At 38.9% G+C, this 72,089-nt stretch overlaps 2 protein-coding genes across 5 annotated transcripts in view; both read left to right on the top strand.

The window, feature by feature from the left end:
- The window catches only part of LOC140234138 (uncharacterized), a 156,183-nt gene extending 143,165 nt beyond the window's left edge, over window positions 1-13,018 (top strand). For all 4 annotated transcript variants that reach the window (XM_072314210.1, XM_072314213.1, XM_072314212.1 and 1 more), the window contains 2 exons: window positions 9,741-9,844; window positions 11,211-13,018. In XM_072314210.1, coding sequence (XP_072170311.1) covers window positions 9,741-9,844; window positions 11,211-12,971 — 1,865 coding nt within the window. In that variant the 3' untranslated portion in view covers window positions 12,972-13,018. The remainder of the gene's footprint in view (window positions 1-9,740; window positions 9,845-11,210) is intronic.
- A 24,108-nt stretch (window positions 13,019-37,126) lies between these two features.
- LOC140234047 (RB1-inducible coiled-coil protein 1-like) lies at window positions 37,127-68,426 on the top strand. The gene is made up of 20 exons (XM_072314128.1): window positions 37,127-37,339; window positions 41,658-41,810; window positions 43,977-44,103; window positions 46,111-46,281; window positions 47,950-48,065; window positions 49,796-50,018; window positions 50,689-50,797; window positions 52,213-52,331; window positions 57,107-57,291; window positions 58,227-58,413; window positions 58,834-58,974; window positions 59,705-59,805; window positions 60,915-63,019; window positions 63,618-63,806; window positions 64,483-64,684; window positions 65,657-65,750; window positions 66,119-66,174; window positions 66,868-67,017; window positions 67,586-67,634; window positions 68,093-68,426. The coding sequence occupies exons 2-20, from the start codon at window positions 41,743-41,745 to the stop codon at window positions 68,186-68,188; spliced, it is 4,488 nt and encodes a 1,495-aa protein (XP_072170229.1). The 5' UTR covers window positions 37,127-37,339; window positions 41,658-41,742; the 3' UTR covers window positions 68,189-68,426.
- Window positions 68,427-72,089: the final 3,663 nt, after the last annotated feature.

The raw sequence follows: 72,089 nt of genomic DNA, 5'->3' as shown, positions 1-72,089 counted from the left end.
TGTATTAAATGAAACGACATCTTCTCTTCCCAAACTTCAGGTGGATAAGGAATTGTAAAAATTTTCAGACTTATCAAATGTATTGTACGTGAAGAGAGATCACGAGCAACTAAAGATCAAAGCTCACGTTTTTACAAGATCACATACAGTGTACTTGTTATAAATTGATTTCTTTACAGCAACTGCTAGAGAAAAGTTTGCTTTATGAGATATGTGCAATATACAGATTTACAGTAAAAGCATAGGCACACATGCAAAGACAGATTAATGAAATTTGAATAAATAATTTACTGAATGAATGATAAATAATTAAGTTGAATTGGTAGATTTATGATTAGATAATTACAGGAGAAATATCCAGCTGTGAATTCTCAAAATTCTAAAGGTAGATTAGCCTAGGTTTGTTTTCTTTTATTTTTATAAAATTGTAACTATTGTACACTGTGACTGCTCTTCTCAAACCAAAGTATGTATTGAAAGATATACTTGTAGCGCATTATGATTGATCACAGTGCTGAACATGTAGACTTTCAAACCTCCACTGAAGTGTCTTAAATTTGCAGATTGTTCCCTTTTCCACTGCTGTGGCAAGCAAAGTCTGGGAAATCTGTTAACGAGAGCCGCACTATTTTTGTCGAATTTTCCCCTCACGTATGTATATTCATAGCGTCACCTTTATGATGTGCGGCTTCGGCAGCTTAGCGTGGCTTTCCATGGCGTGAATCACGGCAATTCAATGTCACTTACATTAAGAAGGGATTTAGGCGATTGGATGCTCGCTTATCTACCGTTTGCTTCCTTTGGCGTGAAAATACCCAAATCTTAGTCATTTTTCCAGGGAAGAACGAGCACTCCGCAGAGATGCTGTTATCACAAGCTTGCTCGCACCCCGTACTGGGTGGGTAATTTTAGCCCTGTTTGCAGACGTGAAGAAGGGCGCAGTCGTAGGAATCACTTCTCTCTGTTTCCTTAGGAAAAAGAAAAATAATTATTGCCAAAGTGTGTAAGTTCAGGATAGATGCCAGTGAATGGTACTTCTACGTATCATTCCATACTGTTATGATAGACATATTTTTAATAGTAAAAAGTATTATTAAAATCTTGCAAATTTGCAATTCCATTCAATGTTAAACCTCTTGAGAACATCCCAACCCACTTTCTCATATTTTATGATTGGTCATCACAACTTTACATATAGTTCAATGTTCATCTATACCTATTCTCTCACAGAGAGAGAAAAAAAAAGAGCTTTAATCAAGCGAAGTTCATTGGTATTTGAAATCTGTTAAAACCAACAGCTAGACCAAATTGCACTATCGATAACACCAACAAAAATATGATGCATTCCTAATGTATTTATGGTGAAAACAACCAAACTATATGTTTTCAGATGGCTTTATCAATCCAAGACTTAAAAACAAAAAACAATAATAATTTATTGCTTTTCATGCTCTAAAATTAATCTAATTCGTCTTTCTGTTTTTTTTTTTTTTTTTTTCTGCATCACATTTCGTTACTCGTGTTGGACAAATTTTAGGTGAAAAATGGTCGTAAGTACCATTCTTGTTTGTCCAGAATCGGAACTGATCGTTGAAAGATGATAGACATTTATTACAGTCAACCAGACAAAGCCATGATACGTACAATTCAGTCTGTCTAGAAAACCATTTTGTAAACATAAATGAGCTGTGGCAGTTTGATAGATTCTTTTAAAGTTGATACCCTCACCTGGGAATCTTGTTTGTACACAAGGTCTGTTTTTCTTCCCAGTCTCTGTTTATGCAATTACTTCCTTTTGCATTTCTCTGCGGCTTTGCGCCCAGACCACGTACGGAGCTTAGTCACCTCCCGACTCCCCCGTACTCTGGGACCTGGGTCGCGGGAGTTTAATACTACCAATAAAAAGTGCAAGTACAGGATGCAACTCTGAAATGATTCAAAATTCAGGAATGTGTCATCTTCGTTGTAACTGCTCATCACCTATTGTGTGTACAATGTCTGTGTACTGTGTGTATTTGTGTGTTAGAGGTCAGGATAAAGAGATTTCATATTCAGCTCCATACATGTACGTCTGCCACAGAGTTAGCTCTGTGATTCTTTCATATCAACAGCTTCTATAGCTTTGTTCAAAGTTCCTGTGAGCTTGTGCTTATGCCCATTGGTTATTTGTTGTTCTTTTTTCTTCACAAGTAGTTTAATTATTTTTCAAGTCATTATTGCCCACAGGGTCATCTTCTTGACTTTGTAGATTATCAGATTATAAAATTGACCTAGAGGCAAATATAATTGTAATTCAACAGGAATTTACCTTACATCAGTTTAAGGAAAGAACTTTAGTATATCATGTGTTCCGATTCTTGTGTACACGTGACTAAAAGTGCTTGTTTGAGAGGTTGGTGATGATTCATATTTTTGTGATGTTTTCTTCCGTTTATTCCTGGGAATCCTATCTACTGAATTTTAAGATTGGCAGTTAAACTGTATCTACATTGAAAAGTACAGAGACAGATTTTTGTAGGTTGTGTTCGCGCCTGCTAAATGAAATGGCAGAATGGTGCAATATCTTTGGTTGTTTGGTTGCTGGTTACCTATGGCTTTCCCTAGTGAAAATGTATTTGAAAATCATCAAATGTCAGTAGGTCTTAAAGAGCAATTAAGTCTTTAGTGGCTTCATTATTCTCAGGCTTGAATAAATTTATCCTTTAAATGTAGTATCAATTCACAAATTTAAACCACTGCAACCATTTTTGTTAGTGAGGGGTTAGACTGTAGTCATGGAAAGGAGTACAAGTTGTAGGTATTCTCTGTTATCTATAATCTAATGCATTATGCCCTAACATTGAATTTGGTTGCTGATGGAAGCAAATGCTCTACTCCTGGAGAATTGCACTGTTAAGAAGAAGACAAAGTTTAGTTTTTGTAAATGTATGTGTACATTGATTTCATACTGCATTTGTAGGACACCTACACATTTGTACATGGCTGTGCCATACATACTTCTTTAATACAGTCTGTACATTTTTTTTTAATCCAGTTCAATTCAAATCAATTTTTATTTCCAATATTACAAATTCTTTCGTCAATAACCATTACAACAAATCAATATATTACATGTATATGAAATATACAATTATACAAAATATATGAAATATAATACATTACCTCTTTAACCACACAATTTTCAGCATAATATCAATCTTAGCAGACTTCCTTGTGTTTAAGGTGCTGAAGTGGTGCCTTGCAAGATTATCAGGTGGAACAGATAGAGACGGAATATCAACGCAATATCTTTTCTGTATGGAATGTTCATTTGCATTAGCAACAATGTTGATTTTTTTTTTTTTTTTGGGGGGGGGGGGAATGTATCTTGTTATAATCTGTACAGATACACAGATGGATGGATAGATAGATAGATAGATAGATACAATGGAGATAGATAGATAGGTAGATAGATAGAAAGATAGATGGATAGATACATGTAGATAGATAGATAGATAGATAGATAGATAGATAGATAGATAGATGGATAGATACATGTACTGTAGATAGATAGATAGATAGATAGATAGATAGATAGATAGATAGATAGATAGATAAAAAAGATAGATGATAAGGTAGAGTGGTAGGTAGACATACTATGTACTTTTCTCAGAAAAAAAAAACTAAAAAAGACAGACAGAAACAGAAAGATAAACAGAAAGATAGGTGGTGTAGAAGGTGGAAAATTGGTTCTCATGACTCAGCTTGTGGAACTGGAATTACAATTCATATTCTTTTTCTCTCCATTTCCAGCGGGTACCTTTCAACAATTGTCCCAACGGTCTCCTTATATAACAGGTTCTGAGAATGAGTTGTCACAGTAATGACTGTGTAATCATGTATAAAGTTGTTGTGTGTGTGTGAAAAAGACCTGCAACCCCCCCCCCCCCACCATTACCATATCACAGCATCATTTTTTGACTATGTATGAAACGGAGTTTTAACCCCCCCCCCCCCCCCCCCCCAGCCATCACGGCTATTATGACTCCCCTCATCCCATGATCACAGAGGCAAAATATGAAAATGGAATACGATAAATTAATAAAGAGCTGAGCGACAGCTTGATCGTCAGTAAGTAAACACACATGTGGAATCTAGGAGCCATAATCCGGCATTAGATAACCACGGAAATCAACTGTCCTCATCCAGAGGGCATGCATGTGTGCATCAGATAGAAGGCAGTGCTGATACTTTCCCTGTAGCAAACGTTACTAAAGAGTCTGGCCGCATCAGTTTCAGATGTGCACTAATGTACAAGTAGTCACTTCAGCTTCAGAGTAGAATGCATCATTATCAAAAAAGTAAGCTTTGATGAATGTTTGGCACTTGAGAATTGTGGGCTAACTGATTCTTTGTTTAGTCTACACATGTAGGGAGCCTGGGTTTCTCTTTTGAAGTAATGCAGTATTGACACAAACTTCATTTATCTATGTCAGCAGCCATTCCATGTGTATCTGCTGACCAAAATAGAAAAAAAGAAAAATGAAAGCATGTTCTTACAGATAATCACAAATGTAACGCAACTAATTCAACCTGACAATCGACTATTCTTGAAGTGATCATAACTTTTTTATACTTTAAAGTCTGAATTCTTATAGACATTTTTTCTGTGTTACACTACTATTATTCCAAATGAATAATTGATATCATCTTCTGGATTATATTTTGTTCTTCAAAGTATATTTGTAATTGTGTAGTCACTCTAGGAATCTACTTGTAACTTCTACAGGATGTGGGAGAGTAGTACACTTGTTCCCTTTATTTAAGACCAACTGTCTGTCAAAGAAGTTGGTGTGAAGAGACACATGACATGCCTTGATTCTTCACCGCATCAAGATGTTTAATTCAACAAGTCACACTGGGATAACGTTGCCAGCGCCTCGGCCGCGTCCGCGTAATATCGCACCCGATGATTACTCCACGTGATGGCCTTGTAGTCGCAGATGCTCCCTCTCTTCCAAGTTTAAACCGCAAGTGTCAATACCTCGTATTATCCCATTTCCTCGCGCTAAGTGCTCCCCAATCAGTTTGATTTCCTCGCGGCTCTCGACGAGGCTTTGGAAAACCTCCGCCAGTCCTCGCCGCTGACAAATTTACGCTCTTGTCTGCTGCGCACGTCGCTCCGGCCCGGCGATGTTATCGGGAGCCCAAATTGGCAACGATTGACAGAATCTCTATGGAGAGAGTGCAAAAATGATGGAGAAGTAAGAAAGATTCGAACTCAGTCCCCTGTGAGAGCAGAGTCGTGGAAAATCATCCTATTATTCACAATCTACATCAATCTTTTTGTCTCTTTTTTTTTCCGCATTATGAAATGAGGGAGCGGCAAACTATTGTCTTTCTGCGGTTTCCTCCGATGCCAGCTGGTGTTGGTTGCGCAAAAGCGTGTGGCAGTTGACGCTAATGTCACTCAACATGCCCGATGGTCTCTATGAAAGATCCCATTCACATTCACAGATTAAGCCTTTCTCTGTTGGAGCCTATGCTGTCATGTACAAAGTTTATGGGGGGGGGGGGGGGTTGAGGCTATCGTAGGCAACAGGTTATATACATGAAAGGAATTATGATTCTGCCTTACTGGGCTTTGTATAAATTGCTTTGTGTTTTATATGCACTCTTGATCCTTGCATTCAATGTTGAGGATGTGCATGTTTGTGCTTTCCCATGTTCGCTTTGAGAGATTTGCAGATATTTCCAGACAAAATCACCACAAGATCCAATAGCAAGAACATCAATACACTTGTATTATGCTTCGAGCCACTTGGTTGGTTTAGAGGTGTTACCATGGTAACTGGAAGTGGAACAGTTTCCCACAAGTGTTGCAATAGATGCCTGCCCAAAGATCAGGAGGTCTTAGGTTCGAATCCTGCCCAAGTATGTACAAATTGTAAGCCCGTGATTTCTTTTGTCATGGCTGCTACTAAAATACTGATCAGTTCAGTGCTTATATATATTTCTTCATCTATCTTCTCGTACACATATCTCATCATGAGTAGTGTGCAGCTTTATGCTCCCTGTCACGATGAGAGTTATGTCACAGCCAGTGTCCAGTAATTGTGCCAGGGATCCTCGGGAATGGTACATGCACTGTGACCCATGTATGGGACGTGTCACAGGTGGGAAGATTTAGCTTTGATCACATGACTCTAGTAAACAACAACAAGAAAACAGCAGTCCCACACTCTCACATCTAAATCAAGATCCTAGAAAGGAAGAGTTTTCTTAACAGAGATTTGCAGAGCTACCCTTGATGAAACACAGCAGTGGTGACTGACAGATTTCACTGCCATACTTAATTCATATGGATGCTAATTTGCAGGATCTAGTCCATGCGATGAACGGTTAAATCATTATGAAATACAGATAATTATCAGTATGGGTCTAGGATATATATCACAGGCCTAAAACAATTGTCTAAAGAGGATCTTAGCATTTAATGATCAAAGTTGAAAGAGAAACATGTTTGTTGTGTCAAAAATGGAAAAAAAATAATACCTGTGGATTCCTAAGACACCCCTGTGGAAAGATTCATTGAAAATCTACTCCTTTCAACAAATGATTGAATCTTTTTTTATCGCCAACATGATGATAGACGAGTATGGCAAAAATTTTATTTTGTTTTTTATCATCTGAAAAAAAAAAGAGATATTTGTGAGTGATATCCGGCACAGCAAAGAGTGTTAAATGAATACAGAATACAGGTATCATCGTTCGATAAGAATATCACATTCACGACGTTATCATGCAAAGTGGTAACCATCCTAACCTTTCCGTCTAAGATTAAAAATTGGCAAACGTCATATTTATGATGTGGTCTTATTTGAATAATCTACATGTAAGAGATTTTACGATGTCGGGAGACAAGGCGGCAAGGAGAAGGCGAAGTGGGGCGCAAGACAGTGTCAGCGTTCATCGTGATGGAGCTGCAGAAAAAAAAAAAGGAAGAAGGCCGCATGCGGCATTTTGAGTCCAAATTGAGGGAGATGGATTTCTTGTGAAGTGGACGACGGGGAAGGTTAAGGACGATTTCCGCGGGAATTACCGACTGGAAACATTGCGAGCGCTGTCACTCGAACATCAATTTGCTCCCCTACATACATGTACATGGCTGGTACGTAGAGAAGGGGTTTAATCCACAAAGCTGATCATAGGAATGTAAATCACCACTTAAGGTATTGATTTTCCCTCTCTCTCTGTCTCCCCCCCCCCCCCCCCCCCTTTCAAACTGAGTTCAGGTCTCATCTGAACTCAAGATGGCGCCCTTTGCCTCTCAGGGGGCTCATAACTCTAGACATCATGACATTCAATCCCGTTGGGAGTGGTAATAAATGGCATGACTGTGAGATGGGATACTGTAAAAATAGACCTTTTCGCAGTGTTGAAATTGTCACACATTCCGCGCAACCAGAAACTAGCGCGAAAAAAAAAAAAGCATGTGAATATTTTTGCTTGCCATATGCTCCTGTACTTTATATCCCATTTCCGCGGAATTAAAAACATGCGAAACTCTTCTTACCTGGCCAAGCGCAAAAAATTAGTCACCCAAAAATATCCACTTTTACAGTACTACGTAGTAGATGCCAAGTGACCAAAGATTATCACTGTTAATTGTAGTATGGTTGTTTGTTTGTTTAGTTTTGTTTTTCAGTGCAAGGGGGATCTCGACAAAAAAGTTGTGTGTGATTCTATAACAGTGTGAAAAAAGTACATGAAAAGGGTCTGAACGAAACGGCTTTCAAAAATCAACTTTTGCAATGCGATACAAACACTTATACTTAAATCTTATGTATGGATACCAAAATGTCACTTGTTGTTGTGATCTGCATCACGATGCAAAAGTTGGTTTATCTTAAGTTTTGAGGCCAAGCACAGTGTGTATGAATGGCACATGAAAACAAAATCATTTTTTTTTTTTACCAAATGGTTCAACTTGCCACACTAAGCCCATGGTGAGGGTACTTCAATACATATTAATACATCCACAGTTTATAGATTTAAAATGCTTTACAGGCTGTAAAGTGATTTATCTATTTTCTTTTTTCATTGATGTACAGTATGTGAATAACAACAAATAAAAGTCTATTTTGTATCACAATCCACCAAAAGAATAATTCTTTCGTGTGATGGGCCTTTTCTAGGATATTCCTATTTTCAATCTCGTCTACACCGTGTAGCTACATGTAGGTGAAATTCTGGCTTCCAGTGTGCAGTCAAAACCTTTTATTTCCCCCTCTAAAAGTCAATAATTATCATGAATATTTCTCTGTAATCTACAGTCAGAAAAGCATTCATGCAATGTTAAGGCAACATTTTGGTGTATACATTTATTATACAAAAAGGCCCTTGTCACAGTGTACATGTAGATTGACATTCATAACAAATTTGTATGATATTTATGCGAGAACAAGACTGAACTGTCCCTGACATTTTTCCATACATCGCAGTGAGATTTTTCATTCAAAAAGGACAACTGTCATAGAACTTCTTTTTTTAGTGTGTGTTATCTGTAGAAATAATTCAATTGTGCTGATTCTAGTCACTTTTCCGTACTGTGCACATGTCGTAGTACCTACCACTAGCATCAGACATCTTCCCAGTGTCTATTTATGCATCTCTCGTATATGTATGGAAACATGTTTCAATAGATTCTTCTATCACCAGTGGATAGTCTTGTGCCCCTCCAATTTAATTTGATTGGACCCCTACACAAGTTGTTGTCACCTCGCTCTAATTAGTTAATGACAGCGGGCCTCCACAAAACATTCATGTACTTGCCACTTCCCCTCCCCCCCCCCCTTCCCCCCATTCAGATGTGTCTGTCACATTCTCGTTAATAGGCACCAAACGGTTGTCCCCATTTGCTATATCCCAACCCCAGTATGGGGAAAGGTGTTAAAGGGAGTGCTCACTACACACTGAACACAGCACTCTGGTTACTGGTCAGAAGCTGCCGCACCCCTTATTGTCAGCCCCCCTTTCCCAACTCATGGGGGAGGGGGTGTGGTAGGGGGGATGGGGGGGGGGGTGGAGGCTACCACCTGTTCACACCTGTTCATTCTTGTCCCCTGGGAGATAAGATGAACTTCTTTGTTGCACACTTCCTGTGATTACATAATACTCCGCTGCGATTACTCTCTTCCCGACTCTGGTGCTGGCAATCCTAACGGACCGCTAAAGCAGGGTGTATGCACTGCGCCTTCATCGTACCCCCAGTAGCCCCGTGCCTACATTTAATCCGTGGACTGCTTTGTAGGGCACATGTGTTCTTGATTAATATTGCTAGCTGGTGTTGATGAAAATATTTTCATAATCGCTTGTGATTTGCGCACATGAATTGTATAAGTACTGAGTAGAGTTTCACCATTTTTTTTTTTTTGGGGGGGGGAGGAGTGTGTGTGAGTCATTGCTTACAGCAACACAAATGCACACACAAAAACATGCTGCAAATGCATATTATTGGAATTATCTTAACTCTACGCCGCAATGATTTCCATTGATCTCGGCTCGTTGCCAAAGTGCCAGCCAATGTCTGCGTCATGAGCGGAGTATGAGACGGTTTTAAGAACCAGATCTTATGAAAGATGGATACTGTGAGCAGTAGGGGACTGGTGGATTCATTACGGAACTCTGTGTGAAAATGGTCATCTTCTCTGTCAACCTGATACTAACGCCACTAAACTCAAACTTCTCTTCCTGCCCAGATGAGCAAATGACCAATCTGTCCATCCCCTCACCACCATTCAAGCATGAGCAAGCAGCCGATTCATTCTTCACGACTTTGAATTCACGCCAAGAGCACGGAGAGGTAAGTGTCTTCTTCTTGTGTTTCCTTCTTGTTACATGTACCTCCGCCAAATATTTGTCGGCGTTGGTTTGTTTGTTTGTCTGTTTGCAAAAAAAGTCAGAAAGTTGGGAATGGATTTAGATGAAAATCTGGTAATGACACAAGGAAGAGATGATTCAATTTTGGTAAAAGAAAATCTGGTAATGACACGAGGAAGAGATGATTCAATTTTGGTAGTGATCAGGGAATTCTTGTGAATTTTTATGAATTTTTGATCTTTTGGCAAATAGGGACAATGAACTTGGGAATTCAAGCTGCGCATATTTGAGGTTTGCATAGTTACGCGCTCTAAAACACATGCTCTGCTTGGGTGAGGCGCCATGCAGCTGGAATCTGATGATGTAAAGAAAAGGCTTCTGTATTGGCAAATTGGACGATTTTCAGCATGCATGTATGGGTGGAAATTACCTGCATTATAGTCTGCACTCTCAGAGTGATTTTCTAGTTGTGACTATTATCTTTCTTCATTCTGATACTTACCCCCACAGCCTTGCAATTCATGATTGCCATTGACATCATACACAGTGAAGTTGTCAGTGGTAATGACATTGGTATATTGTTATTGTTGTTGTCTTGGGCCTTTAGCTTTAAGTATTCATAGTTGAGTCAGTCTTCAGGACATACTGCACAAATGTATTATGTTCATCAAATTTGCATTAATTCTGAAGGGAATGATATAAAAAGAATTCAATTAATCTAGATTTCATGTATTGGGTGTGTGGTGATTTTCCTTCCGAGTAAATAGATTTTCGGGCATGGGTGATGTTTGCTTCTAGAAACAGGATTTCTCTCTCTCTCTCTCTCTCTCTCTCTCTCTCTTTGTGTGATTGATACATTCCATTGTTAGAAGTCTTTAAGCTACATATGTGTAACTGTGGTGTCAATGTCTCATTAATGTCAGTAGAATAGGAAATTTGATAAAGAGTTTAGTGTATGTCAAAAAAAGACAACTTTTGAGGCCATTATATCACAACCTCATTCCCACTTTTCCAATTTTTTATTTTGGGGTTTGCTACTACAGCTGTAGCATCACAGTTTTGGGAAAGCATATTCATTTTTATTAAAATAGCATATCAGTCTCTTATTTTGGGTCCAATTTTTATGAAATCTTCATTATTCTACAAATTCAATTTTTTAGATGTTTGTATTTAAATAGCATGTATTATTACAGTAACCAATATGCATATTCACAAATATTTCTGTGATGACTTTTGTTAAATTGAAAATTGTATTTGAGAGAAACAAAAAACAAAACAAAAAAAACAAATGTAACCATGAGGATGGTCTAATAAATATGTATTTTACTCCACATTGTATCACTATCCAGGCCAGCACAAGTTACCAGTGTAGTGACAACAACAACAACAGTAGTCCCTCCGCAGAACCCTGGAAATGCTCCAACTGCAGTGAGGTTTTCAGCACATTCGCACAACTCGAGTCGCACCCCTGCGAGAACAAGCGGGCCAAGCGCGGCCGCAAGCCCAAGCTGAAATTGGGCGACAACCACAACTCATTCGCCGCCACCGCCGCCCCCACCGCCGAAGGTCTGATCGTTGCCAGCAACCACGGCGGAAAGGAGGAGGACACCCCAGCCATAAAATTGGAGAAGGAGAGCAAAACGGGTAAACCGAGAAGGGGTCGGGCAAAGAAGGAGCCCAAGACGTACAGCTGTGCCGAGTGCCCCAAGGTGTTCGTGAATGCCGAGAAGCTAAAGACGCACACGTATATGCACACGGGGGAACGCCCCTTTGTCTGCTCACACACCGGCTGCGTCAAGGCGTTCATTTCCAAGTACAAGCTTTTGAGACACATGGCAACGCACTCGCCCAACAAGATGCACAGCTGCACGTATTGCAACAAGAAATTCCACCGCAAGGATCATCTGAAGAACCACCTTCAGACCCACGACCCCAACAAGGAGGCCTTCCGGTGCGGGGAGTGTGGCAAGGTCTACAGCACCAAGCCGGGCTACAAGAAGCATCTCGCGCTGCACGCGGCGGCGTCTGGTGAACTGGTCTGCAAGCTGTGCGAAAAGGACTTTGAGAGCACGGAAACACTGCTGCAGCACTTGAAACTTCATTCAGGGAAATCGACGGGTGTGAAGGAGAAGAAGCATCAGTGTGAACATTGTGACAGGAGGTTTTACACGCGCAAGGATGTGCGTCGACACATGGTAGTGCATACGGGTAGAAAAGACTTCTTGTGTCAAACGTGTGGACAGAGGTTTGGCCGCAAGGACCACTTGGTGCGGCACACACGCAAGAGCCATAAGGAGGACGATATGGAATTACGGGTACGATTAGGGGAACAGTTACAGGCGGTAGGGGTCACCACGGTGCAGCACATGCTGGGGATGCAGCACCTTCAGGAGCAGCAACACCACCAGCTGCAACATCCTCACCACCTGCAGCAACATGCACACCACCAGCAACAGCAGCTTTCCCACCACCATCATCACCAGCAGATGTCACCGATGGCGCCACAGCACCAGCAGCAGTTCATGCACCCCATGCAGCAGGCGGTGCCCCAGCTGCAATCTGCAGCGACACTCCCACCACCGCCGTGCACCATGTCGCAACCACAGCAGTTCACCGAGCTGCTGAAGATACCGCCGGTGCCACGGTTCAAGTCCCAGATACCGCCCAAAGTTACAATCAAGAACGAAGTGCATAAGATGAATGACCCCATGGACATTGGTGGACTGGACACCTGCAGTGTCGGGCGGGGTCAAATGATGCAGGATACACTGGGACCAGGTGGGGTGGACCTGGGCCAGCTCTTGGGGTTCCTCCCACTCAACAACATGCAGCAACAACCACTGGCACCGGCTGCCCCACCCACACCAACCTCCCCACCAATGTCGCTCCCTCCTAACACGCCCCCAGCAACCCTTCCCCAGTCACCCCTCAACATCCCCCAAACTCAACTACCTCAACCAGGGATGCACACTCCAGACCAGACAGGAGTGCTCAATCCTGCCCCCATGGACAACCATATGAACCATTTACAAATGCAGCACATGGGCCCGACCCAGGTGCCCTTCTCTGGGATGCACTCCTTACCAAGATTTCACCAGGCCTTCCAGTGAAGACTCCTGTACCTAAATACAAAAGTGTCCAATTACAGACCCACTCATCCCACCACTCACTGGCAAGCTGTAAAGAATTGAAGCTTTGGTCTTTGAAGTAGGCAATGCGTCCATATGTGGAGGGGATAGTAAAATGTATCAATTTAGACAATATCATTCCTGGTCATATGTTAAAGCTGCGTTGCAATCAGGCTTACAGGTCTAGTTGTGCTCAGATCACTTTAATGGGTATCATTAACTACATGAAGTATTTATAAAAACTCTTATCCTAATGTCAGTTATCGTCAGATTAAAGTAACAGACCTTGAAAGTTCTTTTGTCGAGAGTGAACGTTAAATCCCCTCCTCGTGAACGTTAAAACCATCTCAAATAATCTCTGAGGCTGTCGTCCCTCCCATCAATTGCATTGTATCCATGGTTACAAGGCGTCCCGGAACGAGGAGTCCAGAGAAATCATAGGAGAGCATTAAAGGCACAGGTGCACCTCCATGCTCCAGTTCAATGGAGCGTGATTAAAGAGCGTGTACGTGCAAAAGGTTAAATTGTGATCCGTGAAATGACTGTAGTCGAGAGCACACGTGTGCCCAGCCATCCTAATGTACACCGCATATCTTGTATTCCTAAGATTATCTGCCAGGAGTGTGTATATATTTGGTGTTGATATTTAAGACTTGAAGGCAACGTGCCGGCGACTACACGACGAAAGACGGAACAGGACGGTCCTCTCCACCGCAGCGGGACGCATTGTCGAAAAGGTCTCTCTCGAGTATCTGGTGTACTTTGTCAGTTTCAGATAATCTATGTATAAAATGAGATCAATTTTCCCCCCGACTTACATGAAAGATACAGTAACTAAGTGTCTAAGTGACAGTATATCCTAGCTGATGTTGCACGTGTGGGAAGCGTTGCATTTGTGCTACCCTATGATTGATGATTATTAAACCATGACTGCCCCAAAGAAGTTTCTCTCACCAGAATAGAGATCAAACCTACCCTCAGTTGGCCTCACTTGAATAGTGCAATCAAGTTAACTCAGTCTCCACTACCTTGATGTGGCCGTGAGTGGGCAAGGAAGGTGTGCATTTGACCATATTGGGGACCCTTTCATTAATGCCGTTGCCAGTGCATAGCACCCTCTTGTGGTAATTTCCTTCTTGATGGACAGATTATTGAAAACGTATTACATGGCTAGTTATGTAAGATCATCTAAATCTTTCACAGTAAATGCTTGACATATACTTTGGTTGCCGACAGGCCCTTACCTTTATTTTGCCATTGTTTGTATGAAATTCATGAAGGGGATACTTGGTTTCTCAATAGAATTTGTGATATTTAATGCAGTTGTCACCCCACATTATTCTGACCAATGTTTCCATCATTTACATGCACAAATTGTACCCGGGTGCAGTGAGTAAGCCCCAGTAATGAAGGATCTCCACACAAACAGTGGTAGAGAACTCCATTTCTTGGACAAATGCACAGCTTTTACACCCTTTCTACCTTGTCGTGGGATCGAAACAGCTAAGTTCAGAAACCTACAGCGGAATCCATGTGTTACTTGGGTGATATGAGATATGGAATAACAAGCTGGTTTGTATTACAATTTTGGCACATGTTTTTTACCTCTACTAAAACAGTCTTTCTCTTGATTTGATTTTTTACTTTCATCGATCTTTGGTTGGTTGTGTTTTTGTTCTGTTTTTTAATCACAGATGTGTATTTTTTATGTTTATACGTTCAGAGCAGTAGATGGCATTTGTAACAATGATGAAATGTATTGTCCTGTCATCATCTTTGTTTCACAATATGCAAAACGAAATGTTGAAGTATGTTTTTATGAAATTTTCATCAGTTATTTTTTTTTTGTACTTATGCAAATGTGTTAGACAAAATTATGCACATGTTCGAACTCAGTATTTTTTTTTTCCTTTGCAATAAACCATGGCATTGAGATATTATATTTGTATCTCACCACAACTTGGTGACATATCTCAAAATCAGGTGATTATTTTTTTAACACAGTACTCTTCACATCTGAATTGTTGTTTAATGTCGGCATTTCTGTTTCACATTCGTGGAGAAATGTTGGTACCGTATGTCTAACGACATTGGTTAAAACACAACGTATGTTAGGTTTGCCTTTTATTTGTGTTTTTTGTTCTTTTTTTTTTCTCCTTTGTGAAATTTTACAAGTGTCTTGATTGAGACTACACTAATTTGTGCCAGTGTATTCTTTTGCTAACCAGTGATCACCCTAGCATCTCACCGGCTTGTCGTACGAGTTCTGCGAGCCTGACTATGAATTCCAAAGTATGACGATCTGTCTCTGATCTATGATGTAACAATTAGCTTTGTTGGTCGTTTAATAGTGTACATATAGTCACATACATATGGTATGATACATATACATATATATATATATAGCTATCGTCGAGTGGTCACGTTTTGCGATAACCATGGAAAAAACCCATGCTCGTGTGTATATGTCACGAGATTGAGTGTTCCCTAACAGTGTATATTAAGACTGGCATGTTAACCGAGTGCTAGAGTGTTTAACGTTTTCCGTGTCTAGTCAGTAGCGTATTATGGCAATGCAAATAGAATATGACTATACTGTAAACTCCCGTACAGCAGGCTTGCAGACACTGACCAGTTTTGTTTCAACCAAGTTAGAGGAACAAATGACAAGAAAGCAGATTCATGTCACATTTGATGCATTTTGCACCACTAGAGGTTTTTTATTCTATAAATCAGATGTATATCACAATAATGAGGGAGCTTCAGGTAGAGGAGTACCATTATCTTCTACTCAATCCAGCCCAGAGAGAGAAAACATGGGTGTATCGAGATAGAATAAAGGTGCGCTAAGGGAGAATGAAGGTATCACACAGCAGACTAAAGGTGTACCGAGGTTGACTGAAGGTGCACCAAGCTAGAACCCTGGTGTTCTGATATAGAATAAAGGTCTACCGAGGTTGACTAAAGGTGCACCAAGCTAGAACCCTGGTGTACTGATATAGAATAAAGGTCTACCGAAGTTGACTAAAGGTGCACCAAGCTAGAACCCTGGTGTCCTGATATAGAATAAAGGTCTACCGAGGTTGACTAAAGGTGCACCAAGCTAGAACCCTGGTGTATTGAGATAGAATAAAGGTGTACTGAAGTAAGGTAGACATGTGCCAGTTAAAGATAGACCTGTACCAAGGTCAAGGTGAATGCAAGGCAAGCTAGGGATAAAGGTAACCAAGAATAAATGAAGGATTACCCGCTACTTACGCTAAGTAAAGGGACATTTGTAGATCAAAATGTTATGGTTTCTGCTATTACCAACTCAGTGCCAAGTTGCTGCAAAAAGCAACAGTTCTTTTGATTTTTAGACAAAAAAATCAGCCTGTTACCTCAATTAGCAAATGGATATTTGCAATAACTCTGCGATAAGTCTACTTTAGGCAAAGTATGTTGTAAATATCATTTAATTGCTCTGTGTTTTTTTAAAGCATTCACTTCTAAGTTTGTTACGTTATCACCGACACTTTCTTTTGTTAATGTTTCATAGAGCAGCTTATTAAGTCTTGCAGCTTATGAATTAGATGTTTTAAAGTCTATAGATGAGGTCATAATTTATTTACATAACACCAAGCAACTGATAAACTCTCTGTAACTCTCTTAAACAATGTCACATTATACTGTAATGGATTGTTTTCGATTTTGGTTTTTGGTTTTGTAGCCAGGAGCTGCTGAGCATGCCCATCCCAAATGGCAAGAGGAGTCGGAAATTTTTGCAGCTAATTCGTGACTATTGTCACCATAAGACTGGCTGTAGTAGTTCATGTGTCGAGGCAATCAGAATCAGTGCGATCACTTCAGGCTTCTAAGATTATCAATCGCCATGCAAGTGTTGCCCCTCACAGCCCACGGCGTAATCCAAGGGCGAAATTTTAGACAATTCAATTCTACTTTGATATCGCAAAACCCCGCCGAGCGAGAGCGTTTTGATTATTATATGGAAGAACTGGCTTCACACGAAGTCACATGGCTGTGTACGTGGACACTGTCAAAAGGGTTTTCGTTTTCGAGGCATTTAATGAAGGCATGTCACAGATCACAGGGTTTATAGAGAAAATTCAGGAGGTAATCACTTCACAGTAACTCGTTGGGAGAATTCCACCTGTGAGGCAGCTCTTCACCTCTTCACTTGTTTAGTAGGAGGTTTATGGTGATTAAAGTTTTGTAAAGTTCTAGAGTTGGCATTTTAAATCACTGCTTAAATGGCACCTGCTGTGAATTTTCTTTTTGCGCTTCTTTGTTTTGATTTGTTTTATTTTCGTCCAGTGTGTGTCGACTTGACTGAGATGGTCAAGGTTTTGTTTGTATTGGGGGAATACACGTGACCAGATTTCACTGATGACCTCAGATTATGGGCAGGGAGCTAAATTATGTGGTAACATTTTAGGTACCCAAAGTGTGGGAAATTTTATAGAACAAAAAATAGTCTGTACGTTTGCTGGTCTGTTAGCATGGACAAAATATTCAACTCTGAGCCAGCTGTGTGCCTCACTCTTAAGTAACTTTTTTATGATTCTTGCTAAAAAAAAAAAAAAAAAATCAAGAATCTGTAATAGTTAACACCTCTACTGCAGAGTTGTGAAAGTACAATATTTTCGTTACAGCATAAAGAGTTCAGATGGCTTCAACAAAATTATGTGACAGATGAGTCTAACACTGCAATTTGTATTCATTTGGTCTCTGGGAAAACCTTTAGCCCTTTTTGAACTGTAAGATATTGATGAAGTTGAGCTGGGCATCTTGGAAACGGCAAACTTGTCGCCGTTGTTTGGTTTGTCTCTGTGAGACAGTCAATGGACGTGAAGATTTGCGTGATTTCATCTGTTTCAGTGTGGAGTGCTCTCCCTCCACAGAATGGTCAGATTGGAAAGGTGAAATTCCACCCCATCCAGTTCATGCTATCATGTTTTCACTCCGAGAACAAGAAAAAAAAGGGCATCGTGAGGTGCCGGGATGAGAGTTTGGGTCGTATTTCTGCCGAGAGTGAAAGCGATGGCATTGAGGATTGGGGTTAAAGGAAGGATAGAGGAAGTGAAATGAAGGAATATTTTGTAGGAAAGTGTGCCGTAGTCTCACTGTAGACCGTGCACACATTTTCTTCTACAGGTTCTTGAACGAAGGCTAATGTCATACGTTTGTTTGATACAGTGAAGGCATTTATTTCAAGAGGCTTTGAAATGCAAACCATATGCGCACAGCTTTTATATTTGCATTAGTTTCAGTTTGCTTGTGTGTGTTTTAGTTTTACAGTATATACCAGTGATGCTAAATCTATTGGACAACCATTTTATTCAGGCATACCAGAAGAATCCTCAGTTGCGTTTATTTGTGTTTTCGGGTAAATATCTCTTCCAGCGGGTTTTAAAAGTATACCTCAGTCATAGCGTCGCTCTTTTGTATCATTTTTTTTTTTCACTTTTATGTTAAATAGGACAAGCGATCAAGAGCCGTATGCTCTGTCAAGTTTTCTGACTTGTAGATGTAATAATTCAGGGGTTGTTTTTGACCAGATTATTCACCTACATCATGCATTCTCAAATCATTGCGCTCCTTCTCTATGTAATTGAGGACATTTCTTTCTTGCTACATAGATTTAAAACTTTGCCATTTTGAGGAGAACGTCCAACACGGAAATCATGTTGATAAAGCTTCAGTCAAGATGCTAAGATCTTTTTATTTTTTCATTATTTTGATGTAGATTTCAAAAATGTGGACAAAATGCAGGAATTAGTGAATGCACTGAAATTTCACGAATGACTCAAAACATTCGGCTCACACAACCCCATCTTGGTGCTTTAATTTTCAGCAAATGTGTCATAAATAAGAATTGCCAGATGCATCATGTACGCCAGACAACATCTCATCCTTTTAGGGGCATTAACTTCATCAGATGTCACAAGACAACAGGAGAAAAAGAAAAAAAGAATGCTGCAGTTGCAATACATAGTTTAGGTTAGTAATATGGGGATTAACCCTTTTGAGTACCAATATAATGATACTCGAAATGCGTGTATAACAGTATTAGTTTTGTGTTATGAATTCATGCTGCACAATAATTTTAGTTTGCAGTTTTTATACCTCGCTGATATTATTTCATTCTTGGTCATTTTATTCCAATTGGTCATTTTACTCCAATTGGTCATTTCGTACTCCAATTCCTTTTTTCTCTCTCAGCCCTGGCCGTGTTGTAGGTTATTGTGTTAGTCACTTTGCTCACAAGTCAGGAAAAATGATAGTGAATTTTAAAATTCCGGCTCTTCTCTCATTGCATGAAACATTTGACCGCTGAATTTGCCACGTCCACTTTAATGTGAAGCCGCTGCAGTAGGTCATTCAAATCTCAGCTCAAATCAAATTTGTGTCCCACCACACTAATCCTAAGGGAGGTATCATGTATCTAGTGTATTGCCTGGGCAGGGATCGTCTTGAAAGATTCATGGAAGAGTGCAATATGATCTGAGAAGGGATGTTATTTTTTTGTGTTCCCCCGAAAGTGAAACTCACCCGGCTTGCTGACTGGTACATGCTGTGTCTCATGCAAGACGTGTAAGAAAGGAATTGATAGGCATTGGGTTACTTTTGTGCATATTCATACAATCCAGACACAGTGATCCCATTTCTTGACTGGTTATTGAAACTTTGTGAGGTAGACTTTATCGACAACAAGCGTTTGAAAGCAGTTGTTTTGAGCAGCAGTTAGAAATCATCAGTTCCTATAAACTCCTCGCTAGGTGCTATCTAATTTGAAAAATGGAGTGACCTATTACAATGCTAATAGTTGGACCCTGAAGTCTATTATTATTGTATCGAAACTCCTGGGTCTGTTACGCACTGTATGTTCAAGGATGTGTCGTTTCTTGTTTGTAGAATCACCCGAGATACACGTTTTGAATGTACTCAGCATACAAGGGTTAAAATACACACATTCCATGTGGGAGAGTTGTGCCTATTGTTTTTGTTTTGTTCGTGTTTAAATGTGTGTGTCCATTTGTCCTTTCATGTTCCTCAATCTCAGTGTTTGTGGAAAAAAAAAAAATCTGTTCTTTCTTTTTTGTTGTTTTTCTTTCTTTCATGGCCCAGCTCATTAATGCCTTACCTCTCAGATTTGGTAATTGATTATGTATTTGATGCACAAAACACCTGAATCCTGCATTGAATTGGTTAATATGTACATTTGTATTTCCTTTCACTCTTTGCCCAATATTCATTTTATGCTTGAGGTCACCATGATCATTGTTTTTAATAGGAAACAGATTTTTAACAGAGCAGGGGGAGGGGGAATATGTATCATAACCTGCAAATTACTTATTCTGACGTTTAATATTTGCTCTTTACTCTGCCTGATTTTTAAGCCTGTACCTGTCAGATAGTCTTGGATCAAGGAGGTACACTCTCTTGACGTGCATTAACAAACTGGTGTTGAAGAATCTCTGTCCGTGGATAGAAATGAAGATACATGAGAGGAAAGAGCCAATTTTGAGACCTTTATTGAGTGCAGATTTTAAGAAAGCAAGGCCCTTGAAATGAGGATAACATTTGTTTCAACCTTCCATAGCTTTGGTCAGAGCAGAAAGGAGAAGCACCCATAATGTATTTGATAGTTGTTACATATTATAAAGAAGATATATGCGGAAAGCAAAATGAATGGACTGATACGTGATGAATTATTTAACCTTTGATAATGTAATGAGAATCTAATGATGGTAATGAGTAATTCACATCATAATCACGGCCATAGGAGGCGCCAGTAAATGTGACTTTGTTGGTGGTACATGTATTTAGATATGTGTGTACAGAAGTGACAGACTGTCATAATCAATAGTGTGTTGGTCTGTGAACTGTGATGTTTAATGTTGTCGCACTGGTTGGTAACCATGAATATGAAACACTGACTTGACATTGATTATGCACAGAAAATGAATATTCATGACCAGTACCAACTCGCGTGTGGTAGGGCTAAGGTGTTGTGTCGTTGTGTTTGTTTGTATAATTACCTCATGTAATCGGATATGACTTTATGTATTTGAAACAAGCAAAATGTGTGTTTGCAGCTTGTCTATGTACCTCAGAAGTAAATTGTTTGTAATATGTAAATATCCTGTTATACGTGACATTCTGTGTTCCAATATTAATGCTTTGTACATGTTTTCAAGCACATTGTGTCAGTATTGATATACAAGATAAGTTATCTGAACTATTTTCTATGTCTTTTATTATGGCAAGAGAACCTGAAAGCTTAGGGATTTTATTATATATCGTAGCATAGTTTTTAACTTGAATCTAATTACTCTATGTACAGTTATTATATATATAATGAATATATTTATTGTTATTTTTGCCATATGCGTAATGACAGTACAGTGTATTCACATTTGGTTTGTTTGCGTGTCCATACTCGTATACTCTTTTTATTATATCAAATATGGTAGAATTGCATGTTAAGTTGTTGCGTTTATTCGGCATTGTTGCATTCAAATAGCATATATGTATATGGAAACTTGTGTGGAGTTCTTAATTTGATATCAGCTGAAATATGTGTATTGTTACTTGTGTCATTAACAATTCTTTAATACTGTTACTTTCTCCTTGCCTCTTCCAAACATTTTGCGATGAAAGAAATGTATCATGCAAACTGTCTTCTGATTTTATTGTTTTGTTTGTATAAATGATTTTTTAGATTTTACTCTTTTTTTTCCAATAGATGAAAAGTCAAAAACAAAAATATTTTACCAGTTTTAAAAGTGTGTGAATGTTAATGCAACAGGAATCAATTTCCAGTTGTTGCTTTTCTTCTCTTTTGGGGGCTTTATTTGTGGAATTTTACGTGATTCAGACGGTATTTTTATACATTTGTGGTTGTTGTTTTTTTATATAGATTGCATTACGTGTGTTCAAGCCAATTGATATGTTTAATGTGCTGTGTTCGGTTTTCAGTTACCAGTCTGATTCATTGTTTTATGCATAACCCTTTTTTTTTTTAGTGATACATTATGCAAAAAAGGTGCAAGATTGTATGTAGTTTCCCACCATCAATTATGCATGCTGCAGTAGAATTTAGCAACGGTAACACCTGTAAAAAAAGGTCTCTCTACAACTCATCGATTACAGCAATTCATTCACCCTTTGACCTTTGTCCTTTCTGAGGCCGAATTTTATGTGTGTCACTGGCAAATGAGTGGCCACTAGACAACAGGCTTTTAAACATGTTTCTCCAAGAGCGAAATGGATGACAATTCAATCTAATCACTCAGATATTTTACAAGTATTTGATATTCAGGCATTTTACAATGTCCCTGGTAGTTGTAATCATAAAGTTTCCACTTTTAATATATTAAAAAAAAATCATTAGTTTGATTATTTACCAATATGAAATAAATAAGCAGTGGGCATAGCATCTTCCTAAGTTCCAACTAAAGATAGAGGATTGGTATTTTGGTGATATTTCTGAATTATTAACAGCAAATAAAGTTGCTTCTATTTGCTTGTTTTAATTTTTCTTTCCTAGTTTTGAAAAAAAAAAACAAGGAAAATGCAAAGATGTTGTATGTCTCTGCTATGTCTAGCATTAATGTATTCAAGACTATGACAGGAATTAACATTCATGTTATTCAAGTATGATGTATTCAAGACACAATGGATGAGAATTTATATATAAAGCATAACACAAAGTACGCAGAGAATGTTTCAGACTCAAGGCCATAAAGCAAGGAGTAATTCATATCTTTTTTGGTATGTTTTCTTTTATCCGCACATAATTTGCTAGTGGAAAGCAAGTGTTGCCCAGTTTCAGTTTGATCCTATCAATACCCCAGTCATCTCACCCTTCCCACAGGACTTTAATTGACACATCAGGACGACCTTGCCTGCACTGAGTATTTTGAATTTTGATTTTCCCCGGCATGACTGGCATCACACGAATTTACCGTATCGCTTACTTTGTCCGCCTATGGAACGACCCGACGAAGCGTGTGGTTTTTCCAGAAAGTGTCGACTCCGTTTCTCACCATTACTTACAAAATAAACCTGTCGAACAAGCATATGCTGCTCTGTACAGTGAAATATCGTTAGGTGTCTACAGAATGTGTGATGTGTGGGTTATGTGTTTTATCATTTTGAGAAAAAAAAAATCAGAAAGGTTAAAGTATGTTTTGTCGCTGCAACAAGTTCTCTTCCGTTTATTCAATAACTTGAAATCCGCCTTTTTTTGATATGTTGTGTGCATATTTGTTATTTGAACTGTGACACGACTGGATAATGCACGAAAAATCCAGATTCACAGGTCTTGTTTCAAAACTGTATAAAGATATTTTATTTCTAGACAAGTTTAGTTTTATTTGTTTGTTTGTTTGTTTGTTTAAGTCAAAGTACAATCGTTGGTCATTGATTTCAAGTCTTCCAATTGATATTTCTTGTCTTCTGATGTATGTTGGCAACGTTTAATGAGTTTATTTTTTTATTTCTTTTGAAACAATGTCGTGTAAGAAATGCAACCAAGCAACTCAAAATATGTAGAAAGACGAGTATGAAATTTTATTTTTGTCTGGAATTTTTGTTTTTCATTTGTTTTTGTTTTTAATATTTTCTGTCAAACACGGTTCCATGTTGAGTAAATGCCTTGTTTTAATGCGTTCAGGTGTGTTCAAACCATTTTCTCTTTACTTTCTTTTTTTATCATGCACACGATGGGTACGGGTACATTTAAAGTAACGAGAAAATAAGTGATTTTTTAAAAAACGTTGAATTTTTGCACACATGCCTTACAATTATTTTGAGCATTATTTGTTCAAAAACTTTACCTTAGACTACTGGATAACAAATGTGAAATGTTGAAACTATGTGAAATTTAAAAAAAAAAAAAATGATTGTATGCATGTTAGATTGATGTAGTTATAATACGATGCTGAATACATTCTGCAAATTGCTTTGCTCTAGCAAGTGTACCAACATGGATTTGGATAGATGGGACTATGCTATGACCCTCGCAAAGCATAGTCACCATGTTTGGGTATAGCTGGTCTCTAGTCTTACTCTCTCTCTCTCTTCACTGCAATGTCAAAGCTATGTGCAGAATATACACTCAGTGTGCAAATGTCATATCTAGATATTCTAGCCAAGTTACCAATCTGTAGTCAGATATTTAACAATCATGAAAAAAAAAGAGAGAGAAAATTGTTTGTGTAAAATAGGTACATCAAATAGACTGTAACTTGTTGAGTAGTGATATGAGAAAAAAAAATTGTCTAGTTATATCCAATATATAGATATTACATGTTAAAGTTGATATTGACTCTTAAAAAAAAAAAACCTTGCTGTATTCTCAATTAATGGACTGTTGTTCTAATTGAAATGAACTGCAAACCCTTTGTGGTGACAGAAGCTATTGCTTGTAGGCTGAGAATTTTTCTTTCTTCTAATTTTTATCAAGATGAACAAGAAAATAAACGAGGTGTGAAGAAAATACGAGTGATGGTTTCACCAGTGACCAGTTTCCTTGGGAAGCTGTCTTGGTGCCACACCAACACGCTGGTGATAGGATTGTGATTGAAATCCTGGAGATTGCTTCGTTTAAGGAGAACTGCCAATTTATCTATTAATATTATTATTATTAATGTTATTATTATTACCGAGTGTGATGAACCATGACCTTCATGCAAGAGATATCGTGGCAAATAAATAACAAAGTATTGTAACCAGAAAACAAACTCGTTTGGCCGTCGGGCTTACAGCCTTGTCTTTCTTTGTTTTTGTTGAGGTCGTGTTTGAGAGAGAGAGAGAGAGAGAGAACACTTGGGCCATAATGTGGAAATAGGATGTACATGGGTAATATATCAGTCTTATAGATTGTTCTGTTGGGAGTGACTTTGAAGGTCAAAATTTCAATTTGCCAACTGTGGTAGAGATTTCCTTTCTGAGATAATACATGCACTGTAGTACAGTGTTGCTATCATGAGTAACTTTCACATTTCAGGGTAAATTCGATACCAGGGATGTATCTCTACTTACACCCTTTTACCACTAGAGAGCTGACGAGAGATGGTATGGTATTTGTGTGGTGTATAATACAGATGCATCGTTTATGCCATAAACAGAGTAATGCGACACTTCTCAGGTTTTGTTGGCAGAAGGGTGTACCTAGTTAAAACCGTCTCCAATTCTGGTAATGAATGGTTTGAAAAATTGAGAAATGTGAAAAGATGATCTTTGAAGTACACATACATTGTAGTATAAAGCACACACTCAGGCAAACTCCATCACCAAGCATTTATTCTTGTGGTTTCTCAAGCAAATACATTTGGCCAAACTTTAAAGCCATTTCTCTCAATTTTATTTCTCCCAGTGCAGTGGAGCTCAGATACACCCTTTTGCCATGATATGGCCGATTGGTCCGCAAAGATGAATGTTATCGTTGTGTGCTCATGTGAGATAAAAATTGTTTTAGAAAGTTTATTTACAGAATGCAATTTGCTAAGTGGCTTCCCTTCTATGGGGGTTTGTTGCACACTGACTCTTGACCCTCACCATACAAAAAAAGGGGGGGGGGAGATTCTGCAACCCCCATAGTTGATTGAACTTTTACACTGCATGGACATTAATTTGTCATGTTTTGTTGCTGACTTTTCTGATGATGATGATGATGATGATGGTTGTATAAGAAGAATAATTTTCTTGAATATTGTGTTCAGATAACTGATTATGATTTACAGTAGGCCTAGATACTGATCAAGTTTATAATTGATTACAACTGATTGTGATTGTGAATAATGAGGTGTGGCATTACAATTGAAATTACGATACTCGTAATCACAGTGATAGACAGTATATAGTTATGATTGTATATTGTGACGATTTTAACTCTATGATTATCATCTGGATGACTGGATAGTGATTATTTTTTTACTATAATTTTATGATTATCTAAAGATTCTAATGATATAAAGATGAGTGTGCCGATGACAAAGATGATAATATCATCTCTCCAAAGAGTTGCGACAATTTCTCTTCAAGATGATGGCGGAGGAAAGAAAGTTGTTCAGTGTTTTGTATGACTATAAAATTAGTTGACAACAATGATGATGATGATGATGATGATGATGATATATGATGGTGATGATGATGATGATGATGATGACGACGATGACGACGATGATGATGGTGGTGGTGATTTAATATGATGATGACCCCAAAGTGGTAGCTGCATTGATGACTGCTTCATCCTTGGAAGAAAGAGAGAGCCTGAAAAATTGGCAATATGTTCTGGCAGCGTTGCCCCAACAAATCACACCGACAAAGCTACTAGATGGTACATGTATTTAGTGGTCTATACTACAGGTCTATATTTAGTTAATATCGTGGTCTCTTGCAACTCAACACGTAGTGCTGCGGTTTTCACGTCTGCAAAACTCTCTTGATTATTAAATGGCGTAGTGCCTAACCGTGGATAGAATGCGTATTGGATGTAGTTGGGATTGGATTAAAGTGAACGTAGAGGGCTCTGGTGATAGTTTATCTTTGGCAACCGTCCTCCAATTTTAATAAACAAGACATTAACTACAATCCAACTTCTCGGAAAAAGAAAGAAAGATGGGGGTGAGGGAGGGGATCTCACTAATCTCAATTCTTGATTTCTAGTTATTTCACTGTATTATGGTAAAAACAAAAGAGAAAATCCCTATTACCTATTGCGAGTCTTCATTATACATTTTTTTTTACTTCATTCACTGTATAAAATAGCCGCCGCAACTTTGTATAATGATACAAGTCAGCCCCAGATTCATTCTTTTCATTTTACCAGCAACAAAAACAATGAAAAAAATATTGTTTCCCGGTCCTTGTCCTTCTATAGACGACCTTCCATCATCATTAGTAAGCAACAAGGGGCGAGCATCTTTGCAATGCTTGTAAATCAAATTACTAGTTCAGTGATCCCATGCCATTACATTCAGCTTTTTTTAAGGTCTTTCTACATCACGGTCATAATAATGGCAGAGTGACACAGACACACAGACTCCTTTCGATGTGAATAATCACTTACATAAGAGTCTTTTCCCCAGTAAAGATAATGGACACATTCATTTTATCTTCACAATCTTAGTGTGATTTTTGTCGTGTTTATGATCAAAATGTGCAGTGAGTTGTAGACCAGTAATGATGAGCCGATGAAAGTGACTGTATTGGCTTTCATCACTCGTCACGCAGCCTATACTTTGACTTGCATGGCTTAGTCCCACCCCAGCACACGTCTGGGCGTGGATAAAGAAGCCCTTGCAAAATCTCGATCATAAAAGTGAAGAAAGCAGTTATTTCTCTGTGTCCCTAATATTCTGTCGAGTGTTTCAGGTTAAGAATTGTAACCCGTGATACAAAATATCAAGCATAAATAGGCATATTAAATAAGGACATACTATTTTGTCGGAAGTCGGACTAATGTCGCAATTCATGCCCCAAGCGCTGACTTCATTTTGCTTTGTTCAAAAGACAACTAATAATTCACAATTACGGCAGCAAAGTCAGATATCTTATTTTTTTCCCCGCAGATATTTTATTCAAACGCTTATTATTACTTTCTCATGACATAACATCATAATGAAATTCGTAAGAAAGGATGAAACTTGCATGGGGTGGCTGTAATAAGATAGACGATATAATAATGAATTCGTGCGTTTTATTTTCACTCTATCTTGTGGGAGATAATAATCATGTCGCAGAAACAAGCGAACGGGAAAAAAACTGATTCATGACGTCATTCGTCGTCTTTCTTTGTCGACTTTTTGCATGATAGAATCACGAAAGTGAAGTCTGGCTTTCATACAATCGAAAGTGTTTCTCTTCAAGAATGAATGAGATTACAAAGCCGATGCGTGAGTACGCGGGTGGAATAAAATTGGGACATTTTTCCCTTCAATAACCCTATTCACTGTCGTGATTACAATAATCTAGCCTAGAATCTGATTTACCGAAAGGATATAAATGTAGGAAATTTTCGATAGGATGTAAAAACTTTTCAATTCAGTTCAATTCAATCCAATTCAATTCAATTCAATTCAATTCAGTTCAATTCAATTTAATCTAATTTGATTTATTTTAATTCAATAATTTGTTATCATGAGCAAGGATATAGTAGACTGATTTACAATTCAATTTGATTCAATTCAATTCAATTCAGTTCAATTCAATTTAATTTGATTTAATTTAATTTGATTCAATAATTTGTTGTCATGAACAAGGATATGAACTGATTTACAGTCTGATTTCCTAGCATAATGAATAAGAGCAATACACATAGTATATATTACAGAAAATAATTACAGAAAACAACGCACATAAAAAAACAACAACAACAACAAAAACTTAACTGGCTTATTGAAATTAAAAAAGGCGTGGCAGTAAGTGCATTCTAGTGTTATTACACAGATAGACTGCATAACAAAATTGGAAAGATATAGGGTAAAAGCAAGCATGAGGTCTACGTCTTGCAGAAAACCAAAACAACGCTGACAAGAAAGAGAAAGTCAGTACAGAAATGGAAGCGGAAAAGAGGGAGAAGAGAGAAACGGAGTGCAGTTCGACCTCTATTATCCGGCCTCCTTTTATCCGGAAATCTCTATTATCCGGACGCGTTCACGCAGTGAAGGACTTTTTTTTCATCCAAAAATTGAGAAAAAACAGTGACTTTCATGGATCTATTTCACTGATTTCATAAGATGTGCATAATAGGTTTCTCAATATCTAATGAGGTAAAACATGTCTGATTTTCACATAAAGATATACTTTATTTTTGTGAAGAAGGGACTACAATTTTGCGCAGGCTAGCATAGATTACACCACCGTTGCGGGGTACGCTACCTACCTAGCTGCCAATACACTGGGACGGCAGCTTGGACGGCAACTGTATACATTAACATTGTGTCTCCCATATCCGGCCAATTCGCTTATCCGGATGAGCGCCGGTCCCGACATGGCCGGATAATCGAGGTCGAACTGTACATGGGGAAAGATGGGGAGATAAAGAGAAACAGAAGGAAGCAGAATAAGGAAAGACAAGGAGAGGCAGAGAGATTGAGAGAAGGAGAAGAAGAAGAAGAGGAAAGAGAAAGAGTACATGCGCATAAACACCAAATGGATATCCCCTTTTTATCTCGAAACAAGATTCTGAAATGTGGCAATGTACCCTCTAATAATAACTGGTATGATTGTATGGCACGTTAACTTGCATCTGGTAGCTATCTATCCATGTAAATATCAAAGGCGAGAATGCGGGATCACCTAATAAACTTTCTATTTACTTATCTAAGTCAAAATGTAATTACATGTACACGCCGTATTATAATTGGCGTTTCTGAGCATCAGAGAAATGTAAAAAAAAAAAAAGAAAAAAAAAGAAGAAGAATTACAGAATGGAAAAAGTTTCATCAATACCGGCACAAAGTGAGAAAGTCATGAATTCTTTAATCCCACATGATTGTTGTAGTTTTTAATGTTGTTGTTCTTGTTTTTGTTTTTGCTTTTGTTGTTCTTGTTGTTGCTTGGCTTGTGTTTGTCTTAACCGAAACAAATAGAAAAGAGACTAATGATGACACTTTATAGTTTGTAGACGAACACATCGAAGAAATCATACTTTGGCGTTTTCGACTTTGACTTATTGAAGCTACAAGAACCCCGATTCCCTAAAAGGCATCGATTTTATTTATTTATTTATTCAGTTTTATTTAAAAAAGAAGGAACAGGGTAGTCACGTTCAGGCCCCAAGGGCCTGCTTTTCAAGTGAGCCCTGTTACAAATAGTACATATTGCGAGTAAAAATCACATAATACAACAGCAACAAAAAAAGAAAGCAAACGAACACATAGAAACAAGCAAGATGTGATATCTATACATAAGTAAAAAAGATACAAAAATTAACAAATTAAAAGTAAAAAACAGCAGGAGATTACCATATGCAAAAACAAAATAAATTATGTTACCAGAATGTACAAAAATAATGGCCAAAAAGTGATATGGCAACGAGTAAAAAGTACACTTTCACACTTTGTTCAGAAAATTGAAATATTGCAGGTAGGTTTACACAGTGTAACGCAAACAAAAAGAAAAGAGAAGACAAAAGTAATCGAAACAAACATATGAAAAGTAAAAGAAAAATGTGAGAAAATAGAGATGCGTTATCATACACAGATATAGATGCAAGGATTAAAAAAAAAAAAAAAAATGTAGCGCATATTAAAATAGTACCAAAGGCAAGATCAGAAATCATATCATAATGTACTAAAAACAATGAGCATTGAGAAACATAATGATACAGAAATAAGTGCATACTAATATGTATAAACTCTTAATTGCTCATCATTTTAACATATCAAAAATCTGAGTTTATATTTGTTGATCGAATTTGTCTTTTAAACCTTTCGAGGCAGTTTGACGATAGAATAAAACTGGGAAGATTGTTGAAAAGAGAGCAAGCGAAGAAGGAAAATGTACGTTTTTTGTATTCTGTTTTAGGCATGGGGATGAACAATGGGCAAGATAAGGCATATCGAGTTTCGTACGTGATTTGACGCCTTGTAGCCATAGGACATAAGTATGATGGGGCTAATCCGTTCAAGACTTTATATACAGCTACGCAGTACTGATACTCAATGCGTTTTTGTACACTTTGCCACCTCAATCTATTCAACAAGTTGTGAACGGGAGAATACTAGTCTGCCTGCATTACGAGTCGGGCAGCTTTGTTTTGGACCCTTTGTAATTTGACCAAGTTAGTCTTGGTGCATGTGCCCCAAACAGTACAACAGTAGTCTATGTTTGGCAATACCAGTGAGAAGTATAGTTGCGCAGCCATTTTCATGGTAATACAAGACCGAATGCGCCGAATACAAGCTAATGTGCAGGCCGTCTTTTTTTATGATACGTTCAATGTGAAGTGACCAATCTAGACTGTCTGTGATAATTACTCCAAGATATTTGATATCATTGACAATATCCAGATACTGACCATCAAATTCTAAACTCATATCTAAACCATTTCTTTTCCTTTTCGAAGCAAATATCATAACTTTTGTTTTTTCACCATTAACCCTCATTCCGTTGTTCTGAAACCAGGAAGAAAGAGTGTTTAAATCTTTTTGCAGCGAGGCCTGAATTGTACGAACATCCTTAGAAGAGTTGAAAATGGCTGTGTCATCGGCATACAGAGAAATTCTCGTCTTATCATGAAATTGCAATCTACATATGTCGTTGATATAAACACAAAAAAGAAGCGGCCCAAGGATAGAGCCTTGAGGTACACCGGATAACATTGGAAGGAGCCCACTCATTACACATCTGAAAGACACACATTGTTGTCTATTTTTTATATATGAGGCAAACCACGTAAGTTCGTTGCCCTGAACACCATAATACGGTAGTTTTTCTAGCAGACCTTCATGCGGTATGATATCGAATGCTTTTTTAAGATCTAGAAATACAGCGCCGGTGATTAACCCTTTGTCTAAACAGTCCAAAATGGAGTCGCAAATTTCTGTCAGACATGTAGTTGTAGAATGTCCTGGACGAAATCCAGATTGTCTCTCAGATAACAGGTGTTGCCTGTGTAAATAATCATATAATTGCTTTTGAACAGCTTTTTCAAGGATTTTTGAAACGATGGGCAGAATTGATATAGGTCTGAAATTCGACATCTCAGTTGAGTTTTTGGACTTTGGAATAGGAATGATTTTCGCACGTTTAAAATCATTGGGTACGTCACCAGTTTGTAATGAACAGTTAAACAAAAGAGCCAAAGGTTTTGCTAGAAAATGAGATCCACATTTGAGAAGTCTTGGGTGAATATCATCAAGTCCTATACTCTTCTTACAATTGATTTTATCCAGCTCTTTCTGTACAAAATTTGTTGTTATCTCATCAAAAGTAAACCTTGAATCTACGGTTGCTAGTGTACACATCTTATTCACATCAATTGGGGGCAAGTTGTTATTCATGCTCCCTATACGACAAAAGAGAGCATTAAAGTCGTTTGCCAGCTTTACACGGTCAGTGACAATTTCTCCATCTACAGTGATGCTATTATCTTGAACCTGTTTTTTGTTAGGTAGAAGGTTGTTTAAAACTTTCCAGGACTTATTGGGGTTATTACAGGTTTCAGACAGTCTGCTTAGCAAGTATCTCTTGCGTAACTTCTTATTGAGGTTGTTAGCCTTGTTGCGAGCCACCCGGTATCGTTCCCAGTAGTAGTTTTCTTTTGTTCGATCAAATTTTTGCTTATTGTAATCACGTTCTCTCGCAAGCTGGAGGTAATCATCATTAATCCAGGGCGCTCCCCTAACCTTTTTCCTGACCGATATAAATGGGGCGTGTTTATCACTTAGTTTTATGAACAATGCATGAAATTTTTGCCACATAGAGTCTACTCCAAGATTTTCTACCAGAACATCTTCCTACTTGATTGCTGGTAAGTCGGACAAAAAGGCATTTTCATCAAAGGATCGAAAGGAACGAAACGTAAATACCTGGGGCTTCGTTTTTTGTGGTAAGGCTTTGTATACCAGAAAGATGAGTGAATGGTCACTCAGACCAAGAGATTGAACTCCAGATGGGAGCGGCCCCATATCTTAAGGTAGGCAAATCAGGTCTATTAAAGTTGAGCTGTGGGGAGATATACGAGTCGGCTTTGTAATTATTTGAAACATGGCCTGTGCATTACACAAATCATTCATTTTACGAGAAAGATGATTAGAAGTCAGCATATTGCAATTAAAGTCACCAATGAGTATTATATCATCAGTAAAGTTGTGGATCTTGTCAATACAATCTTCTAAATATTCAAAAAAAGCGTTATCATTTCCGGGTTTACGATATACCACTCCTATTATAAGTGGCCTTTTACATGTCATACGTATTTCAATCCACAAAATTTCAACGTTATCACATTCTAAATCGCTTCTTCTTAAATGAATAATCTCTTCTCTGATATAACATGCAACACCTCCACCTAATTGGCCCCTATCTTTCCTTTCTATTTTATAACCGTCAATTGATATTATATTGGAGTGGATACCATCATCAAGCCAAGTTTCCGATAACGACATGATGTCGTACGGATTTTGTTGTACGAATTGAAGCAAATCGTATGTCTTATTTCTTAAACTTCTGATATTAAGATGTGCAATTTTCATACCTTTGTATTTTGGGAAATTGGGAGAATGCATGACACAAAAACACACACACACACAAAAATAGAACACGTAAGATGAACGGAAGAAACCCTATATCCTGGGTACTCTTATAAAATACACGTTAGAGTTCAAAAGTTCAAAATGGAATGCTCACTTAACGACTTTGTGGAGATGGCTTTCCCTCGTGATGGTAACTCGTTCGCCGCTCGGTGTTTTGACAAGGATCCTACCATCCTGCGTCCAGAGTTTGTGGGTTCCCTTTTTCAGGCTCCTTTTCAGTTTCCAAAACAGCCGCGATCGCTCTTTCGTGAGGTTTTCGTTGATGTAGATGTTGCTCATTCCTTTCTTTCGCAGATCGAATCTTGAGCTGTAGACCCTCTCTCTCATGCGATAGCTGGTAAATTTCACTATGATGTGCCGATTGCGTTTTGCCCTTTTGTTGTCGTTACTGCCACTTTTCTCGAGGACGGGACCCAGACGATGACTTCTGTCGATGTCGCTGCTCGTGATGTCGATTCCTAGGCCGTCTTTGCATATGTCGAGGATGACGTCGTCGGTGCACTCGTTGCTGCTCTCCTCTATACCGGCGAATATCAAGCAATTTCGCCGCGAGTACTGCTCTGCCTCGTCCATGTCAGCCTGCAGGTCCTGCACTTTTTGTGAAAGCGAGGAAATCTGGGTGTCTCGGCTTTCGATGTCACAGCAGCGATTCCTTTAATTCCTTGCAGAATGTATCGTAGAAGGTGGACATGAGCTGGGTTTCGATGGATTTCACCAGTTACGAGACAAATTTGTCGTCAGCAAGTAGCTTCTCGATAGCATTTTGGATAGCTGTGGAAAGGTTGTCGAGAGCTCCTTCCATTGCTGTGTTGTCCGTTGTGCAAGGCTCATGTAGCGGTTTCTCAGGTGCATGTCTCGGGGATCCGTCGGCCTTGTTGGAAGCATTGCCTCGTCTGGGTCTTTCGGAGTTCGGCATTTTGGGGATTTTGCTCGGATCTATTATAACTTCTATGCTTGGCGGAACACTAGTTCAAGCACGTCCGTCCGTGGTGCATCGATCGCTGCATAAAGGTTATTACAAAACTAAGACATTTGATCCAAAGGATATTTTCTTTTACTTCTTTGAAGAAATGAAGAAAAATTACTAAAAAGTAATCTACAGGTCAGTGGGAATATTGGTCGGCAACATGTCCTCACCTCCTGCAATTTGCATATTGTGTTCGCTACATTATACTGTTTTCTGAAAACGTGTGAGAATATAAAATCATGAACTTTCTTAGTTTAGGTCTGGTTTTGATGGAACCTCTATCAATGCTAAACTGAACGCGGTGTGAAATTATTACAGCTCTTCAGTGGGTTCTATACCAAACGAAAGATCTCGTCTACGCAGTGTCTGACGTGTTGTTGCTTGGCAACGATGGCTGGATTTACCGGGCCACCCGAAAGCTTCTGCATCACATGTGAAACTGCTGTATCGTGAACTGATCGTCTAGAGGGTGACAGCAGGCAGTTCAGGACAGGTAATTATTTCCCCTTTCTACATTTATCGCCTGCAGACTAGGCTGGTCTCAGGTGAGTCGCGAGAGAATCGAATATGTTCATTTTTTTTTCAGACTTTTCGCAGTCTCCATTTGGTCTCGGAGGCGTCTCCGCGATGTCTCGACTTGAAAGTTTCGGCCAAGTCACGGAACGCAACTAATGTCCGCGAAGTCTCCGAGACGTCTAGAGACCCATGACAATCACCAGTTGACAATCTACCGCAACGATATGGAGACGTAAGCACTGTCTGCGGAGACGTCTCCGCGACTAAAAAGGCATCTCGGAGCCGTCGCGACGACTCCCGCACGAATAGCTTAGTTGTCGCCTTGTTTATAATTTACAGAGACGTCTCGAACGTCGCCTTGGAATTTGTTCCCCCCCCCCATTTTCTTGTTGTTGTTGTTTGTTTGTTTGTTTGTGTGTTGTTGTGTTTGGTTGTTGTTGTTGTTGTTGTTGTTTTTTTTTTTTTTTGGGGGGGGGGGGGGAGGGGGTCTTTCAAGTTGCACCAGTCGCGGCGACGTTCCAAGCCAGTGAGATGAGACATTATTAAATGGCCATTTAGGTGTTGCACTATATCTGACACTGAGGCCTTTTTCTATTTATTGCTCATGCGACAATTTTCGCTCGGTGATCGTCATCAGCATCTGTAGTACTGGATAATTATTAGAAAAAAAATGTATTATCGGAAGATATCTTGTCACATCTTCTACAGATATTGGGCGCTGTGGCATAGTGGATAAGACTCCCGACTCCCGATCGGAGGACCCGAGTTCGAATCCCGCCCAGTGCTTACGTCCTTGGACAAGATGATTTAACCCACTGTGTCCCTCTCGACCCAGGTGTATAAATGGGTACCTGGCAACGCTAGGGTAATAATAATAGCAGGGCCCTCTGGTAGAGCAGTGACAACACTGAAGAGGCTACCCTGGGTAAAAACTCTAAGACCTTATTATTATTATTATTATTATTATTATTATTATTATATGGAATTGAGTATGATAGAACACGAATTAAGGAGAACATTACATGAACGCCATGATTATGCTCACAACCATAAGGGCGAACGAATTTCATTCCTATTACACAGGTCCGGAGGTTGACCCTCCCTGAAGGCATTGCGAATGAGGTGCTATTGACAATGTTGATTCTTCGAAGCCTATATTTATTATGAATTCACTTCTTTATTATGAAAGTATCGTTAATTTTCTTTTATCGTAAATTTCAAAGACAGGACAATTATTTAGGTCCCCTCCTGATATCATGTCTTTATAATCCTTCGCGAATTGCTCGCGTTTACACGGACCCCAGGTGTCAGCAACTGAAAACAATACCGATCCTATAATAATATTATGGTAATGATCATTCTGTATGTCAAATAAATTTCCTTCCCATTTCATATCTCTATTTTGAATAATTATGATCATGCATGTTTGGGTATTAAGCATGTGCATTGTTTTCCATTGTTCGCAAATCAAGTGAAACTGGAAAGTTAGCTGACCATGTATACCAGACGTTCATTTGTGCTGTTAGAATTAGTATCGTCACCGATTCATGCAAACAGGCGGGCTTTCAATAACTAACTCTTTTCTTTTAATCACATGGATCCATTGTCCTTATAGATTACACGTTTCTATCTTTATATCACTCTTGCATTATCATTGTAGAGAACCTTTTGTTATTCAATTTTTGATTACTTTAAGACTTAGGTGCAAAATTTCCCAATTCATCATCATGATAATAATTTTATATTTTCTCCTTTTTCTACTAGGCCGACTTATTCTTCGTCATTTCTCTCTCTCTCTCTCTCTCTCTCTCTCTCTCAGTCTTTCCTTTTCTTTTTGCTCAAAATTTCCTTTTCCTTCTTGTTGCTCCCTATTCTTCCTCATCCCTGTAAAAGTAAGTACCAGTAGAAGAAGCTCTAATTACATAAATACGAGTAGAACAACCAGTAGTCGCTTTTTGTCTTTCAGTTTATCAATCTCCTTCAATGTACATAGATGTCATCACAATTTGATTTCACTGTAGCCTAACGATTGGTATTGAAGGAAATAAAAGTAACTTTGAATTGAATCAAATTGAATTGAATTGAATCGAATCGAAGTGGAGTGGTCATTGAACTGAATTGATCTGAATTGAATTGAATTGAATTGAATTGAATTGAATTGAATTGAATGGAATGGAATGGAACTGAAATGAACTGAGTTGAATTGAATTGAATTGAATTGAATAGAATTGAATTGAATTGAATTGAATTGAGTTGAATTGAACTGAATTGAAATAGTTCTTTAACAAGGACACGATTATCTGGATCGCCGACAAAGAGGGAGCCAGCTCATGTACGAACAGAAACACAGAAAAAGGCTGCGCGATCGGAATAATCCAATACGTAGGTCAAAGTATGACTCACTGAAATAAGGGGTGGATGTTTCAACATTTGCTGGTAACTTCCAAAAGATAGTGCATTTCACCTAGTCGTTGGGAATTTTTCTCTCGAGCTCTTCATCCGCTTCACCATAGTCGCTCAAATTGCTCTCAGAGCGGGGAAATTGCTGCATTGTTTACCTCAGATGGCAACAGTGACGTAGCGTATGGATTCAGGTAATCATAGTCCCACGTGTTGATTTCTGTGTTTGATTCACCATCGTACTGTCTCCCGTTGAATGTGAGGGGGTTTCTTTAATTGCCTTCTTTGTAGAATTCATCTTGATCATGTACATAAATAAGTAGATCTACACTGTAAATCATTTCCAGATTATTACGAGTAAGCTGGGAGAAATAAAAATGTGTATTTTCCAGTATTTTCCAATATAATTTTTCTAATTTTGGTATTGATACACAATGCAATGACCAATGTTTTTGTGTGTAGTATGCGCATCGACTGTAGGCTGAGTCTGCTGAGGCTACATGCGGTGAGGCTGAGTGCTGAGCTGGCTGGCTAGCTGAGGACCTGATGTGATATGATTGTGTTGCAGTATCTACTCTATAATTAACATTTAGGCGTTAGTAGATACTAGATGGTGGTTCTAAATGTATGCTGGAAATATTTTGGGTTTGGAGTTTGGAAGAAACGGGTCTAGAAAATATAGAATTTCCATTAACTGTTAATATAATAATAGTGTTATTATCACTCTATCAGATGTGACAGCATGATTGGTAATTCCATCCAAAGACCAAGGCAATACCAGTACACTGTAACTCAATTCATCAGGATCAGTGAAAAGTCATGAAAACTTATTTAGCAGGCTACCCATAATTCAATCAACGCCACCCAAAATTTGACTGCTGACTAGAACATACAATGTACAGTGAAGGTGTACATGTACATCGTAGAAACCTGTTGTACATGTATGCTATTGCGTGCGGTCAAAACTTGGTGCAGATTTTGTTATCTGAGTAATCAATGACAAACCAGATAAGCACTCGGAGGGCGCAGACGTCTGCAAAGCAGCTCATTTCCACCCATACATGCATGCTGAAAATCGCCTAATTTCCCAGTGAGGAAAAAGCCTTTGTTTACCTCATCAGCTTCCTGCTGCACAGCGCCTTGAGCAGAGCACTTGATTTGGTGCGTGTATAATGCAAACCTCATATGCGCGCACTTTGAACTCCCAAGTTCATCGACCCTATTTGCCAACAGATGAAAAATCCTTCAAAAATTCATACAAATTTCCAGATCACTACCAAAATCTAATCATTTGTTTCTTGTGTCATTATCAATTTTACTACAAGTTTCATTCAAATCCATTCATAACTTTTTGAGTTATTTTGCAAACAGACAAATGAACAAACATACAAACCAATACCAACAAAAACAGAACCTCCTGGGCGGAGGTAGACTACTCTTTACTGAAACAATTACATGTACAAGGATGTCCTTGCCGAGACAGACTCATTTCCTAAACACAATCCGGCTGTCGTGTCGGCGGAATTCCCCATCCCAGGATGTTGTCAATGCCACATCAAGCTTCATGCAATTCTAGAGGATAGCCAACTATTGATCCATTTAAAGCTTGACATTCTCTCTGCCAAAACTGCCTGCAAACATCTGCCCTCCACAGATGTCACTGCTGAGATGCATTCAGAAGTCTGTAATTGGGGTGAATGCAGCCCACATTTTCATGATATTTTCAATAGAGAAGAGACACACATTTTCTTCTCCATTCCAAGCATACATTTCCATCACATTTCACCCCAATTTATTGTGGACACTCTGTTGTATTTGCAGTAGTTTAGAAAGTTTGTAGGTAATATTCATTATCCCTTGCATATAAAACATTTAATGTTTGACCTGATAATTCAATGTGCTCTGAAATACTGTGATGTCAACATTCCTTAATTCAACATGTTGGGGGGTACATTTAGTTAACCTTTCCAAAAACCCTCATGCTATTGATACGGGCAGTCAAAAGGTCCAGGGTTAAAGCAGAATGCATCAGCGGGAGTACCTTTTGAGACCTACACGTACAAATGAGATTGTCATGAAAAACTCCTGAATAAATCAGTTTGTCATTTTGACCAATGGACTTGCCAGATTTCCCCATTGGTTGTTAGTGTGTGACTATTATGCAGAGCTTTTTTGAACAGCTCTGCTGATTGGATGTGATTTTCTCCATATGCCAAGTGCTGCTTGGAGTGATATTCAAAGGCATTGTAATTCAGCCCCCCCCCCCCCCCCCAGGAAACTGAGTCACCAAAGGCAAACTTGAATAAAATGTGGCCTGAGACTTTCGTACATGGATACCAGATCGTTCGCCGTGGCCAAAAATATGGCAAAAACAACACCACAGAGAATCTTGAGCCCTAGAGCATCTAGACTTTCATCCGCAAGGGACTCCACGCTTCACCGTCTTAAGCTTTGTGAATCTATGCAAAGTTTGCTTTCCGATAACTTACAGAAGTTTAAGCACGTGGTCACTCTAAGTCTAAAGTAAAAACTATGCATACAAATGTAGTTTCAGTGACAGGAAACTGCATTGTACGTGTACTTTCGGTCTCTTGCAAGAAAAAAAAATGCAAATGTGCAGCAGCATACAAAAAATGCAAAATATGCATAAACAACATGAATGGATCTAACACTGCTCCACAAACTTCTCAAAGTTTCAAATGCGCTGTCAGACTACGCAAAATTATGAGAGTTTCGGGAGAAGTGAGGAACTTCCCAAGAGCATGTAGGAGGTTTTGCAGGAAGTCTCGCTGGTAACTTCTGGAGAAGTTTGCGGTCACACTGCCCAAACTACGATATGCAAAGCAAAATACTGGGTAGTGCAACTACGCATACAAACTTTTCGTGTAGTGTGACTTCGACTTTAATAGTGTGCCCTTTGTGCATGCCCCATTTTCAAACACAGTATGATAATGATGATGATGGTGATGGACAACATTTAGTGCCATTGTATCTGTAGAACATTCAAAGGCACCTGGCTCCCTCAATGCACTTGTACATGTACACTTGTATGTCATACATTTTTCATCAATTTGCTGGAAAGGGAATAGTTCAGAGTTAAGTTACCAAGGTTATTGCAATTTGGAGATGGGATTCAAATTCGTTTTCTTGAATGCAAATTATACTAAAATTTCAAGATGTGAACCATCCTGGGTATTCACATCTTGTTTTATCTTGTTTGATTGTGTGTTTCGACTGAATGAAACCAGCATTCTTTGGCAATTAGTGCTAGAGGCAAGAAATAGGTGTCTGCGGCTATCTAGATCCACTGCAAAACTCTCCTCTCTCTCTCATCAGAGCCAATACAGAGTGTATGACTTTGTAATAGCCTTTTTCAAAGGCTTTTTTGCTGTTATAAGTGAGTGGGCCCTTTGGGATCCTGCAAATCTGATTATTATTCATGAGCTGGCAGAAAACTTTAGAGCAGCATACTGTGCATTCTGAATAATTCAGCACTGCATAATTAATGTGGTCACTTCAACTATTAAAGGGACTGCTTGATTTGCCCGAATAACTCAAAGAATACATTGTATGAAACTGAAATGGTCTTTGCATTGAATTTTGATTACGTTTTGTCTTACAATGTATGTGATCATGTACATCGTACATGTACATCAAGCTGAGGACTGTGTTGCTTTTGTGCGTCAATGCTATTCATGAAATTAACAGAACTTTATGAATTCTTTCAATTATAGAAACTTTCCATAGCTCAGAAAGGGTAAAGAGCACCAGTCAAGCACTTCGGAGGTCTCAGCTTCAAATCCCGATGAAATCCTATTTTCTGCACTCATTTTCATTCACATTATGTATTTCTGGTCTTGGTCCTTGCATGTTTGAATTCATTTCATGTAGTTCACTTTGATAATGCTCAAAGTGCAGGAGATGAGTTGCATAATTCAGACTTCATGTTACAAATAATGACACCACATGGATTGATTTCAGTTTAAAAAAATGTTAAAGGGACTGTACAGTACTGGTTGAGGTGAGGATTCAGGTTTATGATACAAGTAAGATAATGAGAAACCTCTTATGAAATATGAAAGAGCATGTAATTTTAAGAAGGATTCAACGTTTATTTAATGAAAATTGGTTTTCAAATGGCTGAGATATCCAAAAAAGTGATAATAATAAAAGGCGACAGGCCATGCCTTTTCTTAGGATCTCTTTGTTTCACCTTGTTTTTGGAAATCTCAGCCATTTCAAAACCAATTTTCATCAAATAAACTTTTGATACCGGTACCCCTTTACTTAGAATTGCCTGCTTTTTTGACATCTCATAGAGTGGTTTCTGAATATCTCGCAAAACGTTAAAAACTAAATTCTCACCTCAACCAGAACTGTACAGCCCCTTTAACTAGCGTTAATGTTGAAGTTGTTGAGAATCTTGAATTACAATTTTGTATTGCTGTACCAATTTCCTGTATTAAAGTGTCTCTCTTCTTATCTCCCCTTACATTGTATATCCAACATTAGACTTCGATTACAGGCAATTTGTAGCATCGTATCACAAACTCGGAGCCGTGTCCACTCCAACGTCGAGAGCTTAACCGGGCTCACCATGCTGTACGTGTTTTTGGTCAACACCGGCGAAATGCTGACGCTGGACATGGCACTCACCATGGAAAGGTTTGTCACTGTTGCACCATGTATCACGTTTGATTTACCCCCATTATTCTCAGAATTGGTCAAGCCCACTTCAGTACATACTGTTTGGTCCTTTAAGAGTTTAGAATGCTGGATGTGGGCAGAGAGAGAGAAGCATGCTTTCTGATCTCCTCCTTAAGTCTCTTTTGATGATAGATAAGTACATATATAAACAAATCTAGAAAAAAAAATGCAGTGGAGTTTGTCTGTGTTTCAGTTTCAGGTCCTTTATTTTACCAAAGCAGGAAACATTTAGAGGAAGAAAAAAAAAGAAAAAAACAACACATATATATGCACACACATCAACATCACTATACAATTGCAAGTTTGTATATCAGGTAAAAAATAAAACCAATATGATAGAATGACAAATACAGTATGTACAGAGGTGTGTAGGTGTGTTATCAAAGGCAGCAACCAGAGAGGAAATAACCCTTATTTACAACTACCCCATGAGATGTTCATTCACTTACAAATATTTTATGAATATATGCATGCGTAAAAAGTGAGAACAGCAGGACATGACAAAACCAAATCGAAACACACAGTGACAGACAGACAGACAGAATACAGGATGTCTCATAACAAACATCATACAGTGGAGATTGTTAGAATATTAGTATTCCTTGTGCGTCTGCACAATGAACCCTGGTATTCATCATTAATCTTAAACCCATTTCTTGATTCATGTGTATCATGTACAATTGAAGAATAGTGAAAATACACAAACTTTTATTAAGGATACCATGATAGAGAGAAATAAGACAGCATTTCGTGTTGCTTTGTTGGTTTGCAAAATAAGCAGAAATCGACCAAATTTGGTACATTTGATGCCACATCTGTACCTGTTGAATGTGTATTTATCATGAAATGATGTATTTTTAGATTACCTGCAATATCAAATGTGAAAGGAGTGATGTACATGTATGAATATAAAGGAATGGAAGAAACAAAAAAAAAAAAAACAGTTGTAAAAACAGTACAGTTGTGTGTACTACAGTGTTGTTATGGCTCCTATCAAGAATAATTTGTTAATGCAGCACGAACTGTGTTTGATAAATCTATGGAGTGAAAGGTCAAAATAGCTGCAGAGACAATTTGGTGAACCCTACTGAACATCCAGAGCAAACTTTGCTACTAAAATTTTAATTTGAATGGCATAGACTGTTTGTACAATACTGTACATTTTGACAGCCGGTAGTACATATGTACATGTACATGTTGGTGAAAGGACGATCATGGCATTGTTATGGCCGTCACTGGCTGAACTGTTTATAATCCTGTAGTACTTCCTGGGTGTGTAAAGATAATCTACCCCTGGGTGATTAAAACAATGGCAATTCCCACAATGGCCTTGCCATGACCTTTTGGAGGGAAATTCACACCATTCCTCTCCATATCTCTGTCTGTCCATGTCTGTTTGTCAGTGTTTCCATCTAGAAGTGTTTTCATATGCACAGAGAGTGCCTAATTTGAGTCATGGTTCTAGTGATGCATCACTAGAATCATCATTCAAATGACACATTTTTTTTTTGCCATGATACACGCAAACTGGAATCACGGAGGATGATTTGAATTGTAAATCAAATCATAATTCAACTCGGGTGGATCGATAGAATTCCGTAATGGGGAGGCGCCTTTACAAAATTGAAGGGCGCGCCATTTCTTTTTATTTCTTTTGTTTTAGCAAAAAAATATAGAAGGGGCATGCGCCTGGTGTGCCCCCCCCCCCCCCCACACACACACACACAGTAGATCCGCCACTGCAAATGATGGGCCAGGGGCGTTTTCCAGTGACAATTTTCCAGAATTACAAAATGAAACAGTTGAATGTGCATGGATTGACTTCCATTTTTTTTTTTTTGGGGGGGGGGGGGAGGGGGAGGGGGGGTAGTTTTGAGCTTGTGACCTTTTAACCACTTCCGCAGAAGTGCAAAAACCACAAAACCACTCAAGAGTGATTGATGGGAACTCAGAAAGAAGCCGCTCCTCCTCTCCTTACTCTGAAATTTAAAATTGCAGAATACGCCAAGTTTTTCTCGACCATGTGTACGTACGATAATTCTAATTGTAATTCTAATTCAGCATTGCAAAATTTTTATGTTTCTTGACCCATGTGAAGCTTCTTTTTCTGTTCCGTCTCTGCAGTGTCCAGCAGCTCCACGAGGCTCTGGTCCATGATTATGGCATACCCTTGGAGAAGCAGGTCCTGCTGATCAGTGGCGGTCAAAATCTTGACCCTCAGATGAGGGTCTGCAGCTACAGTGCTGGCACGGTAAGACTAACCACACCCTAGTGAGTGGGACCTCTAATGGACAGAATAGATATGTACTACATTTTCAGACCGGGCTATATGCTGAGCCAAGTGATTCCATGGATCAGCTGCATGTGCACCAGACAAAGTCTGTGTCAAATTTAAACAAGACAAAGTCTGTGTCAAATTTAAACAAGACAAATTTGATTAACAATTTTGATGACCTTCCCCTCTTCCTGTTGAGCCTACTTTTGCTGAAACATTGCCACATATGCAAGCAATTGAGGGAAGCAAAGAGCAGGAACAGTTCAGGGTTGACAATATTTTGCCAAATGAATATATTGTTTGCCCATACATAAGAAGTGTTAAAAACTGTGATTTATGCTTTCTTTCCTTTCTGTTTTTTTTTTTTTTTTTTTTTTTTAGGTGTGTGCTTTGATAAAACTTGGAACAAAAGAAATCATATTGTATCCAACTGATTTCCAACAACTCTACGGTAAAACACGATACATGGCAAAATTTTTCGTGAATTGGAGCCAACAGCCTTTTTGGCGGCATGAAATTTTCATGAGTTGCCTCTAACATTCAATGCATATAGTGTAAACAAGAACTTTCAAGTGCATTTAAATTTCATGACTCTTGGCTCTTGCGAAATTTGTGAAATTAAAATGCACGCGAACATTCCTCGTTTTACAGTACGTTGTACCTATGTGAATGAAACCTGCGGAGAAAGTATTCAATACACCTTTGTAATTGGTATACATGTTGTAGGTAAGGCCTGCACAGGAGTGATTATAATGTGTATGGCCCAATGAAAGTATGACTGTCCATCTTCCTTAACCCGTTTGGGACGGACTGATTTTGCTACAACACGCATTTCCCATAGACACCTGCCCGAGTACACTCGGGACTCATCCTCAACGGGTTAAAGTGAACAGGAAGTTTCGCTTTGTGTTATGCCATCACATGATCTACTTCTCATTCCCCACCAATTATAAACAGAGAATTTTTGCATGGAATGTCCTGAATGTATAAGATATAGTCTGTGCTTGGGACCCTGGACATTGTGTCCAATGCTATAGGGTTTTCTCTGCCAACTGTCACTCAAAGCACATAAAGGGTTAAATGCAACAATAAACAAATCACTTTAATGAATGGGACGTTTATAGAATGCACTTCAAAACAAATCGAAACTAGAGAGTGGCATGTAATCTTAATTGAAAGGAGAACAGAGTTTTTTGCTGATTGACCTTAAAAATGATGAAAAAAGAAAGACATCTAGGAATCATATTGATCTACAGGCAAAGCTGTAGTGGTCTAGGGCATTGCTTCTCAACCAGTGGTCTGTGGCCCACCAGTAGGCTGCAAAACTCTCTCAAGTGGGCAGCAATGTTGGCCAGAATGAAATAAGAAAGATTCGCTTTCGATCTGACTAGGCCTCGAAAAATACTGCAGGAGCCAAAATGGGCCTCAGGGTTTAAAAAAAGGTTGAGATGCATGAGTCTAGGGAATACGATTTTCCAAATGATTTGTTTTGAAATGTTGCTCATTGCAGTTTTCATGCGAGAAATGTCAAAGACATGTGATACTATTTATCTTTTGAAATACTGAAAATGTTTTACTCTTTGTGCAACTGTACCTTTTCAGGAAACTGACTGGTCTGTTCTTTTTTTTTTTTTTTAAGAAAATCAAAGTTTAAAATGACCACCTTCTGCAAACAATGGTTGTGTGAAAGTCCTGCAAGTGTTATTGTTCTGCTTTTTTTTTCAGCATTTAGCTCAAATCAGTGTGTGCTTTGGGATAAGTTTTACTTGTTAAAGCTTTAAAGACATGTTAGCCTGTTGAGGACGAGTCCCGAGTGTACTCGGGCAGGGGTCTATGGGAAATGCATGTTGTAGCAAAATCAGCCCGTCCTCAACGGGTTAAACACGCAATTTGTCAAAGAGTGTATGCAGCTCTAGCCATTGATAATGTCATTCAGAGATTGATTGATTGATCAGCTGAGCTATTGATGTGACCTTTCTACAGGACACAAACCCCATCTTCCTGTTCAGCAAGGGAACCATCGAGTCAGCCAACCCACCAGTTGTGACCAGCATGTCCCAGGCTGGGGAGGACAACCTCCGGCTCCAGGTGGAGGGACTGAAGAACCTGCCCCCCAGCTACAGCGCCGTGGTGGCGCGCACGCAACTGGCACTGGTGAGGAGGTTGTCGCTGGTGACAGACAGACTATGTGTTTAGCATATTGGGCTTCTATGTCTGCAGTTTATTTCAACTTGGCCTTGCAATTCTGCCAGATGATGTTCCTTTTTTCTTTAGTCTTCTGAATTAAGAAACAAACAAACACAAAGCTCAATGAACAAAAGACGAGATGCTGTATGTAGTGTAGAAAACAATGAAAATATTACAAATTGATAAAAATGTAATAAGGACCTGTAAATTATTATTTTTTTAATTTATAAACAGTATTACAAAATATAAAGAAATCTAACAGGTTTCTTCAAAAAAGTTGAATTTTGCCAATCCATTGAAGAAAAAAGAATGTTGCACATTGGGAAAAGTGAAACTACTGTAACTTCATAAAATGTATATAAAATAGCAAATACATAATTGCAATTGCAAGAGAATGAATTAGCGGAAATGAGTAAATAAGAATACAAACAGCACATAAAAAGAATATTTTAATCTAGAAGCATTAAATTTGCTAACTGCCGATGAATTAAATAATTAGATTTGAATAATGCTGATGATGTACAGTATTTGCAATTTCCCTTTCCACTGTGTTCGAGTGCTCAAATGGCCAGAAAAATACCAAACTTCCAAAAAATACCCCAAACCCCCACCAAAATGAATTTTACCAAATTTCTTTGGGAAGTGTATTTCCAGTGCTGCTTTCTTCCTCTCTGGTGCATAAATTATATGTATTTACTTGCTTCATACTGGGGGATAGTGATATTATAAAACAATCCTTGAAAATGTGTTTGTAAATACTTTCTAGATTTATGGATAGTTTTCAATTCAATTCAATTCAATGTTTTATTTCATTTTCCGACAAAAAAGATATGAACATCACTTTTTTGATAACAGAAATTAAGGTGCGTAAAGTATAACATGAAAGAATGTATATACAATGATTGTACCACCTTATAATAATTATACACTATCATGTAACTCAAGTGATTAGAAGTAATTATACAGTATGCAAAATTCGAAAAATGGAGGGACCCACTAAGAAGACAAAGCTTGTAGATTGTGGGCCCCTCGGAGGAAAAACATCAGTTGAGGAAAAAAGTAATAGTCTGGAAGCCCACTAGAAAGATAGATCAACAAAAGCAGACAGATATACAAACGAATAAACATGAAATGAGACTGGGGTAGGAGTAACAATACAATGGAGAGTTGACTATGAGACAAGACAAAATGAGGCAAAGCTTTTTTAACATAATAGAAAAGAACAGAACAGACAAAAACGTTCTACAGAGACAGCGATCTGGTAAGAAGTGTGTCGAGAAAGTGAGAAAAAGTGACGCGAGAAAGAGCAGGGCAATAGACATATGATCGGAGAAATATCGTAGCATTATATGAATAAGTATAAAAAAGCTAAAGTATTCTTGGCAATCAATATGTGAAAACGTTGGTTCTTAGAAAAAAGTTATAACAGCTGGTTAATTCTATTCAGTAGAATAAGGTTGCAATAAAGAAACTTTCAATTTCCTCTTGAATGAGTATATTGAGGGGGCATTTTTAATATCAGGATGCATGGAATTCCAATAGCTCGGGCCAGTATAAACAAATGTGTTCTTTGCTAAATGTTTTATTGCATGTCAAGTGTTAATGTGTCCCTTTCCAATCTTTGAAATATTCCAGCAATTCCATGAGGTGGCCAAGGAGAAGCTGAGACTCTGTGAGAGTCTGATACACAACCAGCATCTACAGCAGCAGGGCTGGATGGCCGTGATCGCAAACCTCGATGACATTACCAGGTACGATGCCCCTAGGAACTCTTACCCCATGTTCAGACGCAAGCCAGTTTTTACCAAAACTCAATAAAGACACAACGTATAGAGAATCATCATATAGCCGACAAAACTGTTCAGACGCTAATCTCGACCGTGCTGGAAAACGTCATATAGATGTGCAGTTTTCCACTGTGCATGCTGTTATGGTCACAAGTGACGGCTATGGGGTAACCTTTTGTGCGCGAACCCATTAAGCCCCGCCCAGTTATACCGTTTTATGGTCGCCATACGTTCAGACGCACAATGGACAGGATTGAATGCTGATTCGTTATCGAGTTCTAGTTCGAAACAATGCTCTGACCGTCATTTCATTATACACCGTTTCATTATACGACGTTTCGTTAGCCTTTAGACGTATAAATTCATGATATACAATGTACACAAACGGTATAGCTATACCATTCTAGTATAAATTTTTAGCGTCTGAACACCCTGTTAAGGGTGAAGTAACAAAACAAAGTGAAAGAAAGTGTTCTTCACCCACCTTTTATTAGGACCTCTTTGTTTTGGATATACATTGTATCAGCCATTTCAAAACAAATTTTCATCAAATAAACTTTGAATTCCTCTTAGAATTGTATGCCTTTTCATGTTTCATGAGTGGTTTCTAATCATCATGCTAAAACTGAAAATCTGAATCCCATCTGACCAGAACTCTACCATCCCTCTTAGCTATTAAGTGCATAGGCGCATGAATGGTATGGTATGGTATGGAATGGTATGGAATGGTTTATTGATCAAACTTCGCAGCCGAACGGCTGAATTGTGTCTGATTTACATCGATAAAAATACAGTGAGACAAAATAACTTACATACATTTGTATACAACACACGAACAAAATACAACCACTACGACAACAACAAAACAAATCATCGGTACATCAGTAGTGGAAGTACATTCAGTATATAAATTACATGTACATGTATATTGGAACAAAAACAGAGTTGAGTGAAAAAAAAAACAAACAAACCCGTTTTACATACATGTATCTTATATCCTCCATTAGTGACGTATCACAACCCTTTAAGCTAATGAAAAGGGTATAGAAGGATAAGGGAGGAGGCGTGGAATGAGGAATGTTGAGAGATAGAAGATGCTACATGTAGTGTGAGGCTGAGACAGGAACAGAGTGAGGGGGAGACAGGAGAACAAAGAAAACAAATGCTAGGGGAGAAGAAAAGGGAGGCACAAAGAGAGAGCAGGGGGAATGTAAGGATAAGGGGGAAGAGGAGTGAGTAGAGGGGGAAAGGAAGGAAAGAAAGGGAAAGAAGCTGTATGCATCTGGATAAATATAAAAACAAGACAATTCAAACAAAATGGACATACAGATGTAAGCACATATATTGCACTTCAGTTGAAGGACAAATACTAACATTTTTCTATATAAACTTCTGCATATAAATACTCCAAATTATTCAATCTTCGTACCAGTTCTTTGATTGTCAAAATATATACAAAAATGAATACACTAAGGAAGTCTGAACATTATTATACAACAACAGTAGTGATGATATGATTCCAACATTAAATCAACATTAAATGAAGGGATTAAGCCATTATTACTTTGTAATATTTTTTTTTTTTTTTTTTGTGAATGGTTAATTATCATTATCGTTATTGTATTTCAATTTGTGGGAGGAAATTTGTTGATTTTGAAACCAGGGGTTAATGTTTGCTGCTCTCCTAACTATAGTGCCTTCCAGCAGAGAGCGCAGGTCTTTCAGCAGAACATGGTCGACTTCCTGAAGGAGAGGCCGAACTACGTCCAGCGGCTGGAGGAGTTTGCCCACATCCTGAGCCTCCTGGAGAAGACCCCCCTGCTCCCCTGCCTCCAGGGGGGTGACCGGTCCTCCTCCTCTCAGGAGGGGGAACCCCAGGGCGGGGAGGTCACCCTCATGATGTGGATCAGCAGACAGGTGAGGGCAGAAAGTTGGGACTTTCCCAAAAAATTATTATTTTTTTTAATTAATTTTTTAACATTTTCAGTGGTTGGCTGCTTGGAGTGGCAGATTTTCCCTATTGGTAGAGGATAAGCTAAAATGCAATTCAAGTTCAAACATGCAAGCTCGTGCTACTTTCACAGACAGTTCTGCTGTGTGCAGTTTGAGTATTCTTACGCACATATGATGTGTGAAAAATACTACTAGATGTCTTTTAGAGTTGATTATACTTTTTGAGAAAGTGCAACACAATCTTCTGTACAGACATCTTTATATAATTATGAGTGTTTTTTTTTTTTATTGGTAAGATACTATTACCCATTTCTATTCAAGTGAGTCACATTTTTCCATTGTGTTTTACAAAGAAAAGATAGAGATACTGCTCCAACTTGTGCTGTTGTGATTTTCCAACAGTGTCCGTAAACATGTATCACAATTTGTTTGGGTAAAGAATATGGCAATTATAGAAATGACATTTGCATCACATGGGGAGCAAAGATACCTACATCCATTTCAAATGATAGACCATGAGTAAAAGCAGAAGAAAGAAAAATTGAAAAAAAAAAGCTGTGATATACTAGACATAGATACTAGAAATACACTGTATTATAACTCTCTTTCTTGTTACCCATTCTGTTGCCTTCAGGACCAGCGGAGCACCCTGCACCAGATGGCTGGTCAGTGTAGCAAGATGGTGGAGCAGTTTAGCCAACCGGTTCTCGACACGATCTCTGGCGAGATTAAGACCTGTCTGGGTAAGAGACTACACTCTCCTCCATCATAGCTTTAAGACCTGTCTAGGTAAGAGACTACACTGTTCTCCATCATAGCTAGAGGCACTTCGAGAGTGCAACCTCTTACAAGGCCATGGGCTGTCAAATGCCATGAAACTCTCCGTCAAAATATCAGTCAAATGAATGGAAAAAAAAAAAAAAAAAATCTGACAACCCCCCCCCAACAAACTGTCAAAAAGAATATGAGATCTGGGTCCTGATCCTGATCACCAAGTCATGTAATCCTTTTAGCATGATGTGTCTATCCTGAAAATTTCATCAATTTTCGTTTTTGAGTAATAATGCTGATAATAAAAAAGAGAAAAGAAGACCAAAAAAAAAAAGATGGTGGCAAAAGTTAATCATCCATAGGTGGAGGTAAATGTACAACTGTACATCAAATTTACGCGAAATCAATATCTGTTCTGACCATAGTAACGAACTGTGGTCCTTAGCATTGAGTTGTTTGTACAATGTAGTTCTGGAATTTCAGGTAGAAGATCAAGGTAAATTAAATCATATGTAGAGCATTTATTGCAAGCTGTTTGATGTTGTGCTTTTAGTGATAAGATCAATGACTCTACTTTCTGACTTGCTTCTATACAGCAATTACAACTTCATAAAGACCACACCAACACGTTTCTGAAGTACATGTACACTTGTAGTATTAGTTCAAGTTTCCACCCCCATGAAAGAAGAGAAAAAAAAAATATTAGAAAAACCATAATTGTACAATTTTCCATGAAGATGTTGACCATGTACTGAGTGAAAGGGGGGGGGGGGGGGTGAGTGGTACTTGTGTATTGGTAGGGAGATTTTATTGTGATTTTTAAACAATTTCTTCCCTGCTGAAGACTGCCGCACAAAAGCAGTTAGAAAGCAGACTTTTGGTTTGAATGGATGATGGTTGATGGAGTTAGGAGTGTCCTTCTGTATCTGATGCTCTTTGGAGGTTGATGGTGATGTTACATATTTTGTTAGCAGGGATTTGAGCATACAAGTGTATGATGCCTCAATGCTGAAGATCTCAATGGCATCAGAACCGTTGCTGTGTACATGAATGTCTTTCATTAATTCCTGAAGATGTTGATGTTTTGGTCACTGGATTTCCCCATGCATGCCTGTTGGTTTGATGCTTAGATCCTCAGATGCTATTTGTTTACTAAGTGATAGGCTATTTGTTGATGAAAATGTTGATGGGATGTTGTGTTACTTTTGAATCCTGCATGGTTCAGAAAGTTTCTGATATGCATTGTATGATGGGCCATGTTCTGGTTGAGGCATTACAGAGTACCGATGAACTTGTGAACGATCTCTGGTGAGCTGAAAAATATAGGTAGATTCACATAAAATGCGTGTCATCACTGCTTAATACCTGTTGTGTTGTCATTTTGCAGAGGCAGTCAGCAATCCAGGCATGAAGGAGATCAAGGGTCTGGGAGAGAGACTATTTGGGCTGGAGCAGCTGCTACTACAAGCCCGGAGACTGCTGACAGAGCAGGCGGAGATGGCTCAGGTATGACATGTAGTCTTGAACCTAGAACCTGCATGAACAGACCAATTGCCCTACGTGTTACGTGCTCTTGAGTCACAGCCCTTTATTTCTTGAAATTTTGCTTCTATGTAATCATCCCCAAGGGCCACATCTTTACATAGTTTGACTAGCCTCTGACAGGTAAAGAGTTAACTTGTTCCATATGGGAACCTGGTGGCCTGCGTATTAGGTCTATGGGCATTTCAGAATTCAGTATGGGACGGGTTAAGCTGACAATTTGTGATGGGGAATATTGATGAAAGAAGTGAAGAATTTGAATGTAAAAGCTGATAAACACCATTTTCATAGATTTTTAAAGTAAGGTCATCATCAAAAAGAGAAAAATTAAATCTTTCAATGATACTGCAGTTGTTACACAACAAGAAACATTTTTGAAAATATCAAAATTATCACATAATATACTTCGAATAAATTTTTCTCTTTGTTTTTTACAACAGCTTCAATCTCATATTTCTCAAGTTGGTTAACATGGATTTATCAGTTTTGCATTTATGAATTCTTCAAAATATTCTTTATGTAGCAAGAAGTAGAACTACATGTATGTATATGCTGTACATTTGGCAAAAATAGCAAACTGTGAAGATATGTCAGTCTACTTGATATCTATATCATGTCTACCTTCACTGAAGTTTTCATAACACAAACATGAATAATCAGCACACTCTTGATATTGGTTATGAATACTTAATAACTTGAGCATGCTCTTGTCTGTTTATCACTAGAAAATGCAATCTAATATGGTTTGAAGTCTGTATTATTAGTATCACTCATCGTTTGTACAGACAAAGCTGTGATAACTAAATTATCAAGACAATGTTGACTCAAACAAAAAGTAAGCAAAAACAAAGCTTTTGGAGAACTTTGCAATTTAGAAATAAAGAAAAAGAAGAAAAAAACCCAAGAAATCTGGAGTAGTGATTGAGAATTGGAGCATGTGAAGTTCTACTAGCGTTGTACAAGTAGATTTAAAGTATGTAGTCCTTTAGCCCTTCAATTGCCAGCAGCTACCCACATTGAAGATCACAGTACCACCCATGTCTACCCTTAACCCGTTGAGGACAGACTTATTTTGCTACAACCCATACATGTAGCTATTTCCCATAGACACGTGCCGGAGTATACTCTTGACTCGTCCTCAACGGGTTAAAGGTGTGTGTGTAAGTGTGTATGTGGGTTGGGGGGGGGGGGTGTTTTTGTGTCTAAGATGGGTTTTGTGTGTGGCCCATGAAACTGTGTGTGTGTCTTTGCCTGGTTTATATCATCACTGTTTTAATACCCTTCATGTATTTTGCAGTTTTATCTCCATACATAACATAGACGTTCGTTCAATGTGCCTAAACCTATGCTTAGTAGTGTGAAATTTACAGCTTGAAATCGACAGTCTCAGAAACTCCCTGAGCCTATTGATGGTGAAGAGTATCAGTGGCAGATCCAGGGGAGAACGCACCGGACACGCGACCCCCCCCCCCCTTTATTTTTTGCCAAAACATAAGAAATAAAAAGAAAAAAAGGGGGCGGGGCACTGCCCCCCCCCCCCCATTAATTTTGTAAAGGCGCCCCCTCTATACTGAATTCGTGGATCCACCCCTGAGTATGTTAGGTCCATATTTCTTCAAATATAAACTTGGCGGCATTATGTCTTTTGCTACTTATGTAGACAATCTGTTAATGTCTGTGATGATAGTAATAATGTCCAAGGTTTTTAGAGGGGCGGAGCTGTGGAGAAGCTTAGATGGGTAACTGTGAGGAGGTTTTAAAGGGGAAGGCTAGTAACTGATCAGTGGGAATCAGTGGAAATGCTGGGAGATGATTGTTCCAATCCTTATGGGATTCATTCAAGAGTTCATTGTATATCTATTGTTGTGTGAAAATGATTTGCTTCAGAATTCAATGGTCTCATATTCAAGTAATGTGCAGTTTAATGCTTCCAGGTTAGCGTCCCTGGTCAGTGACGGAGCATTAATCTGCACATTACTTGAATATGAGACCGTTCTGAAGCAAATCATTTTCACCACAACAATAGATATACAATGAACTCTTGAAGGAATCCCATAAGGATTGGAACAATCATCTCCCAGCATTTCCACTGATTCCCACTGATCAGTTACTAGCCTTCCCCTTTAAGTCACAATGGGCAGCTGCCATTCGTTAAGCTCTCTAAAAGTGGCCATGGATCAGAGATGGAGTGTCCATTATGGGTCAGTTTGTGGGTAGAATTGACCATCATGAAGTTACAACATTTATACTCTTCCACATGGTCAAGCTCTGGGATAATCACTTTAATTCTTTCCATGTGCACATGAAGTGTCAAACATGTTTCTGTGCATTTCAGCACATAGTTTGTGTGTGGGGGGGGGGGGTGGGGGGGGGTGGGGGAGGAGAAGTGTATTTGTGTTTTGTTTTTTTGTTCTTTGTATTGTCTTATTTGGACTGGGTATCTTTTATTGAGATGCTATATGTACCTTTCTATCAGGGCATAACACTTTCGTGTAATGTGTATGCTACGGCAGCTTGTTGTACAATGTACTTGTACTCATGTCATACTACGTAGTGTTGAGTATATCAGAGACTCCAACTCTCCCGTTTTCGACGGGAGATCTCCCGCCGAAAACCCACTTTTGCAAAATCTCCCGTTCTCCCGTTTGAGATTTAATTTCTCCCGCCCTGGCTCAATGTCTCCCGTTGGAAAGGATTTCTTACTTATTGCTATCGTATATTGCAAAAATAAGCCTTAGATAGCACCAGAGAACATCTATAACCCTAGGAACTTCGCACACATAAACTTGGGTCTCCCGTTTGCTAGGGGTTTCAGGCGGGAGAATCTCCAGATCAGAAGGTGCTTGGGGTTGGAGTCTCTGGTATATTAAAAGGTCATCTTTTGTTTTTGTTTTTATTAATTTTTCTGAAACTGTGAATAAGTGAAAAGAAACAAAAAATTGAAACATACATTGTGCCATGCTGTGCAACATTGCACAGTACTCTAACAAATTAATGTAAAGAAGCCATCTACAATGCACTTAACTTCTCATCCTAATGATCCATAATTTGTTTCATTATGTTACAAAAAGACATTAATGTTACTTGCTCTGTGTGTCTTCTAGCTTCTTTCATGAATCTAAGTTGATGCAATGTGTATCAACCTCTAAAGTTTTACTACTTTTGCAAAGACCCGCATGTCTCACTCTCATAATTCTTGTCCATAAACTGTCATCTTCTTTTTTTTTTTTTAATTCTGAAATTTGAAGCATGGCCAAAATTTTGATTCAGCATCAAAGTTTTCACTGAAGATTAAGTACAGGTCAGTGTGACTAGTTAATTGTGAAGATTTCCAAGCCAAGCAGTTTTATCATTTTGGTATTCATTTGATAGCTTGTACATGTACAGCAGATACTCTGGTCAAGGTAATACGTGTTACATCAAGAACCTCCCGACCACTGTCGGATCTGCAATTTATTACCTGGTCAAGGTGAAACAGAAAGTGGACTGGCCTGGATTTTTGTAATTACTCCGGGCGGCAGTTGCACAAGTGCATCAACAAAAGCTAATTTCCCCCAGTCTTTGTCCGAGCTTGTAGTGAAAAGCCATTGTCCGCTGATGACTGACCGGGGAGATCACTTTCAGTAGCCGTGACTCAGTCACCTTGACCCCTCCCATCAGCTGTCCACTAGTGGTCAGTTAATGTCAATCCACTCTGCAGCCCTTTTCCTCCACTATTTCAACCTTAACCCCCCCCCCCCAATCTGGTGGCATGTAAGTTGTAGTGAAGTTGAAAAGTTATTACTTGAATGAGGGTGATGCTTCCGTGTTTTATGAGTGTGTGTACCTGGTACTTATCTTTGTGAGGTTTAAGAAGCATATGGACTTTATATTAGTTACAGAGGGTAAGGGTACCCTTCCCTCCTAGAACAAGCATTGTCAAATACTAGATTGTCTGTGAAAAGGGAAAGTATGAGACATTGAAGCTGTACTATTTGCAGATAATTTCTTGTCATTTCTTGAGCAGTATTCATATCTGAAATTGCATTAATTAAATTTTGAGGTCAATTCCAATCTCCAGTGTAAAATGTATCTCAGTTGAAAAGAGAGAATTATCTATCTACCGTGTATCTTCTATCTCTGAAGTGATTCCTTTGTAGATGAGACTTATTTTCATCAGATACGAAATGTAATTTTGAGGTGGACAATAAATCTGTGAGACATATTCCTAGCATGGTAACAGCTGCTATGAAATGAAACTGAGTTCATTGCAGCATGGTACATGTACATGTATGCTGAGGTGCAGCAGTCAGTTGTGTGATTTTGGATTTTGTCATACCATACAAATACAAAAGTTGTACAACTGTTTGTCGATCATGTCATTCAGTGCTGAAAGCAGTACTGGGTTAATTTCATAGAAAATGTTAGGGTAGCAAGTCTTGCTAGAATAACAACTTTGCATAGCAACTGTGAAGCTGGATTCTTGTCATTAACATGACAATTGCCACTCTAGCAAGAGTTACTATCATAGCAATTTTTTATGAATTTAGGCCGAGTCTATAGTGTGGTGTCAAATGAATGCATATTACAGGTGTATCTCTATTGTGTTTGTTTGTTTGTTTGTTTGTTTTCAGCAGTGGAGCACCAGTAGGAAACAAACAAACAAAAAAAACCCAAGAAAAATAAAAAGTTCTCAATATATCTGTCACAAGGATGAAATTGACCCCCTTCCCATAATCCACCTATATCCACCTATGTAGGGCCTGGTCCAAAACCAAACCAGGGCTAGTAACATCAAGGACCCGTCGGTGCTGCCAGACCTCTGCCTCAGCCACCAGCAGCAGCTGACCGTCATGTACAAGAAGCACCTCCAGCTGGCCGAGATGAGTCGACGATGCGAGGTTGCTAAGGAGGAGCTGTGTCAGAATCTGCACGTCAGGCTCAGGTATCATCCTTGATCTTTCCTCCATCTTTGGGTCATTGTCTGTCAGGGTTTCTCTAATCACCGTGCCAACATTGATGATGAAAATCATATGACTGTATGCTGATTGTGATTGTGATTGTGATTGTGATGATGATGGTGATGATGGTGAAAAGGATAATTGTGATGATGATGATGGTGTTAATGATACTTGTGATGATGATGATGATGATGATAATGATGATTATGATGATGATGATGATTATGATGGTGATGATGGTGATAATGATAATTGTGATGATGATGATGGTGTTAATGATACTTATGATGATGGTGATAATGATAATTGTGATGATGATGATGATGGTGTTACTGATAATTGTGATGATGATGATGGTGGTGATGATGATGATAATTATGATGATAATGATAAGAAAATGTCAATGATGATGATGGTGGTGGTGGTGGTGATGATTATTGTGATGATGATAATGATGATGATGAAGATGTCAATGATGAGGCCAGTGTTAGTAATGATTACAATGATGACAGTGTTGCTGCTTTTTATGATAATAAGTATTGGGGATAAGCTCTTGGGGGTAAGCTTTATGTGACGGTGACACTTGACTGCTGCCCTGTGATGAAATGAAGGTTCCCTCTCCTGACACATTAGGATGAGGAGAACACCCTCAAACATCGAACCCAATTACTTCATTACTGAGGGCCGAGGAAACAAATGCTTCTGTTTTAGGGGGCCACATCTGTACAAATAATCACCAAAAATAGAACCCGTAAAGGCAGTGGTCAAAGGCATTGAATAATTCCTCGTTACTGCTGATGACACGTTGATTACTGAAATGCTAGAGTGGTAAACATTGGTCAGGATGGAGGGATCCCGACGATGAAGATTATCAGTATTTCGCTGCGCTCTCACACTTCATCCCACCTCTCATCTGCAGATGGGTCATGTATGTGGAGCAGCAAATTAGCAGCTCCCACAGCAAGATGGTGGTGTACCACGAGAACCTGAAGCGGCTACGCAAGCGGCTGGAAATCATTCGCCAAGTTTGCCAGACGCCGAGTCTGTATGCCAAAGCCGTAGTGGAGGTGTGTCGCCGGCGTTGCTATGATGCCCAGTATCATCAGGTGAGGAGGCTGTTGTATGTGTGAGTTTGATCGTTATCATTAAGTCACTTTCATATTCATATAAAACTGATGCCAATTACCGGTATATTATGACACACACATATCACAGCAAGAGTGAATTGTTCTTTAAATGTTTCGCTTTGGAATTGAAACTAAATCAAGGACATTGGTTTACATGTCACTGACACAACCTTTGAAGGATCAGTGAAAACTAGAGGTCTAGAATACTACTCATGTAGTTGTAAGAGATTAAGATTTTTGGATAAGTGAATGACAAAAGCAAGTATTTTGAGTGTCAAGCTTTTTCAATATGGACATCATTATTTCCTAGAAGTGAATTGCAGAAAGTCTGACGAGTTCAGTGTAATATTTCTTACTACACATCCTTTGTGTTTATGACTATTTTTTCTTCTTTACCAGTGGGCCGGGCGAGTAAGCCAGACATCACACGGAGAACACGACTCCGAGATTCGACGCAGGAAAAATTTTGCTGCCCTCATGCAGAACCACTTCCTCAATGCCCTCTTTCCAGGATTCTATGAGATGCCCCCCACCTTTGCAGTAAGTTCCAGTTTGCATCAGCCAGTATGTATTACACCTTGAGGTCAAAGGTCGGAGGTCACTGAACTTTGCTATCATTCTGTTGACAAGATAATGGCTCGAGAGATCCATGTAAAATTCTGTTTGCATATGATTGGAATGTGACTCTCAGCCCATTGTTTGAGCTTAGATTTTAAACTTTTCTCTATTTTTTTTTCAAAATAATACACTTTTTAAAGGCAAAATGTTTGAAGGTTTATATGTGTACATGTTCATCAGGGACATACTTTTCATAACCATACTTTGTCTTTTTATTTCATTTAATATTGTTTTGCAGAAAGAGACTTTCCATTATATGTTATAGAATTGTTACTACAAGATGTAAAATGACATTATTACACTCCCAAACTCAAAAAGCAAATCTCATGTGACCAATTATGTGGCACCAAACTTTCTGATAAAACAGTGGTTACTTAGTCTTTTAACAATGACTGGATATGGACAGTGTTGTAGGTTGTTTGGTTTTTTTGAACATCGGAGATACAATTGTATTTAATCGCCACTCAAGTAATATAATCATGAAGTGCTTGATAAAACAAACCTAGCTTTAGATGAATCAAAGATTGGAACGTGCACATATTGCTGTGTATGGTTCCCTGTAGAGTATTACCATTCAGGGCTTAGTGTGTTTCTGCAGGGCTTGTTCCAAGTGATTTCATTGTTTGCGTGTCTCTCTTTGTTTCCTCACCAGACCACGCCCCCTGGTAACTATGACGACTCCCTCCCCAAAATTGTCGAGCAAGACATCATACTACTCAGGGATAAGGTGCCTGAATTAGCAGACATTCTGGAGTAAGTTGTAGAAAGGAATAGTCAGTGATGTTGACAGCCAGTGTTCTTAACCCATTCGACAGTCATTGGATGCCCCTTTCATACAGTTTTTCCTTTAGTGTCTTCCGTCGTTTTTGTTTTTTTCTTGTGCATTTTGTTTGATTTGATATAAGTTGCTGTTTGTTTATACCATGAAAGATTTAAATGTCTGCCTCATAACCATGATGTCTGTACTTGAATAAGACTTGTTAAATCAAATGGAAAAAAAACAAACAATCAAACACCATTGTGGTGTAACAAAATATGCTTGTTGTTATTAACTATGCCAGCCCTCATACGATGTCAACCCCATCTGGAATGATGCTGCATCGTTGTACTGTTTGAACTTTCATGTTTTGTGTGTTGACACAGCAAATGTTTGCAAATGATCAAGTGTGCCAGGATTTGAAATGAAAGTAGATTCATCCTTGTATTGTTGGCACTGCTCAGTTTTCTTTCAAGTTGCCAATATTCGTATTGCACTTAACAACATACATAATGTAAAAAAGAACTTTTGAAAAAAAATTTGGTTTTTTATCGCCCCAAAAATACGCCATCTTGCATGTCGATATGAAATTCAATCATGAATAAGGACAACTATGAACAGTGGTAATTCACTGGCATTTTACATGTGGACATAGATAGACATGCATTTACATGAGATCTTATTTTTATCTTTATAAAGCAAAACAAAAAAGCAAAGAATCAGAAGAAAGATGAATACTATAAATGCAGAAATTTTCGCGGTATATTGGTTTTCACATGATTTGCGCTACATGTACTTCTGGCTAGCATGAATTCTAAAACCCGCAAAAGTATCTTCACAAGTTTGTCTGCACATCTTGAACAGTGTTGAATGGGTCAGCAAATGTGCTGCGTGAATTCAAGAACCCATGAAAACGTTTTTGAGTCGCTCATTGTGAACAATTAATCACACAAAAATATTAATGTTTACAGTAAATCAATACCAGTGTGTATCATCATGTATATTTTGTTATTTATGAAGCATACAAAAATGCCGAGAGGAATGAATGGAAAAATTGACGCATAAATGAATGGAGACATAACAATGCCTTTTTTTTTGTATGCAGGCTTCCATCAGATCGCCACTTCTCCTTGGATACCTCAGTAAGCACCCAGCAGCTGCCACCCAGGCCCATCTGTTTTGAGATCGAGACTCAGACAGATCTCGCATCCCTCGAGCCCGAATCTCACCAAGAACTGACGTCGCTCGAGGACATTCCAGTGCAAGGCCCCGCCAAAGCCACCGGCACGCCATCCACGGACAGCCAGTCCACCAGCAGCAACACTGTCACGGAGGAACCCGTCGGGATGAGTGCCGCTGCTCTGCCGGAGGACCCTCCCCGAGCGAGGCGTCTCAGTCAACCAAAGATGCTATCCCTGGAGCAGGGGGCCCTCATGTCTCCGCTTGGCGAACAGTGGGACTTCAGTTCTCCCAAGTGTGAGTCCTTCTACCGGGACGCGCCCTTCGCCTCCCTCCTCCCGGACGGTGTGGACAGCGAGTTCCACTCGGCTATCGGCAGCCCCATGGACGAGGAGAGCCTGGCGCGCAGCCGGGCCAAGATGGACCAGATCCTCCCGGCGGCGCTGGCCCCCATGGAGGAGAACCAGACCCTGCGGGAGCAACTTCGGGACCAAGAGCGCGTCCTGGAGGAACTGGAGCGGAAGAAGGCAGCCCTGGAGCTGAAGCTGAGCGACTCCGAGTGCAAGATCGGCAACCTCCAGGAAAGCATCTCCTGCAACTCGCAGCGCCTGGAGGAATCGCAGAACATGGTGGAGTGCCTACAGGATGTCGTCCAGACCCACGTCAGGGAGTTGAGGACTAAGTGTGACTGCATCAGGAAGTCGGTCAGCGACACCTGGACGCAGATGCAGAAGGAAGTGGACGACTTCAGACAAAAGGTGTCGGAGCAGTCCCTCCTGGTGGCAAACGAGTTTCAGGCAGCGAGACTCTTGGCAGTCAAGCAGGCCACCGATCGACTGCAAACAGAATTTGACAAAGAGAAGGCGGAACTGACAGCCAGTCTCATTGAGCAGGGAGCAAAACTTGCAGCAGCGGACCAAAGATTGAGGTTGTTGGAGAAAGAAGTGCGTGAGAGGGAGAGCAGTGCTGAGATGCTGAAGTCAAAACACCAAAGTGATTTGAAAGACTTCAGGAATCAACTAGAGGAGGAGGAGAAGCAAATGATTTCATCACTGAAAATGGGGTTTGAGATGGAAATTACTGACCTAGAGGCAAATCTACAGGATAAGGAAAAGGAGATCGAGATGCTCAGAGAGAAACATGTGCAAAAACTTGGAGAACTGGAGAAACAATTAAATGAAGACAAAGTAAAGGAACTGGCACAATTAAGAACGGAACTTAAAACAGAATTTAAAAATGAAATAGCTGCAGTAAAAAGAACACTACAAAATAACCATCTAGAAGAATTTGCAGAATTCAAGAAGTCCCATGCGTTACAAATGGAAAATGCATTAGACAATCAAAAACGGAAATTGGAAGAAGGACATGTGAAAGAGATTGAGTCGTTGAATATAAGAGCTGAAGAAAATTTACAGGAGGTAAGGTTAGAGATGCTGGCATCATGGGAGAAAAAAGTGGAAGAAGAGAGGGTGCAGGGAAGGGCCCGGGTAGAGGAAGCAAAACAGAAAGTGGAGGATGATACCACAAGTTTAAGAGCAGAAATGCAAAAGGAGTACGAGGCTCGATTGGCAGAGGTGCAGGCCTCTCACGAGAGGACGTTAGAGGGTGAGAGGAAGCACCGCGAGGCGGAATCGGAGGAGAGGAGAAAGGAGGAGGAGGAGGAGAGGGACAGGCTGAGACGCGAGATGGAGGAGAGGTGCGAGGCGAGGGCGGAGGAGGCACGACGAGACGCCGCGTCATCTCTGGCAGCTGGCCACCAGGAGGAGGTGAGCCGGATGCAAGGCATCATCGACGAACTCCGCAGGGAGATGCAGCAGAAGGAGGCCGACCTCAATGCCAAGTGGTCCGAGTCCATCGCCACGGAGACGACCAGCGCGGTCCTGGCCGCCGTGGAGGAGGAGCGGCGGGAGGAGGAGAAGAGGATGAAGAGCCTGAAGCAGCGCCTGGAGGAGGAGAAGCAGGAAGGCATCCGCATCGCTCTGGAGATGGCCAAGTTTGAGCAGCAGCAGGAGAAAGAAGCAGAGCAGGTTTGTTATTAACACATTGCCTCTGATATCAAGTTGCTTTGATACATGGAGCATCTCGTTCCCACAGACAATATCTTAATCCTGTCAAATCCTATCAAATGCTCCAGCTTGCTGTCATATAACCTGAGACCTCGGAGCAGTGCAATTATATCTCGCCATATCTTCCTTTACCATGTCTGTTCAAATTTTGTTGGAATTGACAACAGTTTATTTTTTTTCTGCTGCTTTGATTTTAGCATTTGTTTCTATTTCTCTTCGCGTGGTTAGGTGGGGTCGGAGTCGGGGGATGGTGGTCAGGAATGGACTGATAGATGTGGTTATTAGTGGTGGGTGATTATACACTTCTTACTGTAAGTTAAGAACAACACGCTATTGAGATGATACAGGTCAAAGTGGGTGGTTAATAGAAAATGATGCTACATTTCTCTATCCACTGTGATGTCAAATTTTGTTTGTTTAGTTGTAGCACTCCTATTGCATTTCTTGGTCCATTGTGTGAGAATATTTCTTGTGATTGTTCTCTGTCTCTTAACACACTTACAAATATGCACACACACACACACACACACACTCGCACATAACACCTCTACTACAGAGTCCAGCGACAAAGGTAATGGACACCATGACGGAGAGTGCAATGTCCAGCGTGGCATCCAGCTCCTCCACCGCCGGTCAGCAACAGGTGGCCTTCAATAAGGCCGTGGCCCAAGTGGCTGCTAGTAAGGACAAACGCATCTCCGAGCTGGAAGAGAGGGAGAGACAACTTCTTGAAGAGCAACACAAAATCAAAGGTATGGGACTGTTGGGTGTCACTGTTGGCCTTTACCATTGAGGAAATACATGTGTACATTGTTTGTGTTGTTTTGATTTGTTGTTATAGTGTTTGCCATATTGAAAAGCTCAGGAAAAGGCTCATAAGTTGTCTGGTCTTCTGTCAACCCACCTTTACCTGCTAATATCTTGTAACAGCTTTATGGAGAGCAATTTGTAGTGTCTTGATAGTGAAATGCAAGTGTGTGTATATTTGTCATTATGTCACAAGATATAGTATAGGTGATGAGCTAGAATGTAGAAAGCAATAATGTTACCATACTTTTTTGCATTATTTTATACTGTTTTTTTACCAAAATACTGCGGGTTTCATAGAAAATACTGCTTTTACTTCAGAAATAGGCCTATTCGGCCCTTAGAATACTGCAAAGGTGTTTACGAGATTGGCATCTCTGAGTGTACAATATGAATGTGTAAGTTCCTGTTTGTGCTTATCAAGGGTCATAAATTAAACCTGTGGAAGGTGAGTCCTGAGTATACTCGGGCAGGTGTCTATGGGAAATGCATGTTGTAGCAAAATCAGCCCGTCCTCAACGGGTTAAGAGCCAAAGTGCAAACGCTTATGATAGCTGCTGTAAAGTAATGCTCATTCTTCACCCTTTTCTCCATCCGCACATTTGTGCGCCTGTCCTGCAGCCACCATTGAGAAGCTGCTGACAGACAAGAGCGACCTGGACGCGGAGCTGCAGGGCGCCCTCAGGAGGGCCAAGGAGAACGAGTGGCAGGCCCTGCAGGACAAGAAGCTGCTGGAGGAGGAGGTGAGGCGGATACGAGGGGACGGGGGCAGCGACCGCGAGGACAGGGAGAGCCCCGCCGAACTCGTCGTTTCCACACAGAGGTGAGATGCGAGGGTGCAGACGTGGCATTGTCTGATGACCTTTGACCCCCTTCAGTAGCTACAATGTATTACGACTCAGTAGATGACATAAAAAATGATCAACTTGTAGTACCTGGTTCAAGTTTCCTGGCAGCAATAGTAGTGCCATAAACAAGCCATTTCATCCTTATTGCCTAGTTTGTTGGAAGGGAGTCATGGTTGCTTTATATGATTATAAAGAAATGATTGACATTTGTGTGTAGCTAGCAGAGACTGCGTTGTATGTCACCTATTGAGGATGCTACATTTGTACAGCATTCCTCATTACTTAAAAAAACAAAAACAAAATAAGAACAAAAAACTTCATTCAAAATTTTCAGAAATATACAGTGTAAAGGTGAACATTGCTTATTGAGTAGGCAAAGGAGGAGCTGCATATCAAATACATGTACACTGTATCACATCTTATACTGCTTCACAGTTATATTAACTGGGGGCAGTAATTGGGAATGTTAGTCCATCAAACTTGCATGAATTTAGTTACTCCTCATGTAAAGGGATGGTATAGTTTCGGATGGGATGGAACTTCAGTTTTCTAACATTTTTTGATGATCATTTTTTGAGATAATGAGGAATATCTTATGAAATATGAAAAGGCATATACACTGTAATTCTACTGAGGAATTCAAAGTTTATTTGATGAAAATAGGTTTTGAAATGGCTGAGATATCTGAAACAAAGTGATACTAATAAAAGGGGGAACCCACCTTTTATTAGGGTTGCTCTGTTTTACTCTGTTTTCGGATATCTCAATCATTTCAAACCCAATGTTCATCAAATGAAATATGAATTCCTCATAGAATTGTATGCTCTTTGGTTTCTAAGTATCTCACAAAAAATTAAAAGCTGAATCCTCATCTCAACCAATACTATACCATCTCTTTAACCCCTACATATGTTGCTTTTATTTGTTTTTCTTCTTGGTAACTATAGTGATGGGATGACTGAGATCACAGAGACCCAGGACCAACTGAAAGCTCTCCTCCACACCAAGGAGCAAGAGTGCCACACCCTCAAGAGACAGCTGGTGAGGACAGTGATACCAGGTTTTCATGGAAACATGGAGAGCGTCAGTCCTTGACTTTTGTAGAATATGAAAAAAATGCACCTGAAATTTTGATTTCAAAAGCACTTTAACTTGCAATAGTGTTGAAATGAACATTTGAATTGTGAATAGAAAGTTAATATAACTATGATGATATTGTGGCAAAGATAAATTGCGGGCTATTAAATTACATGCAAGAGTATTCATACCTCAAAGGGAGAAAAAAAAAAAAAACCCTTAGATTATCATCTGTCACATTTTGTATATACAGATTTTATTTGACATTCTGTTTGCTGAATCATAAATGTGTGCTGAGAATATTCATTCCTTTTATCACCTAATTTGCATAGATGCACATGAGGACATCGTCTCTAGGTGGCAGGATGGAGAAGGTGTCAATATCAGAGTAAGTATTTTCCTTCCAAAATGCAGACTTAATTAAGAGCCAGTATGTAACAACAGCGTCATACTACCATTTATGCCATTATTTAAATCACATGTAAGAACTTATGGGTTATTGAGCTGAACCTATTGAGAAGAGTTTGAAATGTACAATGTAGTTTATGAAACTTGGGGCGCATTTCCACTCATGACAAAATTATTTTCCCTCTTGTAAAATTGTAAGATTTAAAGGAGAAAAAAATGCAGTGTCACAGATTAATATTTTCCCCACTTCTGATTGATCTCTTTTTATTGTCTTGCTCTGTCTCACTCTTTATCTCATATTGACGTGTTTGTTCATTTGAACAGCTATTTAGCCCCTGGGATGACAAGACTGATTACAATTGTATTTCAAGTGTCATATCGTCTGTTGAGAATGAGAAGGGCGTTAAGTTGTCTCGAACACTATGCGTTTAGTGGCAACTTAACGCCCTTACCATTCTCAACCGATGATATATAAAAAAATCCTCCGAGCTGAATTTTTGAATATCAACAATACTGATTTGAGTGTTAAAACAGAACAAATATTAATGAAATCCAGATGTAATAATGTTAAAGTATGAATAATTCTATTAATAGTCGTCACCTTGTCCATCCTAGGAAAAAATGGCTAAAATTATTCATTATGTTTCATTCTTTGTCTGTTTGTAAATTTTAGCATCAGCATCGGGGACCTCATCTTTGTCTTCTTCCAGGAGGGGCAAGAGAATTACATGGTGTACAGCTTGGAACCCACCCTCTACTTTCTACACACTGAGTCGCTGGCGGGTCTGGGACTCAAAACTAAGCTGCAGCCACCCAGCAAATCGTGAGTACTTGGCGTTATATTAGAGGTCAAATTCACTTTACTAACCACCTGTCCAAGCGTACCTCGTGGTTTGCGAGTTATCATTTCTGAGTGCTGTTGATGTCGTGAGACAGAGTTTTGAGAACTGTCATTGTACTCGTAAGCTTAGCCCCTCTCCCACCAGAAACCTCCAGAAACCTCTCCTTCTCCCTTCTAGAAAACAAACATATAAACAAAATCAAATCTTCAATTTGCTTTTAAACTGGAGGCAAAATCTTGTCTGCTTGCAGTGCAATAACCTTGGCTGAAGAAGTTAATTTTTTTGTGAAGAAACCATCTTTTCCTTTACAACAAGCTTTGGTTGTTTCTAATTCTATTTCTGATTTGTAAAAGTCTTTGCTCAAGACTGAAAAGATAGTTTAGCATACACCTGTACATCAACAAGGAAGTGGACCCTTATGATAGCGATGCAGAAAAAGAGATAGCAGACTCGAAAGAAGACTGTCTCTCCCCCCCCCCCCCCCCCCCACTCCATCTCTCCCTCTCTCTCTTTATGTGTATCTCTCAATATCTCTATTTCCCTGAACAGTTGGACCATAGCACGGATTACCGACAAAGAATACTGCCAGGCTAAGAAGGTGAGTCGTGGAGGAATCTCTTCCACTCTTTCATGCCTCATCATTTTGTGGTAGGAATTAAAAAAGAACATTACGGCAGAGATGAATTATCTCAATATCATTTTTAAATGGGTTTGAGTTAGCACTATGTTTGCCCATCCCTGCACATTTCACTCCGGGCAAAGAGATCACTGTTTATAACATGTCAACATTGGTTTATACAAGTGAATGAAGCGTATGAAGTAGCAGTAAAGAGTGGATATTGGGCAGAAGTGTAACGAAAATGAAAAGAGCAACTTAAAACCTATGATCCCTGTGTGGAATTTGATGCATCAGAAGCTTTCTATTCTTGAGAGTTTTGCCTTTCCTGTTGATGGAGACAATGTTGACATACAGTATGTCCTTTGATGTGTGTGACAACACTTTTACCCTCTGTCTCTAGTATATTCATGTGTTGTTGAATTTTTTTTGTCTTGTAGGCCCAGAATAGATTCAAAGTCCCAGTTGGAACCAAGTTCTACCGAGTGAAGGCTGTGCGCTACGACCCAAAGCTGGAACAGGTCCCACGGAAATGATGAAGAGGAGATCAAGATGATGGCTGATAAAATGTAATAATTTCAAAAGTAATTTTGTATAAGCCTTTAACTTAATGATGAGATCATGATAACTGAAAACAATAATGGTGACAAAATTAGACTTTGTTAATGATAAAGATGATAATAGTAATTATAGGTTCCCGAATAGATTTGAAGTCCCAGCTGGAACCCAGTTTTAACAACCCAAAATTGAAACAGGTCACTGGTAAATGAGGAATTAGAGGCAATGATGATATCAGGGAGATTAATTGTGGTTATCATAAATGTGATAATGACAATAGATCAAAATTAATAATGACTTGATAACAACAGCAACAACAACAACAACAACAACAATAATAAAGATAACAATAACAATAATAATAATATAATAATAATGATAATAATGAAATACTACAACTACTATTGATAATTATAATGATAATAATGATAATAATAATAATATTGAAATGATGTAATGAATCTGTTAGGAGTTATTATCTGTAAGAATATCGATGAAACAGACAGTTGTGATAGTAACTGAGTGAGTAAAGCAATACAATCATAATAATGATAGTTCTATTAGATAATGATATTAACTAAATACTAGCACACACATCTGCTAAAGATGGCACTTTTGCATGATACCAGAAACCTAGAAAATGATACAGTATTTAGTGTAAACTGGTAACATAAATGGTAATGACACAACAAATGTAAACATAAAGTATGTCAAAAATTCCAAATAGCAGTTAATGTAATTCAGGAATTTACGGACTATTAAAAGAAGAAAGATTTGATTGGTTGGAATCATACAGACGCGGACACAAGCAGAGCTGACTATTCAAAGTAGTCTGTTTCAAAAGTCCTTTCACCCCATGACCCTACGGACCACTCAGACAGTTTTGCAGTGGATGAACAGGGGTCAAAGCCTGCAATGATCAAGTTTGTTGTCTTCAAGAAGTTCGATATTAACATTGTGTGAGAGCCATGCCGAGCTTTGCCTTGTTTGATGAGAACTCCCAGCTGGAAAATTCCCCTTTGCTTGACCGGCGGCCAGTGAGGATCAAGCAGGAACCAGTGAGATCTGTGCAGGAGATGGACATAAGAGGTCAGAGGTAGCTAGTAGGGAGTCTTTGTGTCACTAGTTCGTCCTGTACATGTTTCAATCAAGATTGATGGAAACCTAGTCTAGTGTAGATTTAAAGTCTACCTTTAATCATGCTTTTGTCTTGCTTTCCTCACGAACTAGCATTTTTTTATTCTTGTGGAATTTTTGTTATTGAGATATGTTTCCTTCCTCACGAAATATATAAATGCAAAAGGCTTTAAAACATCTCTTAGGACTGTTTTGATGTGAGAAAAATGTGATATAGTCACAAACTACTCATTTTTATTTTTATATTTTCCAATCCTTTTCCTTTTCCCGTTTTTCTTTTTCTTAACTTTCCTAGTGTAGATACTACAAACAATTAACCATTGAAAATAGTTTTTGCCTTGTGATAACAGACAAGTAGATGGACAATTTGAGACATAAAACAACAAAAAACGGCATAAAATGTAAAATGTGAGGAAATTTGGAATAACATGTCATTTTAAAATCTTAAGCTTGGCTTTAAGATGCAATGCCGCACACATTCATACTGTTACATGTGCTGTACTTTAATGTCAAAGGGTGTCTGTCAGTTTTTGTGAAATCGTTCGTAGAGGTGATATAACTTGGCGTTTGAATGCCATGATATGAATGTGAATGTTACCTACTCAAGAGAGTCGCAATGTGCAAGATGTTGCTTTATATGCAAGGCTCATTTATGCTGCCACTAACCTTGAAATACTCATACCTGTATATATGGTGATCAATATTCTCATTCATTATAGCGCCTTTCGGTTTGTGTAGAAATCAGGCTTTTTTCAAATCTCTCAGGTATGGACATGTAAAAACAAAGGGGGAGAAATTACCAAAGCCCAGAACAAACTAGAATTGTGTGCTCTTTTATTTTAAAGTTTCTCCTTGCATTTTGTCTTTTGTTTTCTCAAAGTTTATACTGCATGAGTGTAGCAAAAATTGTATTGGGTTATTATCACTCCACAGAGCAGGTTTATACTTATCTCCCTTTCTTTCCGTTTACCACTGTAGCAACTCAGCAGAAGGCATGTTATTGCATATACATATGACTGTCTGGTTAAATTTCGGTAGAGGAAGCGAAGTATGAGAAATTCGCTGCAAACCCTCGCACGTCTTTCACGAATCTTTCTGTAATGGAACACTTGTGCAAGGTTAGTAAATTAAGTAATGATATGTTGTGATGAAAAATTTTATGATATCATTTTTATCATTATTATCATTGTAGTAGTAGCAGAATTTGGAGGTACAGTGATAATACTGATACATACTATTACTGCTACTACATTATTATGATAATAATAGTAATAATATTGACTAAGATTTATCAAAATAACACTGCCATTAATACTACTATTTCTATAAAGTACTACTGCCACTGATGATAATTTTGATGATGATTATAATAAGTGATTATTGTGATGTTAAAGAATTAAAAAATCTAATTTGGATTTTAATCAAACAGTCCCACATGCCCTTCTCAGTAACTGAACACTTTAAGCAAACATAGATTACAAGCAGTCCCATCAATATCACGTCAACGTTGTTGGTCCGCCCAATCAAAAAAGGGAGATACATGTATTATAACATTCCAGTGCTTTGCTACCATCTTAAGCCAACTTCCCTCCAAATTATCATACTTGCGTGAAAGCAAGAGAGCAAAAGCTCTCACCATGCATACTGTAAGGATATTTGGTTCGGAATTTGGATGAGGAATTTTGGTTTAGCATTTTCCACGTCTATTGCCATGCTTTTAAGTGACGGTCAGTGTCTCAAACAAAAGTTTTACAATCGAATGCACGAGCTTGAACAATAGAAGTGTCTACAACCTGTATGGCATGTTATCAGACACTCAAACAAACACAATTGCGGTAAACTAATTCCAAGCTGTATTTCGTATATCGAGGGAGATAATTTGATATCATCCCAAACTAACTGAAATAGGGTCAAGTTCATTTCTGTCTCTCTGTAGAAAAACAAAGAATTATAACATGAATAATTTAGAATCAGTGAAAGTTGAGCAGTTTTCTGTGCTTAACTAAGCAAGACCTGTAATTTTAAGTACTTTCCTCTGAATTTGCCCCAATACAACCAAAAATGAAAAAAGGGAGACTGTATTGATGCAGCGAAGCATTAGCCTATCCATATACCCTAATCTCTTAAAAGTAATTCATGCATTGTGCTCTCCAGTTTCATTTCAATTTTCTTAACCCTCTTTCTTAGAGTGCTGATTGGCACAGAAGACCTGTAGCATTGAGGGTTTTTTTTTTTCATTTTTCATTTTTTTTTATGCCTCCGCCCCCGAGGGATGCTGGAGTCATTATCTTTTCAGGTTGACCATTCATCCTTTCGTCCGTCCTTCTATTTTTGTCCTGTCCTGTCTGTCTCAGTCTGTCTGTCTGTCCGTCTGCCCATCCCACCCAAATCCAGTTACCACGGTAATTATCAGAGATATCGTTCACTGTTCTTTCCTTGTTAGTTTGTCCGGGTATGCGACATGTACACGATGAGGAGGTGTAGATTTGCTGATTAGATTTGTGGGCAACTCCCTCAAGGTCAAAGGTCAGAATCAGTGATCTTGGGCTATTTTTATTTATTCATTTTAATTTTATTTTTTATTTTTATTTATTTATTTATTTATCTATTTATTTATTTATTATTATTATTATTTATTTATTTATTTATTTATTTATTTTTTTTTGGGGGGGGGGGTCAGCTGCTGTAATGTGTTCGAATCCGCGGTGATAGTTTGATTTGGTAGAAGGATAGATATGAATG

This window comes from Diadema setosum, chromosome 10, assembly GCF_964275005.1.
Source record: "Diadema setosum chromosome 10, eeDiaSeto1, whole genome shotgun sequence".
NCBI lineage: Eukaryota > Metazoa > Echinodermata > Echinoidea > Diadematoida > Diadematidae > Diadema > Diadema setosum.
This window is presented reverse-complemented; position numbering and strand designations above follow the sequence as displayed.

Coding starts and splice junctions, on each gene's coding strand:
- LOC140234047 (XM_072314128.1), top strand. CDS start 41,743: ATGCTGTACGTGTTTTTGGTCAACACCGGCGAAATGCTGACGCTGGAC. Junction 48,066..49,795: donor AACCTCGATGACATTACCAG/GTACGATGCCCC, acceptor TCCTAACTATAG/TGCCTTCCAGCAGAGAGCGC. Junction 50,019..50,688: donor TGATGTGGATCAGCAGACAG/GTGAGGGCAGAA, acceptor TGTTGCCTTCAG/GACCAGCGGAGCACCCTGCA.